This window comes from Nuphar pumila, chromosome 12 (genome assembly GCF_984573655.1).
Source record: "Nuphar pumila chromosome 12, dmNupPumi1.hap1.1, whole genome shotgun sequence".
Taxonomy (NCBI): domain Eukaryota; kingdom Viridiplantae; phylum Streptophyta; class Magnoliopsida; order Nymphaeales; family Nymphaeaceae; genus Nuphar; species Nuphar pumila.
Window position 1 is genome coordinate 24,288,457 of NC_143260.1, and position 72,089 is coordinate 24,360,545.

General features: G+C 36.3%; 1 protein-coding gene and 1 pseudogene across 2 annotated transcripts; one reads left to right on the forward strand and one right to left on the reverse strand.

Annotated features, from left to right (window-relative positions):
- The first annotated feature begins 12,315 nt into the window (after positions 1 to 12,315).
- On the forward strand, positions 12,316 to 14,288 carry LOC149820334 (putative polyamine oxidase 5 pseudogene; annotated as a pseudogene). The gene has a single exon (XR_016426463.1). The product of XR_016426463.1 is annotated as a putative polyamine oxidase 5 pseudogene (transcript).
- Positions 14,289 to 61,668: 47,380 nt separating this feature from the next.
- On the reverse strand, positions 61,669 to 62,577 carry LOC149820335 (pathogen-associated molecular patterns-induced protein A70-like). The gene has a single exon (XM_089983055.1). It carries the CDS (start codon positions 62,498 to 62,500, stop codon positions 61,925 to 61,927), a length of 576 nt encoding a protein of 191 aa, XP_089839181.1. The 5' UTR covers positions 62,501 to 62,577; the 3' UTR covers positions 61,669 to 61,924.
- Positions 62,578 to 72,089: the final 9,512 nt, after the last annotated feature.

A 72,089-nucleotide genomic window follows, 5' to 3' on the forward strand; every position in this document is an offset into this window, starting at 1 on the left:
CTAAAAATATAAACTAAATGATATTGATGTTTATGCATGATACATTATGGTTTTCTATTATAATGCATATATCTCACAATTATGTTATTTAGATGCACATATTATTGTTATATTACAATATAGTTATTTGGGGATTGGTGTATGATTTACTGTATTTTTGTATTGTCTATAGATGCATTGTTATACTAATTTCCTACTCAAACTCGTTGTAGTCTAAACCCCATATAATTTAAAATTTTACAGATTTTGAATGAGCTATCAAGAGAAATATGAAATATTGCATGTGAGGCCATAATCTAATAGCTACAAATCCTAGATTCATTGGGGGCCTTTCATAGGATTGTTTAAGTATCTTTAAAAATATTGCATTGACTTATGTTAAGAACATGTGTGTGTCCAACATTTCAGGTATGTTATTCTATCGAATTATTATTGAATATTACTTTATTTAAATCAACCTTATGTGGGTGTGTTTACTTAATTGTTACTCACCTAAATTTTGGGAACCCAAATCAAATATGAAAAGTTTTTAGTTGTATTCAAGAGAAAAGGGCTTATTAAAAATATATATATAGATTTACGGGTTTTAGATTTGGGGTGTTACAAAAATAGTTTAGTAAACTTCGAGCATCCATGCTATAATTCCTGTGTGTTATCATTTAGCAACCTAAAATACACATCATCATTTAGACTTTCACCTGTAGGTACCTCATTTACATAATCATCAGCTATCGGATTTGAATGTACTCCAAATTCATCCACTATTAACTCATCTATATCATCTGGCATTTTAGTTGCCAGATTTGGATATACTTTAGACGTTTTAGTTGGCAGATCACTTGCATGTGGTCTCGTAGGTTCACCACAAAAATGTTAGTTAACATATCTTTCTAGAAATTTATTGCACATTATATAATCGAACACATCCTGCATTGGCTGCCACACGAGGTTGACACACTTTCGACATAAGCACCTAAGATTTTTCTTGCGTATTGCATTATTATTCTAGGCAACTTCTAAGAAACTCTTAAATCCTTTCAAATATCGATCAAGGTCGCTCCTATAAAATAAAGGTAGTCAAAGAAATGTCATCATCGACTATTGCATCTAAATACAATCTTAACTTATAGATAAAGCAACTAAAAAAATACTTAAATTTACCTTATAATTTAGATTAAACTTTTGTCGTCCATAATGTTTGCACGTAATATGTGCAATTTCAAAGATTATTGCTTAAAACATATTAAAGTACTATATATATATATTAAATTAATTAGAAAACCTTGAGAATCTAGTTATATATATATATATGAAAACTAGAATATGTAAACTGGCAAAATATATAAACTGGTATGAAGCGAGACTTTCATAGGTTTTTTTGCAAATCTAACCCAGCAGATGCATTCGATGTTGTCCATTTACTTGGAATCAACTATTGGATCATAGTAATTGAATCAAGAAATGTGTTTTTTTATGCTTGCATATTTTTAAAAATTCTAGGCCATCAATTTTCAAGCCTTAAAATATCCTTCTTATACATCGTAATGGGATGTTTCAAGAGTCTATTTTTATAAAACCATGTATCTAGATTGCATCCATATGGTAAAATTTTGGAAAAAAATAAAAAAAAGCTTATGAAAATCTTGTTCATACCAGTTTACATATTTTAGTTACCTTATATATATATAAACATAAACATATGGATTAAAATGCAAAACCCTTAAATTCGAAGTCATATATGAAATGCAAAACCTTAAAATCTAAACCATGCTAAGAAAACAAATCAGATTAAGCAAGCATTAAATAAATAAATTATAAAATTAACAATAAAAATGCAAAACCCCTAAAATCTAAATCATACTGAAAAAAAATTAGATTAAACATGCATACATTAAATAAATTTCTAAATTAATAATTGAAATACAAAACTCTTAAAATCTAAATCATAATTTGAAAATAAAATTCGATTAAGCAAGCATTCACTAAATAATTTTTTAAATTATTAATTAAAATACAAAACCCCTAAAATTTAAATCATACCTAAAAATAAAATCAGATTAAGCATGCATTTACTAAATAAATTTCTAAATTAGCAATTAAAATATAAATATCCTAAAATCTAAATTATACTTTAAAAAATCAGATTTAGCATGCATTCACTAAATAAATTACAAATTAAGCAATTAAATATAAAACCCTTAAAATATAAATCATACTTGAGAATAAATTAAGCATGTGTTCACTAAATAAATTTCTAAATTATCAATTAGAATACAGAACTCCTAAAATCTAAATCATACTTGAAAATAAAATCAAATTAAGCATGCATTCACTAAATAAATTTCTAAATTAGCAATTAAAATACAACCCTCCTAAAATCTAAATCATACTTTAAAAAAATCAAATTTAGCTTGCATTCACTAAATAAATTAAAAAATTAGCAATTACAATACAAAACCTCTAAAATATAAATCATGTTAAAAAAAAAGTAAGCATACATTCACTAAATAAATTATAAAATTAACAATTAAAATGCAAAACCCTTAAAATCTAAAATATACTTAAAAAATAATATTTAGCATACATTCACTTACTCAATAAATTACAAAATTAACAATTAAAATATAAAATACCCAAAATCTAAAGCATACATAAGAAAAAAATCATATTTAGCATACATTTACTCAATAAATTATAAAAAATAGATTATAATTCAAAAGCTATAAAATCTAAAGCATATATAAAAAATTAAAATTTAACATACCCTGGGTGAGGATGCCATTAGAAGCAAAGGACACTAGAGTATCGAGGATACTACCAGGAGTGAAGGATGATAGAGAGGATGCCGTTGGTGGTGGCAGACAATCAAACATGGTGCTAGACATAGAAAGAGAGAGAGAGAGAGAGAGGAAACACAAAGAGACGCAAAGAGAGACAAAGAGGAAGAGAGGACACGGTGGTGGTCGAGAGATAGAGGGACATAGAAAGAGAGAGAGATAGGGAACACAAAAGGACAGAGAGAGAGAGAAGACAATGGTGGTGGGGGTCGACGATGGTGGCCGAGAGCGAGAGAGAGTGTGTGAAAAGGATTTTTTTTTAAATGTATTTTTTTACTGGTGCACTTTTTATGTGCGCTAGCGAAAACACATTTTTTTGGCATAATTTTTTGTTGCGTTAGAAAAAAATATTTTTACGTGCACAGACATTTTATGTGAAGCAAAAAAAAAGTTTATTATATTGGTGCAATACATGTAACACGTATAACCTAATTTTTCACTAACGCTAAGTAAAAATAGGTCTAGTGAAAATGTTCTTTTACCAGCACGCCAAGGGAGACGCACCACTAAAATAGATATTGAGAGACTGTTTGGTATATGTGAAATTCGCACTATCTCCTAATTATATGTATCGAACATGATAAATCTTAATTATATTCACGTGCATTTATCACGTAAAGCTCCTTAATTGTATCAATAAATTAATAAATTAAGGACTTAGCACAAAAAAGACTCTCAAAGACACAAACTGTACGTCCTTCACACAACTCGAATCATTCTTGCATGCCCCCCAATGAACACTCTGCACGAGATATCTATGATCCAAATCCAAACAGAATCCAAGGCCTTCAGCCATGATTGTCATCACTGCATGAATGAGTTCATCAAGCCCACTGCTTGGGGAAGAGAGCTTTGCCTTGTTCCGGACAGCAGGGATGCTGTAAGGTACACCCTCTACCGGTCGCCCTTTCTGCAGACCTTAGCTGGAGACCTAATAAATGCAGGCTCCCCTTAATGAACACCTCACAAGAAACTGGTGAAAAAGGAATTGAGACACAAACAAAGGGATTTTGTGTCTCCATCCTTTCCCATATACCATCCCGTCAGTACGTCCGTACGGATGGCATCGCCCCCCATCATCCAACCGACTCTAGTTCGTAGGCTTCTTGAAAAAAAAAAAACCCTAGTCCGTAGGCCTTGCTGGCTGCTGCCCCTCCAATTATTAGCCACTCATCCTTACCTCTGATTGCCAAAAAGTGAAGTATGTCAAATGACACAAATCTCCCTATAATTGCACCTTGTCTACATTTTTTTTGTTGTTGTTACTTTTTGTTCTTGGGGATCTCTTTTTCATCTTAAGTGGAATTTGTCCATCTCTTACCATTTTATTGTTCTAACATCCTAACCACAAAAAAACAAATCATGGGTTGAAAGTGTTTTTTTTTTCTTCTTAATACGAACCTGTAGATGCTTTTTATGAATGCTAATTTCCTAAAAACATGATATGAATTAAATTAATTTTAAGTTTAGTACATTGTATAGGGGTGGCAAAACCTGACACGACAACCCGACTCTTAGGCGGGTTCGGGTTGGGCAAAAATGAACCCGTTTAATAAAGGGGTCAACCGGCCTAACCCGTTTATTAAACGGGTTGGGTTCGTGTTAGGGATATGCCAACCCGGTTGACCCGTTTAATAAACGGGTTAGGCGGGCGGGTCAACCCGCCAATCCATCCGCCAACCCGTCGACCCGCTAACCTACCAACCCTACCCGCCAACCTGACCCGTTAACCTGCCAACCCGTTTACCCAACCCAATCAGTTTATTAAGTGGGTTGGCAGGTCGTGTCGGGTTACCCGTTTAATAAATGGGTCGGGTTCGTGTTTGCCACAACCGACCCGTTTAATAAACAGGTCAGGTTCGGGTTGAGGTATGCTGACCCACCAACCCGACCCGATTGCCACCCCTAATTGTAAGCCAATGTTGTCAAAAGCGGCCCATTCATATAGAATCAGCCCAAAGGCGTTTCAAAATATGGGGGCCAATTCAAGGTCGATTCAGTACATTTTTTAATTTTTTTAAGAAGGTAAACAAAATTTTAACATTTTTTTATTTTTTAATAACATGTGTTATCAAATGGTAAAAAAGGGCTGATTCAAGATCCATTCGATTTTGTTTTTTTAGTTTTTTTTAAGAAACCGATTCACCAAGTGATCCGATTTTAACAACATTAGTATGAGCCATTTGTTTTTGTTTAATTTTCATTTATCCATTTAAAAATTTGTTAGTAAGTTACAAATAAATACATCTGTAAATTTGAATTGAGCAAACATTTAAAATTATGATTTTTGTGGTTAAGGGATAAAACCGATTAGGACTTGCAATTCCTTGGCATCTTAATATCAAATAAGACCCAAGACGTATTTAAGTAGCCCTTGCGAGCCTTTTCTTTTCCTGAAAGGGAAAGCTTAGATCAGGAAGAACCCTATCAGTTTGTTAAACCATATACAAAGGGATTTCAGCATTTTGTATACCATGGTTGGGGATGTCGCACTTGAACCATAGTTCTCCATCCTTTTAGAGACTCATCGTCTTGAGAAAACATATCAATTCTACATTGCTCTTCTCAACAATATTAATCAACAACCAATAGTCGAGCTGGATAGTTAGGTCATACTATCATAACCAAGCGGTTTTTGGTTCGAATCCCACCGGTGCCCAGCTTGCCTATCCAAATAGAGAAAAATAAAAATAATATTAATCAATAAAATGCCAACAATGGTGAATTCGTCAGTGTGCAAATTCAAGAATACAATGTGCTGTCCTATTTGGTGTTTGAGGTACACTTGAATCTCTCCCTCTCTCTCAAAATAAGTGCAACCACTAAGATGCACTGTTGTTATTTCCATTTAACGCTTTCAAGTTTAGCATGACAGTAGACTCCATCTTACATGATGTTGAATGAATCACTGTATCACATTTGGACTGAACAATAATGATAGATTCATCTTTGAGAAAAGGAGGGAAATATCTTCTACAACTATATAGGCTTCAACCCAAGTATATCATTTTGGGTCTCACAAAGATGATCCCAAGTTTTATAGCAGGGCTATTGCAAACCTGGTAGTATGGATGTGGTGTAGTAAAAAATGCAAATGGCATGATGTATGTCAGCACATCTTTCGCAGCTTCTTGTAAAAGATATAGGGGCATGTTAGCTGGGATGGGAGTTTATGCATTTGAGCAAGTGGCAGCTGCTTTGCCAGCTACCACACCTCTAGGAGGTGGTAGCTGCGAAATCCATCCTTTAGTATAAATACAAACTAGAGGGCTCACTTCTCATCCCAAATGCATAAATGGCCATCCTAGTGTCGAATTTTCAAACGGGAACACCATGAGCGTTTGGCCAAGATTTTGCCTCAGGAACACTAAATGCATAAACGCCCATCCCAGCACCCAGATTCCAAACAGGCCCTAGAATGACCTCAATTTCAGAATTTATACACAAATCAAAACATCCGGCACTATCATTAGCCCCATGGTATCTAGCAAACAATTAGATATGTGATTTTTATCTGCTCAACATAACCCTACAAATGCCTTTGACAAATTAGGGCTGGTAAACGAGCCGAATGAGCTGCACTTGTGGTGTCAAAGCTTGGCTTGTTTTTGTGCCTAACCTAGCCGACCATTAGCTCATGACTAGCCCAAGGTAAATAAGCCAAGCTTGAACTAGCTTGACCAGGTTCCCCTGCTTCTTTTTTTCAGCAGAGAAGGGGCACTGCCCCTCCCTGCTTCCTCTTTCTAAGCAGAGGAGGGGTGCCGCCCCTCCCTATTTCATCTTCTTTAGCAAAGGAGGGGCTCCGCCCCTCCCTATTTTTTCTTTTTAGAAGAGGAGGGGTGTCGCCCCTCCCTGCTTCATCTTCTTTAATAGAGGAGGGGTGTTGCCCCTCCCCTACCTCCTTTTTCCTTTTTTCGATCGATAGGCAGAGGCAATGCCCCGTCTCCTTGTTTTGTTTCTGACCGACTAGCAGGGGTGACATCCCTACCCTGTTGCAGCTGGGCTCGGTCTGAACTAAGCCCAGCCCGTACCAGTTGAAGGGGGGGGGGGACCGAGCATAGGCTTGGTCCCATTTATTGACTGAGCCGGGCTCGACAGCCAGACCGAGCCCAGCCCAGTCCTGGGTCTTGTCCAGGGATACAGCCAGGCTTGGCCTAGCAGTCGAGAACCCCCCCCCCCCTCCCCTCCCGTTTTTCCCCTACTTTTCTCTTTGATCAAAACTGAGCCCGGCTCGGTTGGGGCCTAATCGGCTCACTTGATCGAGTGAGCTCGGCCACTCCCCACTCACGATCGGTCAAGCTCAGCCAAGTCTAGCTAACTCCGGGTCCCAGCTCGGCTCACCTCGACTCGAAACTCAGCTCAGCCAGGAGGCCCAAACCAGGGCCGGGTTCAGCCCTTGGGACCTAAATGCAGCACCAACGTGTAATTTTAAAAGAAGAATCTCATTTTTCTATTTTTGCAGTACAACGAATCCTTTAGAGCACCCCATTGGTGCAACGGACTCTATGCATGCACCGAGGCACAAACCACTTATCACTTACACTCAGAATCGTTAACAAAACTAACATTCACTAAGGTAGGGGAATGTTGCATAAAGGACAATGGAAGGACAATCTTAAAACTTATGAATAAGCATATAATATATATATATATATATGTGTGTGTGTGTGTGTGTTTTTAATTTAAGGATGCAATTTTGTGATCCTTATCCTTTTCCTTTATGTCATTTACTTTGTCGTCGTGCAATTACGTGCACATGCTACTGTTTATGTATTTATTTAACTTGATGTGTGGTTTTGCACATCGAGCTTTGCTTTGTACTGTTTACTTTACTATCGCGCTATTACGTGCACAGGCTACTGTTTACGCATTTATTTAGCCCAGTGTGTGGTTTTGCACATTGAGCCTTGCTTTGTATTGTTTACTTCGCCACTGTGCTATTACTTGCATAGGCTATTGCTTACGCATTTATTTAGCTTGATGTGTGGTTTCGCACATCGAGCCTTGCCTTGTACTGTTTAATTTGATGTCGTGCTATTGCGTGCGCAGGCTATTGCTTACGCATTTATTTAGCCGAGGTACTGTTTCGTACCTTGTGCATTGCTTAACCATTTATTTAGCCAAGGTATGATTTTTTACTTCGTGCACTGCTTATATATTTATTTAGTCGAGGTACAATTTTGTACCTCATGCGTTGCTTGTGCATTTATTTAGCCAAGGTATGGTTTTGTACCTCGTGTATTGCTTATACATTTATTTAGCCGAGGTAAAGTTTCATACCTTATGCACTACTTATGCATTTATTTAGCCGAGGTACAGTTTCATACCTCATGCACTACTTACGCATTTATTTAGCCGATGTACAGTTTCATACCTCGTACACTAAGTATGCATTGATTTCGTAAGATGTGTGGTTTCGCACATCGAGTCCTACCTTATCATGTTTCATGTTTGCCTTTTTAAAAAGACGCCCATTTCATGCATGTGCATCAAAGATTTAAAGAAAAAGGGTTTTCTTGTGAGAATTCAGTATTTAAGTATGCATAGTTTTGAAAAGCAAATTTTGGCATTTGAAGGTTGCCTAATCGCAACTAAGCTTTTCCCAAAATGACACCGTAGGATGAAGTCCTTGCAAGCTTTTGCAGGATACCCGATATGACCCGGGTATCCCCAGTTGGAGGCATGGAAAATTGAAAATGGCTAAGGACAGGGGTTTCTTCTGAGAAACTCGTACCCCTTTTATCGTAAGCAACATTACTAGACATGCGCTGCATGTTGATACTATGATAATTGGATGAGACATTCATGGTGATCTCGTAACATGCAAATTGCACAATGATATAGAAGTGGTAATCACATAAATAGTGATAATCGCCTTCACGGCAAGATGCTCGAATGGGTTTAATGAACCAGAGCATGTACAATGGGTTGTCAGTTAAAATAGAACTTGACGCACCCATTCGCCTTCTTGGTTTCGTCAAGAGAGATGATGGGATGGTACAAAAATTCTGATGGACAAGTTGTTAACAACTACGCTCCTCAAGTAGCAATTAACTCAATGTCTTCAGTCATCGAAGTTAGGAGATGGGGCTATCAAATATTATCCTAGGTGATAGACCCCCCTAACTTCTGCAGAAGTAAGATGCATCATTTGTCACGAGTGCCTTTGAGGAATCCTTTCTCAGTCACCAACTGTCCTCTTAGGAGCGAACTCAATTAGTTACCCAAGATATCAAAATATAAAGAATAATAAACCTCCGAGCAAATCTCAGTTGTTTCTACGTTTCTCCTCTGCGTGGCCTCAAGATAGTTAATATTGAAATAAAGTTATCTTGTTCACTTTGCTTATGTTAAATTACATATCATGTATAAAATAAAGCATGTGTTAGTTTTGTTTTACAATTATTATACTTGTGCACCTACCAGTTTTTCATAAATCTGAACCATTTTATAGATACAGGTGATGATTAAGTTTGAGCGACAGATGATGACGTGACTGCAAGATGGCATCAAGATCCTATTGTTTCTTCTAGCATTTAGCATCCTGAACATACATCTTTGGTTTAATTTTGTATAAGGGTTTCCTTGGGAAACCCCATTTTTGTATAAACTGAAAATTTCTTTTAATGAATATGGTTTTAAATGTTGTTTTGAAGATGCAAATTTGTTATGAAACGAAAGGTCTGCAATAATGCGCCCAAGGTTTGCCGACTTTTTATTTCAAAAATCATTTTTCTACTGATCCGCTAAGTCAAAACTCTGAAAAATAAGAATTTCTAGTCTCTTTCAAGTTCCTCTAAAAATTTTACAAGTTTGAAATTTTGGGGCATTACATTATGTGCACTTCGTGAGGTTAAAAAAAATCATGTGAATCTATATTTTAATTAGTAGGTATGATACAACAAAAAAGTCTATCTTCTAGAAGTCGTTTCTCTCGAACCGCTCATCGAATCAAGGCGATCTTGATGATGTTGGAAAGCTAACATGTTATTTGTCTATCATTTTTATTGTTTTTTCTAGATTTTCGATGGAGGTGGCTGAAAATAGCATAAAATAAATGTGTCTGTTTATCTTCTTTTTTCAAAACTTTGTCAAGGTTGTATCTCAACATTCATTCATTTTTTTCCAATGATTCAGAGATGTCGTTGAAAAAGTATTTTTGTCTAATTTCTTTATTCTTTTCTGTGTTTCTTCGAAATCCTTAAATTTTTTGGTTAAAAGTAGTAGTAAAATCCGTCACAGAGAAAATTTGTATATCCTCAATAGGTCCGCACATTCATAGGATAAAGTGGTCATTTTAATGCTCAACATTTACAATTTTGATCATCAAGCGGATTTTGGCAAATTGTGTGGTTTTTTGAAAAATGCATCATTTTTATCACACAATATGATCATTTTCTGATTTTTTTCATTCATGAAAATTGGTGTATTTTTGGCTGATGGCTTTTGAAGCTTTTGAAAATGCAATTTATACATCACAGTTATTGATTTATTGCATTTTTTACCAACTAAACTATGTTAATTATTTCTACAAAATATTCAAAAGTTGTTAAAAAAAATGGTGTGGTCTAAATAGCACAGACTAATGAGAAAATACATCTCTTTGTGTATATATATTAGTAGCTCTTACATAGTTTTATCTTTTACGATTTTGACAATGCTAGAAAATATAGTTACATGTATTTTTTTCTTAATCCAATCTTGTAGATGTGTTTTATCATTATTTACTTAGTGAAATATGTTATAAGTTCAATAAATTTAAATATTTTTTTTTATTTTATTATCAAGTCTTAGTGCAATGAGTTTATTACCCAAAAAAGCACATCAAAACATGAAGAATGACTAATGTAATATATGTTTTAATTTTTAAGTTAAAAAGAATATTTTTCTTCTTAAGCAGTCACTTATTAAAAAAGAAAAAAGTTATGAAAAATACACTAAGCAAGTACCCAAAAATGTTGTCTTCTGAAGCTGTTTTGGACGATCTAAGAGATGGTAAAAGACTGCTTGGAACTTACACATGTGAAGTCAAATGACACGTGATGACCGTTTTCGTCTAGAGATGTTGGACTTTACGCCCAATAATTGTGTGAGAATCAAAGGGGGCTAAATGACTTAAATATGTGGGGGTGTGATTGACAACTGTTGCCTACTAAGATATATATATATATATATATATATATAGAGAGAGAGAGAGAGAGAGAGAGAGAGAGAGAGAGAGAGAGAGAGAAAGAGAAAAGGTGACGGCAGCATGCCCTTTACCAGGTGAGAAGATCCAAATCAGCACCACTAGAGCAGATGCACGTGACCCTACGGCCACCCCTTCCACCCTCCCCTCCCCCTTAAGCAAAAGCCAGAAAGCTAAGTGTCCGGTGCTCAAGCCCACCACCTCGAACCCTTCCACACCCCCAAAAAAAAAAAGAGAAAAAACTCTCCCAGTAAAACTGGGAGGTTCCCCACCCACCCCACTTTGACCTCCACCAACGTTTCACTTTTCATTTAGTTTTACTTGGTTTTGACTATTGTCCATCGATGTCATAAATCTGCATGTTGACGATAATTAAGGTTATAATTGGTTGGAAGACTTAAGAAGTGATGTGTATGTGTTTCATTGCAGTCAAAGGCTCAAAGCCCTAAAATCTTCATTGAGCAGGTTGAATACATTAGTTGCATGAGATTGTGGAGTCTTGTTGAGCCTTGTGAGGATGAGTAGATGCTACAATTGTCGTTGACTAGTTGGCTTGGCTTCGTTTTTTAGGCCTTCTTGGATGATAGATGGAAATATCACATATGGTTTGGCTTCATTAATGGAGAAATACGACTGACAAATCCCACCAAACCCATATAGTTGACACATCATGAGGATGGCAATGATGATGTTGATAATTGAACGGAGGGTTGCAGCATCTATATTTCTCTCTTGGAAATTCAGATGCAACTGTGAAATGCAATGCCCATGACAGCTATCATTGTTGAAGCAGGGGGGCCTTCCAAAGTACCTATTTTGCTTTTTTTTTTATGCTTTACTCTGCTGAGATTAGTACTCAACCCCATTGCAAAAGCATTTAACAATTATATAATCAAGATTTACCATCAACCTCGACAGTCAAAACGAGTGCATGAAAGCTAATGTTACTCCATATTATTCGCATCAGGTGAAACAATGGATTATCTGCTGATTTCCATAAATCAAAAGTGGAGTCTTAACTGCTAATTTTAGGGAAGAACTCAATCATTCGCGTCTATAGACAAATAGGAAAAATAGACTTCCAAAGCTGACATTGGGCTCGATAAAAATATTGAAATCAAGCAGACCGACAGAAAGAGCGGCCTCAGGGACAGAGGCCCACAAAAGAGAGAGAGAGAGAGAGAGAGAGAGAGAGAGAGAGAGCTCACGTATCTGCCTATGTACCAAGGTCTCAGAGTTCAAGAAAAGGAGCGCCTCGTCTATATTCGAGATTTGACTGCCATCTTGTGGGGCTTACACGATTTCTAGAGGTAGCATAGCAAAGAGAGAGCCAACCCATCTCTCTCTACTAATAATCCACACCCCTCCCTTCTTCCATATCTCTCTCTCTGCAATTCTTCCAATACCCATTTTATGTCCACCTTCATCTCAACAATGGTGGCAAAGAAACCAAGAATTGTGATCATAGGAGCAGGGATGGCTGGCCTGGCTGCAGCTCACAGGCTGCATGCTCAAGCTAGATCCAGCCACCTGTTTGAGCTCAGCATAGTGGAGGCTAGCGATAGGATAGGAGGGAGGATCTATAGCTCTGAGTTTGGAGGTGATAGAATAGAGGTTGGTGCTACCTGGATTCATGGCATAGGAGGGAGCCCAGTCTACAACATAGCCCAACAAGCCCATGCCCTCCACTCTGAGGTTCCATGGGAAAGGATGGATGGGGATGCAGACGACCCAATCACCTTAACAGAAGATGGTTCCACCCCAGACCCATCCGTTCTCACCTCCATCTCAGTGCTTTACAGGAGACTCGTGGAGTTTGCTAGAGAGAGAAAGACCTTGGATGATGATGGTGGTGACCATGAGAGTAAAATTGCAGAGATGGCTGCCAAGAGATGCAGGAGCAATGGGTTCTCTAAGAATGGAGTGAGTGTGGGGTCTTTTCTGCGCTGTGGATTGGACTTGTATTGGTCCTCAGCAGAAGAGCAGCACAGGGATCTGCATATTGAGGAGGATGTGTTTGCCATGCATGAGAACACAGAGCGCACCTATACCTCTGCTGATGATCTGATGGAGCTAGATTTTGAGGCAGAGAGTGAGTACAGAGAGTTTCCAGATGAAGAGATCACCATAGCCAAGGGGTACTCTAGTGTTATCCATTCATTAGCATCTAGTCTCCCTGATGGCTGCATACAGTTGGGGAGGAAGGTGGAGAAGGTGGTGTGGATGAACGATGCAAGTGGGCAAGATAAGGATTCACTCTATCCTGTTTCTTTGTGTTTCAGTGATGGGAGCAAAATGCTTGCTGACCATGTTATCATAACTGTTTCATTGGGTGTCCTCAAGGCTGAGACTGTAGCTACTTCAGGTATGTTCAGCCCTCCCCTGCCTTTTTTCAAGAGAGAGTCAATCTCCAAATTGGGTTTTGGAGTAGTGGACAAGCTTTTCCTGCAATTAGAGCCATCTGGTGTCGGGGAGGATGCTGTGAACTTCCCCTTCTTGCAGATGGTTTTTGAACAAAAGAAAATGAGAGACAAACACAACCATGATGGTGGGATCCCATGGTGGATGAAGAAGACTGTTTCAATCTGCCCCATATATAAGAACTCCAATGTTCTCCTTTCTTGGTTTGCTGGCAAAGAGGCTCTGGAGCTGGAGTCCCTTGGTGACGATGAAATCATTGATGGTGTCTCAAAGACACTGTCCTGTCTTGGTCTCAACTCATACCAACACTGCTGCAAGGAAAACGACCTTAAAATTGAGAAACTTCGCAATGCCAAGATTGTAAAATCGTTGAGAAGCAGATGGGGAACAAACCCATTGTTCAGAGGCTCATATAGTTATGTAGCTGTGGGTTCCAGTGGGGAAGACATGGATGTGTTAGCAGAGCCATTGCCTAAGATTAACAGTGATGATGACAACCCATCAACTTATCCTCTGCAACTTCTGTTTGCAGGAGAAGCAACACACAGAACCCATTACTCCACTACCCATGGAGCCTACTTTAGTGGTATAAGAGAAGCAGGCAGGCTCCTTCAGCACTATGGTTGGGCTGCAGTTCCTTGAAGCAGAAATGAAATGAAAAGAATAAAAAAGAAATCTTCATTTTTTGTTTTCTCTTATCTGTTGTTCTTTATTCAGGTAATGAATCTCCAAGATTTGCATGATAATATTTGAGATGGAAAAGGAAGGGAAAAGTGAGAGAGAGAAGTAGTGTATTGAACCAATTGTTGGTGAAGTAAAATTCTTCAAGTCTGCTGCTGAAATATTTTAGTTGTTATGTTCTCTTTTTTCGGTAATTAAAGTTACTGTGGTGATGTACAATTCATGAGCAGAAATCACAGTTGGCGACTAACCACAGGAGCCATATCTTGTTATGTTTGAATAGACAGGACTCTGTTGAACTGTCTTTCCAGCCTGGAAGATCTTAAATTCTGTTTGAAAGATATGTTATTGTTCAACAGAATCAGGTTCCAGCTTGGGATGTCACACCTATCTCAGACTAGTCAATCCAACCAACGTCACTATGGAATGGATTTATTCCTTCCCTATGAAACTAAATTCAGCACCACCCATATTTGTGAATCATTCCCTTTTAACAGATTTACCCATGTTGAAGGCTTTACAGTCTAGAACTCAGTCATTGAGTAGGTCTGAATTGATTCACATTGGATCCACTAGACCATTTTGACTAGGATGTTGGAGTCAGACTTCCACCTTAGTAACAAATGTGGGTCAGGTCTACCTGGTTCAAATAACCAAAGTAGGAGAAGTTGGGATATTGTATTTGTTAAGCATGAGATATCCCAATTTATCTCACGTTTCTAGATTTGTGGGTACATCCCACACCTTAAAATTAGGCCACTCAGGCTTGATTTCTAACAAATATGTTTCACTGGCCAATATTATGGGCCTGAACAGCAACTGAGTTCAGAGTGAGTTTATTACAGAGGTTTTTGTTTTTGTGCATTACTTCCCTTTTGTGTTTTCTGCAGCGATTTTGTAATCACCCTTATGTGATGTGCATATCTGAATGCCAATCTGGCGCCAACTCTATTTTTGATAAGAACTATCAGAAAACAAAAAAAGGAGAATCTCTAAGCTGACCGACTCTCTGATCTCACACTGGATTAGTAGCGTGCACCCTACAAAATTTGAAGGGCATCACAGAATTACCATCACAGCAAATTTTAGTTTTTTCATGATCATTATCCCTTTAGAGTATAGCTAGAAGTTAGGTAGGATTCATATTATTGACAGCAACTTATTGAGCAATAGAATACTGTAAGTTTTGACAATCTATGAGAAGACATGGTAGTAATCCATATATAATTGCATAGCAATGAAGTAACAAACCTGCATATGTCTTTCCATTAGTATATTAATATTTTGTCGTCTGTGTTGCATTCCAGCCAATGATGATCAATACCTTGTCTGGATGTACTCTGTTTTACTAGAAGATGATGGAAGCCATGAAAATGTCATGTTTCATTTCATAACCTGTCATTTTCAAGGTGGGGACCCCTTGTTTTATTGGTGAAGGGAAAAGAGAGCTGTCTTTTACTGAAAAATTATGTTCAGTTGTAACATTAGTTTTCTATAAACATGGTTTCTTGCACCCTGAATTTACAAGCAACAGGCTTAAGTAGTAGAACTGTGTTTTAGTGTCTCTTAGTGATCTTGCAGATCCTTTGTTTCTAAATTTATGTGGAAAACAAGATTCACCAATAAGTTGGATAATTCTCTAAAGGCTCAACAAATTTTTGCATTGTGAAAGTTTAATGGCAAAAGAGTTGCTCATTTGGAGATGTAAATGGGTCGGACTTCATCCAGATATAGGCATTATAAAATCTGACCTTGCCGCGTAGAGTCTAATTGGATTCAGAGTTGGATCAAGAGAGAAACAAGAAAAATGCAATACCAAATCCATATCCAAGTATCTAGTCAGATATATTTTATATGTAATTGGGTTGTATTATATGTTGGATTCAAGTTCAGTTCAGATTCGGATTCGGGCGCAAAGATGCATATTGAATCTGGTGTTGGCATTCCAAAAAAGAACTGGAATGTAAAAAGCAAAAACACATACTGGTAGCTGCCATGAACGAAAGGAGCATTGATGCAGTTGCTCGGCGTTCTCCTCAGCCTATCAACATCCACGATGAGCTCAGGCCGTCAAGTCGATGGTGAGCAGAACCCTGAACTTAGATGAGAGAGAGGATATCTTGGTTGCACTCGTCAAGCAACCATGTCTCAATTTTATAGTGGGAGGAGAGTGGGGGGTTACATACATGGCATTCATGTATGTGAACCTTTCACATGCCATATTGAATGTGAACTCTTCACATTCATGTAACCCCCTCTCAACTAACTCCCCACTAATGTCTTCATTAGTGCCTTGTGTCAAACCGGGTCACTTAAGCTTGGACCCGATCCGAAATGTCCAACATTCTCCCACTTGACCTATTGACACAGAAAAACACAAAATCGAGGTTCTTTACTATTATCTCGATCCAATTTCCATGTGGGTTCATATGCTATCCGGTATCACAAGAATGAATCATATGAGTCATGGAGATAACACCTCTTTATTAAATGTCATATTGTCATGCAATATAATATAATTCATTTTCAGTATTTTAGCATGTTAAGATCATATTTATGAATTGGTTAGTCTCTAACCCATTCTATTGGTCATTTAATATTGTTATCCTACTATTCTCTCTACCAAAATGAGAGATCTTTTTATGCAGAATCAATACTACACAAAGCTATAGAGAATCAATTTAGCTTCACAAATGTGATCACATATAACTATAATGTATCGTTATACATTAGAAGGAATCAAACAAACCTATCCCCTTTATATGTTGAGAATATAATCCTGGTGCTAGCCCGTTAGTAAGGGGATCCGCAGTCATTTCTATCGTACCGATTATATCAATACACACTAGATGATTCTCAGTCTTTTCTTTAACAATAAAGTACTTTAACTTCATGTGTCGACACGAGGTTGAGCTCTTTTTATTCACGAAGGATACAACAACTTTATTATCACAAAAAATCTTTAGTGGTCTCTCAATAGAGTTCACAATCCTAAGACCCATAATAAAGTTTCTTATCCAAATCCTAAGACCAATGTTAGTTCATAGTTATTACATGTAGTTAGTTTGTTATGGTTAGTTAGATTCTTATTTTGTGATTTATGAGCAAACTAACATTGAATTTTTGTTTAGTTTTTCTTTATTTTATTTTTGTTTTGTTTTTATGTTTGTGTTTTGCAGGAAAGCAGTTGGACGTGTGGTAGACCCTCAAAAGTACTCTCGAATATCCCTTAGAGGTCCCCAAAACGTTTCTTCAAAAGGCCCTTTGAGCCCCTCAAAGGAGCCATCTGAATAAAATATTAGTAGCTCTTATAAGCCTGCTAGTATAAAGGAAAGCAGTGAAGATTAAAAGAACTAGAAGCTCAAGCACCGAAGACCCTGTTTTTCTTTTTTTTTAAATTAGGGTTGTTTATTTTATTAATTTGAATTTGTAAAAGGCTTGTAACTAATTATTATTTGTTTAAGCCATCCGCAGAGGGTCGTACTCTCAGTTGATTAGTTAATTAATTATTTTTATTTTCAATGCAATAAATAATAGACTTGTGTAGAATACACAGTTTTCTCTTGTTCCCTGAGTTCGACTCGGATTCACCACCAGTGTGAGCCAGTTTTTAGTATTTGGTGTCTGGCTTTCATAAATATTTTTATAAAAAATATCTTTTAAAAATCTATTTCATAAAACTTACACCAGGTATCATATATGTATGAAACTCATCCAGATCCAATCGGGTGAGAGTAAAACCCAAATTCAAAGAAACTTTTTTGAAACCTTTTCCAAGACCTTATTAACCTTGTAATATCTGCAATTTTCTTGATTTTTTTGGAATTCTTGATTTTCTTGGTTGTTTTGATTTTCTTGATTTTGAGTTATTAAGAAATTAAGAATAAAGTTATGAAAAAAATTTGGAATAATTATAAAATTTAAAATATGAAGATTTAACAAGAGGATAAATTTTATATATATATATATATATATATATATATATATATATATATATATAATTACGATTATGGATCTTGCACTGGGTCAGGTTCGGATTCAAACTTTCGTTTGAATCTAATGTTGATTTTAGATCTCATGTTTGGATATTAATATTTAATGGGGTTTTGGTTTTGTATCTTTTTATTTGGTTCTTAGATCCAACCTAATTAGGTTTTAGATTTTGGATCGGGTTTTAGATTTGGATCAAGATTTTGGATTTGGACCCAAGGAAGATCCAGTCCAGCCCCTAAAGAGTTTGAAAACCCTAGAAGGCTCTAGAGAGGGTGGGATGCCCCTCACTAGTAGAGCCATAATTAATTTAAATTAATTAATGATCAATTAATATTAAAATAAGAGCAAATTAAATTAATTACTTAATTAATTAAGAGAATTAACTATTCTTTTCTTCTCCTTCGTCTTCCTATTCTTTCTTCTTCCTTTTTGGAACTTTTCCAAGAGCCATTGGAGCTCTTTCAAGGTTCTAAGATGGGAGACTAAGGCCTATCTATTGTTGGAAACTCGATTAAGTTAGGTACATCAATCGCGTAGACATTGATTTTTCTAAACGCATGAAATATGCATGGGACGATTTTTAGATCTTAACCAATAATGGATCAGACCTTGAAACACCTCTCTAACATTGATTTTCAATGTAGAGAATATATTTTTATGGATCTATGTTACCAAAGAATAAAAAAAAATGGTTTTTGAAACATGACGATTTACAAGTCCTTAAAAAAATGAATTGGAAAAAAGCTTTTTTATTATTCTTCGTTAGATATTATTGTTTCAACATGATTAATATATTAATCTTAAATTATATTGATGAGATATAGGTTTTATAAGTTCTGAAATTCATTATGTGCTTGAATCCATGTTCTTGTATGCGAAAGATCGATTTAAACAAGGTTTTGGCAAAAATATTTTTGGGGTTTTGATGTTTTTGATAAAGAAAGTTGATCTGAGCATGTATGATAGATTATTTTATGTTTAGCATGATTAAACAACATATTAATATATAAAGAATCTATATTTTCATGATTGATTAGGGTTTATTATGATTTTTGCATAGATGCAACCTTATTCGAGTTATTTTTTTATGGTTTTACGATTCTTGGATGATGTATGTTATTTATTTTATCAAGATTAGCATGGATCCGAGCAAATAATTATTGTATGATGATATAAACGTGATTAAAGCATAAAAAATCATGATTGTATGGATCTTTACCTTTAATTTTGTTCTTTCTTGATGAATCTTGCACGAGTTTGAATCTTGGTTTTCTGTCATCGTTTCGATCTTGATCCCTGTTTCAAAAAAAAAATTGATAACTCCTTAAAAATAAAGTCAATAAATAAAAATAAAAATACTGGAGTGTTCTATACACCCAGGGCTTAAATTTAGAATCTTGAATCACTTTGTTTAGAGTAGTATTGAGGCCAAAATATCTCTTACACTAGAGCACTGGTTTTTTGCCCAGTCTACAGGATTGTTCTGACCTATAATTTTGTTAATTCTAAAGACCCAACCAAGACTGACCAAAATAAATTGAAAAACATTTGGGTGAAAAAATAGGTATAAGAATATCTTATAAAAAGGGTTTTGTAAAAAGATTTTTGTGTAGGCCTGGAGAATTCTCCAAACTGAGATGAATTTCTGCAGATGACAGGATCTGGCTTATATATTTCTCTAATAGGGTTTAGTCCAGAAATTTTCATGATTTATGTACAATGAATTTTTGGGTTCTGTTTCTTGGATTATTTTCGTAAGACATAGGGAATTACCAGTATAATTGGGAAAGTGTAAATCAGTTTATGTGATTTTCAGTGGGTTTTTCAAAAATAAGTTAATTGGAATTTGAATTTACACATGATGACATGTATGAATGCTAAAATATATTTTGCATTATACAACATGACTACATATGTTTATCATAAAATTTGAGCTAATATGCATGCAAATTGAATGTATTTCATGCTATTTTTAATTTATAATCATTCATATGACATACATGTTAATGAACATTGAATCTCATAAGGCATGATCAGTGTAAAGTGAATTATTACACATGTTATTTATTTAAGCATGATCATGAATTGCATGTGGTTGCAGCTTTTATGTATGCATGTAAGCATATGAAATGGTGATAATGATTTGTGATATGAGCATGTGTGTATAGTTTGGTGTAAGTCAAGGTTCAGTGAAATTTATGAGTGTCTGTGGTAAACTAGTGATAGAAAAGATATTCATACACATAATCATATAATTGTCTTGTGGAGGTCGGGCTCACAGTGTTAACTGTGAGATCTGGATTGATAAAATATAGACTTGCTTATAGAATCTCTAGTGGGGAGATAGGGCTAGTAAACCCGGGTGTTTGTGCAACATGCACATGAAATTTAATTTATGAGCCTAATAATTGAATAACACCTATGACCCATTCGGAATAGGTCTTTGGGACTAGGGCCCACTTTGGAGAGAGTGGGGGTGCACACGACCGAGTGACTGTTGTTTTTGTTTTAGAGAGTGACGACATATCCTAGTACTCTGTCTTCGGTTGTTGAGGGCCCAAACTACCATGTGTCCTAGGTGATAGGTCCTAAACCTCTGCAGAGTAGGAATTGATTCTGTATGAGACCACTGAGTGTTCTCTCAGTTACAGACCACTCTAGTGGGACCTCGAGGTAAGGTTGCAACTTTTTTCAATTCATTGAGGTTAATAAAATATATGGCATAATATATCCCTCATTGGATTGGATGAATCGAAGTTAGGAACCCAAGAGTGTACCTTTGGGCATGAGGAAAAGTGACATATAAGAAATCAATGGAATCGATGTAATATTTCAATTTGTGCATAAATTGTTATTCCATTGGCATGATGCATTACAGCATGTTTATCCTGTAATATGAATGCAAACATGATTAGTTATGTAATTATGATTTATGCTTAATTCTGATATTATGGTGTTGCATGACTTAGATGTCATCTGAAAGTGTGCCAATGTTTATTTATGTGATTAGAATAATTGTGTTCATGTGTTGGTAATTACCTACTGAGGCTGTGGACTTACGTTTCTACTTATAATATTTCAGGTAATAAGTACGTCGATGGATGATGACCGTAGGCTTGGGGTGGCGCCAAGAGGATCACAATTCTTTACAGTTTTGAGAGGACTTGATATTTTGTTATTTGTTTATTTGATTAAGTCATGTTAACTTTGATAAAGTTTTGAGACTGGTATTTGATTTAATTTTATGCATACTATGGTTTGATTTAGTTATTCTAGTCTTATACGTGTGTCTTGTGTCTGTAACCTGCCCAAGGCTTGAACCGTATTTAAAAAGAGTTTTTGCTGTATTTTTTGAAAAAACAATAATTTGAGGATTTTGTCATTTGGATGCTTTAATTCTCAACTTGGTTTTACGGAGCTATTAAACGTTGGTGCATGTGTAGGCTGGGTCCTTAAAGTTTATTTCGGTTAAGAAAAGGCTAATGATGAAATGCTGGGTTTAATAATTTTTTATATGTAATGATTCAATCAGATTCGTTGACGGTGGTTTTGTACTAAACCTGGTACTAAGAGGCTAAGATACGCTTGCGCTCAGGTATGTCATCTAGTACTCGATATTGTTAGAACAAGTCCGTTGATGAAACCGTTGTATTATTACATTAAAAAAAATTCTTAAATTTTTTATTTTAAAAATTGGGGCGTTACAAACCTAGATCCAATTACTAAAAATTTGGATCCAAAATCTTTTAATGGATCTACACATGTTTTATTAGATCTTCATGAACTCACCTTAAGCCCCAGAGACATAACCCAAAATAAACCTAATATAGACTTGAGACCAATCTTGTTTGACCCAATCCAAAGTGAACTTTCCCAAGACTTGTCTATACCCAAATTTGTCCCTCACCCAAAACCTAATGAGGAAATCCAAAATCGTATTATACCCAGCCTCATTAACCCAAATCCACTTAAGACCTTGGACTTGCTCAAATCAAATCAAATCAGTAAGGGTTTCCATATTTACATATGGATGAGGTTCCTTCATAGTAGATCCAGATTATACCCCAACCTCTTACTCCAAATCCATTTGATCCAAACCAGCACAAATATGCACATGATTTTGGATTGTTTTGAAAGAATATTCCTGATCTTGTCATGCATATTGAACCAAATCTATCAAGACTCCTACTTTTTGGAGCAGTAGAAAGATTCAAACGTAATGATGCACAAGAGTAGAGCAAAAGACACGAGTGGGGATAATGATGCAGAGTAGAGCAGAAGACTTGAGTTCATAAAGATCTATTTGGGTCTATTTGTATTTTGATTCATTATTGGTTATCTTGGATATTTAGTATTTGGATCACTATGTTGATCTATGTTTTAAGACAAGTTTTATCTTTATAGAAGGTTATGAAAATGAGTTGTTTAAATCAAATTAAAAAAGATTTATTTATTTAATGATGAGATATCTTTGTAGTTAAGCAGTTGAGTTGGGTATGAAATCAGTTTAGTCTCTTTATTTAATTTCCAGTTTCTTTTATTTCTTGTATTTTGTTGCAATTTCTCATTTTCTCTTAGACAGATTGTAGTTTTGGTAGAAAATTTCTTGTAGATCTAACATCGATATACATCAAATACTGATTTGGTTCGGACCTAGGTGGGACTGAACCCGGATCTGACTTTGCAGTGCAGGTTCCAGAATAGCTCTTCAATCTTTTCGCCTTATTCGCAGTTTGCAAAGTCAGGTAGATCACTTACGTGTCCTTTCCTCTAAAACCCATCTTGAATCTTCGTCTGACGTGTTCTTGAGTTTTAGGGGAGAAACACCGATCCGTGTTCTTGCTTAAAGGATGGAAAAGCTATTCAAGATTATTGAAGGATCTAAGATTTTCATACCCAGCTTGCCCAAAGACTCCAAAAGGTTTAAACTCTAACGGGGTCCGTCTTTAGCCTTTTTTTTTTTTATATATGGCAACATCTGGTCAAAGGCTACTGATGTCCGTAGACTCAGACAGCACATGGGGCTGCCTTGGGTCAATAACCCTAAAATTGTCACAACGACGGTTCGGCTTGGATTGGGACTAGAGGGTGTCATGAGACCCATGTGTGAGTTCACACCAATATCCGACTCAGAGATGATATAACAGGGTTGGATCAGACTAACATTAGGAAAAGCCTATAAGATTTACGTAAACCATATAAAATAATATTTTTCGTGTCTTTCACAATGAAAATTGCTGATCAATGTTATCAGTATCAACGGCCGATAAACATCGTATAGGTAGAAAATCGATATTACGCTTAACCTTTGAATAGGCTATTTTTTAATAAATGCAAAATATACTAAAAATTAAAATTTTTAATTATTTTAATGGTTTTAACATGTCATATTACTTCGCTCTGTGTACCAATTGGATCCTATGAGTCTGCCCCAAATTCTTAACCGGACCTGGCTTAGTAAGATGTTTAATCAGAATTGGATTTGGATTTCGAGTTGGACAAGAAAATTGTAATGCAAAATCCGATCTGATTAGCTAATGAGATATATATTTTTAGGTAATTATGTTATATTCAATCCGCGTTGCATATTTTCGCTTGAAAAACGTGAGGGTGGGGCTCACACACATCTCCATCAAGTAAGATGTGCGGTGGGGATTGCATAACCAATAAATCAGTTATATACAATATGACCTGGTCTTTTCTCATAAGATACAAACCAACCTGAGAGTGGTTACGGATTCCACTATCACTTCTTGTTTTTTGTTTAGTAACTAATATTTTATTAGGTGGTAATTTAGAAAAAAAAAATAGTTTTCATTTTTACCCTACCTTCAACCCACAACCCAATCAATTAGTTTCCCATAGTAGTGATGCTGCAAAAGAGTTGGGACTTTTTTTATTTTTTATTTTTTAATTTTGGGTTTTAGCTTTTTAAAATGCGAGTTAGAACTTTTTTTGTTTTTTGAAAACGAGTCAGCTGAGGAGGTTAGACCTATTTGTATTAGTCAAATCCAGATTTGGATATTCAAATCTAGCTCCAAGCAATGAGTGCAATTTTGATAATTACAATTATGCTTGAGCCTTCATCTTGTCCGATTTACTGGAGAAATTGAGTGAAGCTAGGACCATATAGAAACTACAATATCCAAGAAGTCTAAAATGTAGTTTAGTTTCAAACAAAGGTCATAACACGATATGAAAATATTACTAGTTTTTTTATTATCTTCATGTATCATTTTCTCACCATCTCGTACTTAATTTCTAAACATTGATAAAGTTCAAACCCCAACAAGTACAACATTTTGAATTCAAATTCATCATTTCCTTTCTCTAGATAATGATTTCGTGTTATTCAAAAGCATCCGACTTTTTCCTTGTCTATAAAACTGGAGTAAGGCAAACCGTTTATGTCACATGGACACCCATAAAACAACAAGGGATACGACATTTTGTGCATTTTTCTATTTCCTCTTTTTCTCCTTTCTCACCACCATCTGTCCCTCCTCTTTCCAAACCATCTTCTCCTCTTTGTTCCCCTTGTATCTAACCACCTGTCAAAAGGTTTAGGCTACCATCACCACCGTTGGCTTCCCTAGCTACTTCACCACCTGCTTCCCCCACACCAGCCTCCTTGGCACACACCCCCATCTACTCCCACTTTTTGGCCTCATTCTCAGGACACAAAAGGGTCCACTATCGGTAGAACCACATCCAGTGACCTTCAGCCAGAGAGGCTCGACCGACAAGACCTAGCCCCTTTGGTGGCAAGTCCTCCCTGCCACCCAACGATTAGACGAAGAGAGTGGGTGGGACAGTTTTTTACCCTAGACCACCGACCTGAACAAGCATGGAGTGCAGACCGACAGGCATGGAGGAGTGCTGCTTGACGACTTAGGATTCTGCTATGTCACCCTTAGGCGGATCTGGATCTATAGGTCCTGGATTTGCGAAAATTATGTTAGGATTTGCCAAGAAAACTATATATGGGGTCCCACCCCCATTCTGACATCCCAAGTTTGAAATTTAGAAGCACCTATACTATGCCGAAATCACTCCATAACTAGACCTACTTCCTCTAGCCTCACTAAGCCTACCTAGCCTAGCCTAGGGTTCATATCTCATATCTCACCCACCTTCATAACCCACACCTAGCTAGAGTTCTGTGCTCGTCATGTTGTAAAAAAAGGCTACCAAAGCCCGATGTAAGATTCAATTTTCCTATACTTTTTATTTTATTATAAAAGTATGATTTTTTCTAACAAATATCATATTTGTTATGTTTTTTTGTTTTTTCAAGCATTGGTGGGGCTCCACACCATTAACCTCACATTTTTTTTCTAGGATCTGTGTCTGAGGTAGATGAACACTTAAGCTAATGCCTGTGTTGAAGATTTCGATCTCCTAGCGCGGCTCATCCCAACTCGATCAATGAAGGAGGAATGACTCACAATTTTGGATTTAGTTTTTTATCCAAATTAAAAACTTCTATTGAAAAACCCACCTTTTGTTCTTTTTCAAAATTTAGGATATCCACTGAATGACGATCACGATGAAACCACTTATCTAGACTATGTAATTAGCATCTCTAGTATTTTCAGCACTACGAGGTTAGTATTTTATTTTATTTTATTTTTTGAATATTAGATCTACCATGGGTCCAAAACCCAAGTTTTTGCATTCTTTATTGTTTGAACATGTCCTCTTTAAGAAAGACTTTTGTCTTTACCATTCTCATTTTTGGCACGAGTTCAGATTCTACCTTTAAGGTCTACAAAAATGCATAAAAATTGAGAAAACAATCACTTTTTTTTTTAACCAATTTCTGTTTCTTAGGGTGTATCTTAGTACTCTCATGTCACCAATCAGCGTTTTTATAATTTTTTAGAAATATGAGACAATCCTAAAAGTTCTTTGTTTTGGGTTAGAGCAGAAAACTTCTTTAGGGTCGTCATTTCTGAGTAGCAAAATCAGGACAGAAATCTGCCCTATAGATGATATCAGTCGGATAGTGTATCTTTAAAAAGTCATTTCTCTCTAACCGCTCATCAGATCAGATGTTCATAGTGGAATTAGAAAGTTGACTTCTTGATATGTTTGTATTGTTTTCATCATGTTTCTGGGTTTTTGGCACTCGTACCTTAAAATAGCTTAGAACAGTCAAAACATGTGCCCTAATGCCCATTTTTCTTCTATTTTAAGTATGTTATCAGGGTTGTATTGTAGCACTCATTTTTTATTTTCTGACAAAGTACCACTAGAAAGATCTTTAAGTCTATTGTCTCTATTCTTTTTAAAGTTTTTTCAAAATCTCTCTTTTTCTCAATCCAAAATTAGTATCAAAATCTGATATAGATGTTAGATTTTGAGAAAAATCCTATAACACTAGTTTTTTTATCCGATTTGGTTTTTGGGTACCAAAATCCCGCAACACAAAGCGATCATTAGGTAAATGTTTCTTTTGGATCCAATCTTCCTTCAAATTAGGATGCTAGTTTCCTATAAAAATTGTTTTAGCTTTTCTTAAATCCTTTTCTAAACAACAAATAAATAGTGCTTTTGGGTGTTTATTTATTGCTTTATATGTAGTTACCATTGGTAGAATTTGGTGTTTTGCTTACTTGCTTTAGCTTAGAAAATATAACTATAAAGACTTGTTGGAAAATATCCTAACACATTCACTTTCTTAGAAAAAAATGTGATAACTTTCAACAAGTTAGGTGACTTTAAAAAATCGATTTTCTTGAGATAGGATTTTTTTGAGTTGATCAAAAGAATGAGTGTGTGGCCCTGTGAAAATCTTTTCATGATGCAATCTAACCTAGATGATGTATGAATGTAATTTTGAGAAAATATTTTCTGAAGAGTTTTGAGAAAAATCATTAATAAAAAGGATTTTTGTACCTTATAGAAGTCAGATGAAATAAATTCACTATATATCCCTGACTATGACCACGAATACATATTGAATATAGTTCATTTGATTCTAAAAGAGAAAAATACTTAGAAAAGTTTTGAAAATATGCTATGATTTCTGAAAATAGCCTAAGAGTGTAGGTTGTTTGTGGCTTAAAAGAATATGATAAATCTGTATATTGTTCGTATTCTGACTATAACCACAAATATGAACTCAATCAAGTTTATTAACTCCTTAAAAGAGAGTGCACATGCCATTCGTGTTGACCATTATGAATTTTAATATGCATGAATCATCATCCATCACACATTATCATTATTAAAAAATAAACTATATGCAATGCAACCCTAATCTATGCAGGAAATTAAATTCTTATTTCAATATTTATAATTTACATCAATAATGAATTGAAAATAGAAAAAGAGAAATAAAGAAAATACAATCTTCTGTGTCCTTATAAAATTAGCAAACTTGTTAGTGAACAAATGTCGACCTTTTAGGATTTATCTAACAATATCTGAAATTGAGGGATTTATTCGAATATAAGCCTTTTTTCATGCTTTCCTGAAAAAAATATAATAAAAGATGATGCAAAATTGAATAAATAATAAAAATAAATAACTTTTAAATTTGGAATTTCGAGAAAAATGACCAAAATATCCTTGAAAATTGACTTTTATTATAAAACATGGTTTCTCAAAAAATATTTTTGTAAAAAGCTTAATCAGGGGATCAAACGAATTCAAAACAATGTCAAATCGGGTGAAGGGCACCCTAATATGATTATAAACATGATCAAACCCTAAAAATATAAAATGTTTCATGAAAAACTCAAAATATTATAAAAAAATCAAATTTTACTCGTGTTTCAGTCGGATCAGGACTCTGCGAGCATTCTATTTTTATGATTTAACCAAATAATGTATCAAATGAATTCAAAAATTTATAAAAATTGATATGAACACTTATAGTAACCCTAAAATTAAAATTCAATTGAAAAATATAATTTTTGGTATTATTTTGATATAAAAATTAAATAAAGAAAGAAAAATATGCACTTTTGCCCATGGGCACATACCTGTCACGGTGTCAGACCTAAATTGGGTATCAAACAGTAATTAAAAACTGTGAAATTTTACATAAAGAAACTAGACAAATAAACAAGAATAGTCTTTTTTATAGCTTAGAAAAATCATTTTTGGTTAGGGACATATCATTCTGGCAATATACGCTTGATTTCGGCAAACACGTAACAGTATGAAACGACAGATCCAATTTTGGGTGCAGAGAAATATAACAAACGGCCTTAAAAATTTATGAAAATTTTATAAAAATAGTAGACATGCATACAAAGAAAGTCTTTTTTACGGATCATCGATACGATCTCTGGTTAGGGAGATACAATCCACGCAAGTTGACTCAGGGTTTAAACAATGTATACCGGTCTATGAGGAACCTATTCTAATTTATGATAAAGTAAAAATAACAAACAACCATAGAAAAATCTAATTTTTTTATAGAATATGCTAGATATCCTGACAAACACACTTCTTTTTATGGATCATTGATTGGATCTTTAATGAGGGAGATATCACCTCGACAAGTCATCCCTAATTCCATATAGCGTTTTCACGATGCAGGAATCAGAGTTCAGTTTTTAAATTTTTAATCCAATTTTTTTACTGAAAGTCACTGACAAATATATGATTTAATCCTAAAAAAATCAGATTTTATTGATAAAAAAATACACATGAAATAACGTCATTCCCTCATGGCCAGAATCGATATATGCATATGACTGCTAAAGCATATGAATAACCCTAATCTAGGCATGAAAAACCATAAAAAAAACTTGTAAATAATATAACAAATTATGATTTAATGCTTGAACACATAAAATAAACATGAATATGATGAAATAAAAAAAATTCAGGGAAAACATGGTTGAAAACTTGATTTGGCATTTGAAAGAGGGATTCGATCCATAGAGGGATCAAATCTCATCTTTTCTTTGGCATTAACATAGAAAATGATAATCTAAGTTATTTCAACAGATTAAAAACATAAAAACCATCCTCACAGAACATTAGATTATATTCTTGAATGGTCTTGATGGTTCTTGAATGAAACGGATGTTAAAATCCAATACCAAGGGGGGCAGCAAAGGCTAAAATACCAAATAACACAATAAAAAAACTAAAAAATAGTGAAAGAAATCTTACCTTGAGGGCTGCTGGAAGATAGAGAGGTTGCTGGAGATGAGAAAGGGAGCAAGAAGGAGAAGATGAGATAATGAGGGGGTCGACTCCCTATAGCCCTTTTTATAAAAATTTCCAACTCTTAATTAAAGAGTTGGATTCTTTTGGAACACTCCTTAATTAATTAAGATAGGTCAAATGGTGGGGGAGGATTTTTGGTGGAATTATAACCCTAAAAGACTCTACCTAATTAACCTTAATTAATCCTAACTAATACACCTAATGGGTTAAGAAAAGTCTCAAATGTGGCGCCACATATGCAGGTCCACATTTGGTTTTTAAAGCTTTTAATTACAAGTTAAAAATAAGGTTTAAAATACTAAGGTGAAAATGGAATTTAAAAATTGATTTTTACTTTTTCAAAGTTCTAATTTAATTAGAATACTAACTAACCTAAGTATCCTCAAATGTGGTGCCACCTACTGTGGGCCCCATTTGTTTTTTCAGAAAATGATTTTAAAACTTGAAAATAAAAGAGTTAAAAATAAGCTTTTTCAAAAGGGATTTAAAACAAAGGATAAAAACCAAAGTTTTAACTCAACTAGGGTCTTAAGTGAATTGAAAATCCCTCAAATGTGGCGCCACTCATGTGGGTCCCACATTTGGGTTTTGAAAAGATTAAAATGAATATTTACTAATTAAAAATGATTTTCCACCCAGGTCTTTGGCGGCGATCTAGGACAATAGCTAAAATCCAAAAATAAATAAATAAATCGAATGCATTGGCCACATCTGACAATTGGCTGTCCATCAATACGCTTAATCGCGTATATATATATATATATATATATATATATATATATATATATATATATATATATATATATATATATATATATATATATATATGTTCACACATTAGGTGCTAAATGAGCATGCTAAATGGGTTTTTCAGTTTTTTTTTATTTATAAATTCTGAATATACAAATGTGATCTATGTACTTGATTTTATAGGGATCAGCGCTTGAAGCGTTTGATTCTAACATATGGGTAGGTTTTTATAAAGTTCAAAAAATCAACAGTCCAAAATCTTTGTAAAATTTTGAGGCTTCAAATATCATTTTTTCATCAAAAAATGCATGATCCGGGTGTGAAATATTCCTCGTAAATTGACCATGCTCAATACATTTATGGGGTCGGAACTGCGAAAGAAGCATAGAAAGAGCTGAAAAAACCATTTTATATGTATCATTTCGCACCTAACGTGTGAGCAGCTCTCTCTCTCTCTCTCTATATATATATATATATATATATAAACAACGTACAATAGCATGACTGACATTACCAAGAAATACCCACGCCATAAAGTAATACATGCATGACCTCTTAAATTTCTTGCATTATGGCTCGTGACTAAGCACTCGAGTGTACCCACGAGGGTGCACATGCCTTGGGTATGTGGGTTAATAATTTAAAAGTGAAAGGCCAGCTTTGCCATGATGCGAACCTTTGCGTGTAAGGAACTCACAGAATAATCCTCATTTGCTGAGTTTCAAAACGATTGGGCAGATACTTTTTTTTTTGTCCTCTTGGACCGTCTCTGTTGTGTTCACTGACATGGATCCTTGTGGAGTCCACATTATCATGCTAGTTATCAAGAAGGCATGAGATTCCTCATCTGGTGTTGGGGGCCATGAGTGACACTTAAATTGATAGCTATGTCGTTTGAGGCACCTGAACATTTCATTGAGGTCGGATTGATGAGATGCTCAAGCATTGGATGAGCGGAGCTGTCCAATAGTCATTGGTTGTAGATTTTGGACATTATATATATATATATATATATATATATATATATATATATATATATATATATATATATATATACACACATAAAAGGTCAAGTATGTATTTTAAAAAATAGATTTATCTTGGGTTGCATTTATTTTTTGTATTTTTAAATTTTTTATTAAAAAAAATATGCATTGAAGGAAATAAATGTAAAATATGTGAATACAAGATAACTTGTAACCCAGCTCAGTTCGCTCCGAATTAGGCCCATGGGACAAACAGACGGGTTGTGGGCTTTGTATTAGACGTGCCCAACCCAAACCAGGCTTAGGCCCAACCCGATTGGTCAATGAGTCAGGGTTGATCAGGCCTGGCCTGTCAAAAACCCAGTCAAACCCATCCACTAACCGGGCCCACCCATTTTCCAGCCTTACAATCTGTTTTTTTAACGGTAAAAAATTGATGGCTCACAATTGATGAAGATCTGGTTTGTTTAAAAATGGTCTAAAACATCAATACTGGGGTCAGATTTAATACATGAAAATTGTAAATAAAACATAGTAAACAGGATCTATAGGTTAATTTTCACTGTTTGGAGATCAAAGCTACGTAAAACAAGTGTTGAGTACCATGATAGAAGCATTACTTCAACATGATATTTTAGGCAATTTTCAAACCATCCTCTTCTTCATGAATCCTAAGCAATTGATTTTTGAAAAATGTCATGAAAGTTGTATCTTATAATCTATTGATGTTAAAACCTAATAACATGATAAGTAGGATATGGTAAACATACTAGCCACCAAATATAGAATCTAACCATATAATATATTTATCATAATATTATGTTTGATTATCTATATTCTATTGTAGCATCTAATTTTCATGATAGTGAAGAATTCATGATGAGGAGAATGTTATGAAAATGACTTAAAATATCATGAAGCAGAAACCTTTAAAACGCTTCACTCTCTACTGTGGGATGGGAGGTTAAGTACAAAGACAGTGAAAAAGCTCATTGGACTAAGGTTGAGAAAAAGGTGAATGCAGATCCACTAATTCCTCAAATCAGTATTTTCTTGGAGTATTGGATCAAGGAAGAAGTGATTGTAGGGGTGAAGTATTGAGTTTATATAATTTAAAGAAGAAAACACTACAAGGATGAGGGTATTGGCCTACTTATCGTCGATATAGATCTACAATAACGAAAAATAATGGCTGCCAATTTTTTGCCTTAGTTCAGTAATAACAACAACATTTATAAGTCATCATTAATGTGTAACCCAACACCGGTGACAAATCTTGTCAGAACTAGGAAAACCACAAATAGTGACCCACCTTATAACGGTGACATATTTATAATAGCGACATTTTGTGTCATCATTTTAGGTTGTAACTAGGAGAATGAACTTACCATTATAGTCTATAAAGGCGAGAAGTAAGTCATTATTTTAGGATATGACGATGACAATTACGTTGTCATTATAGGTTGTAACGGTGACATAGTGTTAAGGCATATAACGGTGACACAAAAATATCATAGTTATAGGCCTTAAGCCTACAAAAATAAATTTTTATATTAGTTTATTTTTTTTATACATTACATTAAACAAAATAGAAAATACAATTCAAATATACACTTTAGACACTTTCAAACATATATCCATTCAAATATAAACATACACTTCTCTAACCTTTTCAATCATTCAACTTCAAACATATACTCAAACATAAACATATACTTTAAAAATATACACACACTTCTCCAACCTCCTTAAATATTCATCCTCTCCAACCCTCTCAAACATTCAACTTCAAACATACATTCAAATATGTTTTCATACACTTCAAAAAACAAACGCATCTCTCCAACCTCCTCAAACATTCATCCTCTCTAACTCCCTCAAACATTCAACTTCAAACATACATTCAAATATGTTTTCATACACTTCAAAAAACAAACGCATCTCTCCAACCTCCTCAAACATTCATCCTCTCTAACTCCCTCAAACATTCAACTTCAAACATACATTCAAATATAAACATATACTTAAAAAATAAACACATGTCTTCAACCTTTTTAAGCATTCATCATCTCTAACTCTCTCAAACATTCAACTTTAAACATATATTCAAATATAAACATACACTTCAAAAAGCAAACTCTTCTTCAACCTTCTCAAACATTCATCCTATCCAATCCCCTCAAACATTCAACTTCAAACATATATTTAAATATAAACATACACATTAAAAAAAATAGCATACATTATCTTCAAACCCCTCCCTTACATCCTTAAACATACTTTAAGAATAACAACAATCTGACAATTCAATTATGACAATATTAATGATAATGATAGCAATATAAGAACTCAATATAATAACTTACAAATATTTTAATAACATTATGATTGAAAGCTCGATAATGTTTTCGCCCTTTTCTACACTTACATGAGAATTTAAAAAAACATAAAGACAACATTAACAAGCATCTTTTCACAATTAAGAGGATATCAACTTTAATTCAATATATATATATATATATATATATATATGTGTGTGTGTGTGTGTGTGTGTATAATCAGTTTCACACTAACTATAACAAAAAAAGATTCAATACAAGCCAAACAAAAAAAGAAACTATAAACAAACACGTGTCCTTAAAATATAACATGACATAAAAAACTATGATATGTTCATCCAACAAATATACATTCGACAGTTTTATCTATGAGAAAATAAGAGAGATCTAGAATGGGGGTTCTGTATGACAGAATCTATGAAAGTCTGCATCTTCTCTCTAAACTTCCTATTTTCTTCTATTTTTTGCTTTCGGTCTTTTCTTTCTCGCTCCCGGTCTTCTTTCTCTCACCTTATTTGTTCTCTTAATTGTTGGAGTTTCGACTGCATCGCCTCCAGCTATGATGCAGACATGATGCAGTAACCGATATGCATTTAGCTGGTCAAGGTTTTATTTTTACTCAAATTCATTCTAAATTTTAATTCTCCATGTGGTTCTTAACAACCGTCTATGAAAGAAAATTTTAATTATTGGATGACAAACTCTGGTACCTGTTAAGGAAATTTAGTGTGTTATATTTTCAAATAGGATCCCTCAAATCTGTCTTTTCATATCTATAGTTATTTAGTTATTTGCATATTGTGGCAATTTTAATTCTACAGTTTTATCTCATGATAAGGTTAGTTATTGGATACTGCTTTGAAAGATTTTTTTTTTCTATATTTTTTATTTTTTTGTTAGTGTTGCAATATTGTGCTCACACAAGTCATATAGCAATGAAACTTTGTTCTTACTAAGCTAATCACATTTGTAGACACTATATTATTAAAGTATGACCATGGAAGCATGAATACAAACACATTAACAAACATTTAAAATAAAAAAGCAACATCTTCATGTTTCACAACATTCAATAACACTATATCAGTACAGAGTGGAAGAAATTCACAAAAATAAAAATCTAACTAATGGCTAACAATGATGCCATTTAGGTTTTCTTTGGAACCCACTAACTAGAAGTATGACACAACTAAAGGACTGAATTAAGAGATCTCTCTATCTCAATATTACAAATAACTATTCAATTGTTAGAAGGATTTCTTTCTACCTAGAGGTGATTATATCAAATTTCAAACCTTCTTTTTCTCTCATTGAATATAATCTCATTATTCATAATATCTAGTCGTTCTTTTAGTTTAGGAGGACTCATAGTTGTAAAAGAGTTGAATAGATCATCCAACTCTTCAAGAAAAAGAGATTGATCTATTCTACAATTAAACAAATACAATAATTATTCAAATAAAATTGATGAGGACCCTATTGAGTCTTCTAGAACCATAGAAGTCACAATTTTCAATGACCGAAGTCACAATTTGTCTAAGATATTCTATAAAGCCAATATCTCTACTTTCTACCTAACATTTATTCTAATAGTAGAACTTACAAACTTTTGATGCCTCTGACTAACCTACGAAGATACACTTAAGACTTTTCATATCTAATTACTTTTCAGCCAGAATAATAATCAGCGTCTACGAAGAGTAGTAAAGATGACCCATCGATCATTAATCAAAACGGAATAAAGAATATTCCTTTTCTATGCATGCATAATTAATGTCGTGATATAATTGATGAAAAGTATAAATCAAAAGTTCTAGGCAAAAGCCGAGGATGCTAGAAACCAAGCTGACGTATGAGAGAGAAGGAAACCTTACTGGTCCATAATAGACTCAAAAAAACCAATACAGAAGCCTAATAATGGTTTATTTACCTCATTAACAAATAAGCAAAGTTATGGGGACAATGATATTACAAATAAACAAAAGAGAAGGAGGGAGGAGCATTTTGTTGGAAGTCTAGAGAGGAAAAAATCCTTACAGTAAACCATATGAAGATTATTAACATTAGTTTAAGGTAATATCGTAATTATATAAAATATGTCACAGCTGATGCCACACGTCCGCAGTTATGTAAAATACACTATGCTAAGACATCATGGCTGCAAATGAAAATAAACCCAAATAATCATTTTCATAGTACACATGTAATCACAATTGGTTGCAAAACAACCAATAAAATGAAATTAAACAACTCATAGGAAACTATTGCAAAGAATAAGGTCTATTAGTTCTTCTAAACTAATTTGAATCAAGCCAACCACATCAGCAATTTAAAATAGGGTTGTTATTAGGAAGATGAGATTAGCTGAAGCAAGTTGATTAACAAAATCAATTCTTAGATGCAATAATTAAAACAAATTCAATTATCTAATAATTGTCCTCATGTTACACATCTTAAAGGGCTTTAAAAGTCTTACCACTGCCACTGGTGCCAACAATTGCTACACTCCTATAAAAATGGGTACTAGCCTGGTTTAATTGGTTCTTTACATGGGTTCGGGCCGGGTATAGATTTACACCCCTCTTTACTGCAACGACTGCGATATTTAGGTGGGCTTGGAAATCAGATTGTGGCAGTTTGACTTTTGCATCTTCAGTCAATTGAGGTGCTTCTCGTCAATGAGTAGGTGACATATAGTTTATAAAGGGGGCATGTGCATGCAAGCCTGTGTAGGGATGACAGTCGATTGGGGGGGGGGGGGGGGGGCAGGGGACAAGGTCTCTACTCCCACCCCGTCTCAAAATCCTGCCCTCCATCCCCACAAGGGTTTTGATTTTAACCTCAATCTCCACCTTCATCCCCCTTTCATATCCTCCATCCCTGGTCCAAACTGGGCGAGGCAGGGCACCGTTTCTCCTTGGTCTATTGACATCCCAAAAGAAGGATTGGGGATAGGGTGGGGCTGGGCAAAGCGGATATCGTGACGGGCGGGGCAAAGCGGATACCGTTCCCCACAAGACACTTTTTCTTGTCCTATGTTGTTCTACCCTCCTATCTGGAATAGCATGGCATGGGACAACATAGATGTTTTTTGAAAAACAAAAAAACAAAAAATAGTCCATGCATCCTGTGCTGTCTCCGGACAGGACACTCCACCGTTGTCCCTCCCTGTTTACAAATCAATCGCCCCCCAAAAGGGATATAATGAACATAGTATATATGCATATTCCACCAGGATCCTTCTTTTGCACTACCACCCCGTTACCCGTACCCTGCGTGGCCAGTTTGGGCCTTGTAAATATAATGTAAATTCATGCCCCAAGGGAGGTTGGTGTAGTGGGGTAGGGCCTTGGCTGGTAGATGGGCAGTCAAAGTTTGATTCTTACGAGCGTCGCCCCTCTGTGCAACCCAATGCATAGCATAAGCCTCGGGGGCAGGGGTCCTAGCCTCGGAGTTTTACGTTGCTGGCATGACGACCATAAGTATGGCAGGTTGAGCCTGCGTGACCAAGTCTTTGTGCTGAGTGCGGTTTTTTCAAGTTATAAATTAAAAAATTCATGTTTTATCCCTTCTTAGAATGATCAACTTGTAGTGGGTGTTTCATTTCTTGCTAAGTCTTGGGCCCACTTAAAAGCTTACTCGTATGTGTTAGTGGAAGCTTAATTGCGCTCGCTGCGACTTCAGTGCGTATAGGTCTTCTACTGTACAGTTGTTTTCTTCAAGTGACTATCTAAATTGCCCACTCAAAAGCTTCTATTGATGTCACACGTGCGAACCTTGATAAAAAAAATCAAACATTGTACTTTTTGGTTTCGAATGTCTCCAAAATGTGTGAATTTCCTTTTACTAAATACTCTCATATTTGAGAATGTCACACGTGCGAACCTTGATAAAAAAATCAAATATTTTGATATTTGAGAGAAAATTTACATATTTAAGAAAAAATATACATATACAGGAAAAAATATACATATACAAGAGAAAATTCACATATTCTCATATTTAGGAGAAAGTCTGAAGAAAATTTGTTTCTGCAAATGGTAAAAAGGTCCTTTTAAAGCCAAAATTTTATGAATTTGGATAGCGGGCATTTTTTAAATTAATTTATAAGACATTTTGAGAAACACATCATTTTTGTCAGTCATTTTCCATTATCCACATGAGTCTATATATTTTTTTGTTCAAAGGAAAGTTGGAGTTAGCAGACCCCTACCAGTTTATTATATAATCTGACAAGCATTTGCAAAAGATTATACAACCCTCTTGTCAGGGACGCCAGTCAGGAGGGTGATCCTTCCAGGACTTCTCAACCCTGACCTAGTCAGTTTGGCTAGGTTCCTGACCAAAAAAAATTCTCTTGACTAGGGGTGGGCAACCGGCGGGCCCGGTGAGTATTTTGTGTCCGACTTAATCCGGACTGAATAATACCTTTTGTTGGTGCCTATCATTTCCTGACGAACCAACCTTGGACCTTAATCATACCCAAACTCAACCGGGGCAAAAAACAATATGAAGTTTGATTAGGTACAATTTTTAGCCATGTTTCGAAAATGGGTCTGATGAAACCCGATCCAAAAACCAGCCCAGTTACAAACCCTAGCAGTAAAGAAGACCAACAGGCACTTTCAACAGATAAGTTACTCCTTATAACTTAGATTTCACATTATATGCAACATCGCTTATGATCAACCTGCCTGACAACTACTCATCTTGGCATTTCTCGAAATGGATGCGATGTCCATCTCAGTAAATGTCAGCAGTAGTGGAAATAAAAAATTAATAGCTTCTCTAATTTATACGCAGCTATGATCAACCGAAAGGGTTCTGGTAGAGTTAAAGATGATCAACATTAATTAAAGAATGCGATAAACTATTTCTCCTACCATACTATACAACACATACGTAGGTGTCCTTTAGATGAATATATGTTTGTTACCAAGCACCATCTGTTCCTTTTCTTTCTTTCTTGGTAAACTCAACCCTACTGGTGTGATCTACATGATCCGTTTTGTGGAGATTTCGTTTTTTAATCACTAGATGACAATTTGCGTCTAGTTTTCCTTGATTAATAAAAAATTGAGTGGAAAATGCACCGAATTTTTATGATATAAAAGAGTATTGTTTTATCAAAAAAATGCGATGCAAGGCTCAATCCTTGACAAATTGGACCATGCAGAACAAGTCTACGCTGCTTTAACTAATGCTATGGATGTGAGAGCATCAACTCCGTTCTTATGTGCTTTCGAGGAGCAGGAAAAATTGTTGGAATTCTATGAAAGAGTCCCAAGAGCCAGGATGCATGACAGTAGGGGTGGCAAAATCTGACATGACCCGCGCTTCTTAGCTGGGTTCAGGTTTGGCTTAAACGGGTTCGTGTCGTAAACGGGTCGACCCGCCTAACATGTTTATTAAACAGGTCGGGTTTGTTTTAGGGGTATGCCAACCCGGCTGACCCGTTTAATAAACGGGTTAGGCGGGCGGGTCAACCCGTTTACCCGAACCTGACCCTCCAACCCGCCCGCCAACCCGTTTACCCGACCCCGACCCGGCCACCAATCCGTTTACCAGAAACCGGCCCGCCAACCCATTTACTCGAACCCGACCCATCAACCCGCCCGCTAACCTGCCAACCTGTTTACCCGACCCGTTTATTAAACGGGTTAATCGTGTCGGGTTACCCGTTTAATAAATCGGTCAGGTTCGTGTTTGACACAGCCAACCCGTTTAATAAACGGGTCGGGTTCGTGTTGAGGTATGCTACCCCTACATGACAGTTTCATACCACCAGGTGGCACAAGATCTGCCTCTTTGCCCATGTCCAGATATTGATTCTTTCAAACAACACTTTGCTTCTCATATCGATGACAGATTGACTTAAAAAAAACTTGTAGCCATGAGATAATAGGTCAATTGCACATGCAGTCAACCGTTGCATATATGTGCCCTCCCTTAAACACTCGCTCGCATACACTCCGAAACTGTTTATCCAGTATCTTTTCTGCTATTGAAATTGACCAAGTTCACCCACTATTTTCATTTTCTATTAGAAACTCAAAAGTTTGCATCTCTAAACAAATGTGACTCCATTTTCTAGTACTTTTTATTATTTAAGGATTAAAAATGTTTTTTTTTTTATAAGTAAGCTAGGGTATCTGATCCCTGCCATGCAATTATGCAACAAGATATATACCCTGAGATATCGAAGTCGCGACATTCCTGCACTTAGGTTCTGTTTCGAAACTGGTTGTTGAGATGTGAGTTTATGCATTTGCTAAAAGGTAGTGGGAGATTTGAGGGAGTCTCATAATGGGTGGTTATCAACAATTATGAGATCTCTTCACATTCTCATAACAGTCTTACCCAAAACTGAAAAGTCACGTAGTCCCTTAAGGTGCCCATGTCAATACGGGTTACATCTTGATAGGATCCAATTATTCAACATTTTCCCACTTAACCCATTGACATAGAAAAGCACATTATCATGTTCTACGTTGTTATCTTGATTCAATTTCCATGTGGGTTCAAATGCTATACTGAATCACAAGAATGAATTATACAAGTCATGAAGATGAACATCTATATATGAGATGTCATATTTTCATGTACTACAATATCATTCATTTTAAGTATTTAGCATGTCAAGAGTACCTTTATGAACTTGTTGGTCTCTAACTCATTCTATTTAGTTCTTTTAATATTGTTATTATGCTATTCTCTCTTCACAAATGAGAGACTATACAAAATTAACGATGTAGAACACATAGAGAATCAATTTAATTTCAGAAATGTGATCACATAAAACCATAATGTATTGTCATATATCACAATGAATCAAATAGACTTAATTATCCTCATTACATGTTGAGAATACAATCTCGATGTTAGTCCTTTAGTACGAGGATTCACAATAATTTTTTTTATACTTATTATATCAATACAAACTAAATGATTCTCAGTTCTTTATTTAACAACAAAGTACTTAAACTCCATATGTCTACATGGAGTGAATCTCTCGTTATTAAAGAAAGACACAACAACTTCATTATCACAAAAGATCTTCAGTGGTCTCTCGATAGAGTCTACAATACCATGACTCAAAATAATTTTTTTTATCCATATGGCCTGAGATAAAGTCATGTATAGAGCGATAAATTTTGCCTATATGGTGTGAGCTGCAAATGTAGATTGCTTCTCACTTCTCCATGAAACAAAATCACCTGCTAATAGAAAGACGTATCCTATAGTAGACTTCTTACTGTCTAGACATCCTCCTAAATCTGCATCTGAGTATTCAACAACCTCGAGGTGGTCAACTTTTTTATAGGTCAACATATAATCTTTCCTTCTTTGCAAATAGTGTGTGACCTTCTTCATAACCTTTCAGTGTGCAATGTCTATATTATACTGATATCTACTAAGCATCACAATAGCAATTGTGATATCAGGTCGCATGCAGGTCTACACATATTGCAAACTCTCAACTACCAAAGCATATAAGACACTTACCATATGAGCCTTTTCATTATCATCCTGAGGACAATCCTTTAGGCTCAATTTATCTTTTTTTACTATGAGTACTAAACCTGGAGAGCAATTCTCTATCTTATATATTTTAAAAACTTTATGGATATAGGATTTCTGAGAAAGGTCGAGTACACCCTTAGTCCTATCACGATGAATCTCAATTCCAATGGTATAAACAACTTCACTCATGTCCTTCATATCAAAATAAGGGGAAAGAAATTCTTTTATTTTATGTAGTAAACCCAAATCATTAGTTGCAAAAAGAATATCATTAATGTACAAAACTAAGATTATAAATTTACTCCCACTAGCCTTAAGATATATGCAACGATCAATAATATCTTTAGTGAATCCAAAATTCAAAATTACCTAATTGGACTCTTTATACCACTGGCGGAAGGCTTGTTTAAGTCCATAAATTAGTTTCTTCAATTTGCAAATAAAATTGTTTGAGTTATCTATATTGAAACTAGGAGGATATTAAATTATACCTCATCTTTTAGATCCTCATTCAGGAAAGTCATTTTTATATCCATTTGATGTAGCTTTAAATTAAAATGAGTTATGAGGATCATGATTATTATCAATGATTTTTTAATTAAAACATAAAAAATATCTTATTATAATCAATGCCCTCTAACTGAGTGAATCCTTTTACAACAAGCCTAGCCTTATACCTCTTTACTCACCCTTTAGATTATGTTTTAGTCTTAAATACCCACTTACAACCAACAGGTCTGACTCTATCAAGTCGAGATACTAGATCCCATACTTGGTTCTTTGCTATAGAGTCAAGCTCTTCATTCATGACATTATTCAATGTGTCAATCTATCACTTTCAATTACTTATGCAAAGGTTAAGGGATCATCATCAATATTTATGAAATCATTGGGATTTTGTAAATACACCATGTAATCAGGATGGATATTAGATTTATTGGTCATCGTGGACCTCCATACATGTGCAACTGATAGTTCAATTTGAACCTTTAAATCTAGTTGTTGTTGTGTATCCTCATCAACAACATGTTCTACTTGTGATTGATTGCCATTGGCCGGATTTTTCCGACCATCAATCAAAGAGACAATGATCAGAAAAAATAGGTCTTTTTTCTTTGCAGGTAAAGAGACAAAATCCTACAATTCTTCAAATATAAGACTTTAAGATGCATTTATTCCAATAGATCTTTATTCAAGAAATCTTGCTTTATATATTTCCACTATTTGTAGTGTATGAGATGGATAATAAAACCTAAAGTCTTTTGATATTTCTAGATAACTAATGAAAAATTCATGCATCATCTTAGGATCAAAGAGTTTTATATGTGAGATACAATTTAGCTTCAGTCGAATATCTTCATGTATGCATATCTGACAAGAAAGGTTTCCTACCCGTCTATAACGCATAAGGAGTCATTTAAAAAACTTTTGTAGGAACCTTGTTCAATATGTGCACTATTGTTCTAAAAGTTTCACCTCCACAAAGTCAAAGAAAGGGTTGAGTGATTTAGCATCGCTCTAACCATTTCCTTAAGTACACGGTTTCTCCTTGCAACTACATCATTTTAGTAGGCACTACTAGACATGGTGTATTGAGGCACAATGCCTTCTTCTTTTAAAAATTATACTAATGACACTTTCTTTTGTCCCATCTCAGTGAAACAACCATAGTATTCTCTATCTCTATCAAACTTGATTACTTTTATAACTTCACCAATTTGTTTCTTTATTTCTTTCTTAAAATCTTTAAAAACCCGAAAGACTTTATACTTCTCAAAAAATAGAAATATATGTACCAAGAGTAGTCTTTTATGAACGTGACAAAATACTTTATACCTGTGTAATAGGGGATAAACGATACACAAGCATTTGTATGCACAATATCTAATTTATCACTGTTGCATTTGGCATTCTTCTTATATGTGTTGATATGTTTAACCTTTATGCAATCAATATATGGTTATGTATCTGTGAAGTCAAGGAATCCAAAAATCTCTTCTTTTACAAGTCTTTGGACTCGCTCTTTTAAAATATGTCCTAACCTCCGATGCCAAAGTAAATAGGATTAATCGTTATTTAAACCATGTTTATTGTCAATCAACGTATTCTCAATAGAGTAAGATTTTTGGATATTGAGTTTGGTTCCCAAACGATATAATCCATCGCACACATATATAGAACCAACAAGAATTGAATTTTTAATAAAAATTAGTTTGAAAATTTTAAAGCAAAACCAAACTCATATTGTTTTGAAATCAAAATAAGGTTTTAACTATAATATAGAACATAAAATATATCAACCAAGTCCAAAATAAATCTAGACTCCAAAACAACTCTACAGGTCCCAATGTTCTTTACAAGCAAACATATCTTATTTTCTAAGAAGATACTTTTTTCATGCTATATTGGTTTTTTTATTAAAAAATGCCCACAAAGAGTTGACAATGTATATTGTGACACCAGAATCAATCTACCAGCTATATAATGAAACATAAATTAAATTATACTCATGAGAAATGAATGGCGAGTTACCTTTATTCTTGAGTCATTTCTTATACTTCATACACTTCAGCTTTTTATGTCCCTTCTTCTTACAAAAGAAGCACTTTATAGAAAAAACACTACCTTGGGTTTTGACTTTCGGCTGAGAGTTTAAACTCTCCCCCGAAGATTTTTTCTTGCTTTTTTTCTTAATGTAACATTTCTTTGCCCCATGCCTATACTTTGTCTAATAAGAAGCGATATGTGCACTTTGTACCTTCTCACCCTTCAATCTTTTTTTCTCTTCAACACACTTAGTCAAAAGGAAATTGAAAGACTACTCATCATTATGTATGTTGTAAGAAATATTGAAGGGTTTGTATTCAATAGACAATAATGTCTAAATCAAATGTAACCATAAAAAGTAAAAAATGATGAACTTCATGTCATTTAATTGAAATAAAATGCTTCCAATTTCTAAAATGTGTTGTCGAATGTGATTGTCTTAAGAATATTTCATAGATATCAATTTGGACATTAGGGTACTCACCCTAGCCTTATTAGAACTGACAAATTGAGCCTCAATGGCTCTAAAAAATTCCTTTACTATATTATAGTGAGTAATTATGCCTCGAATATTCTTAGTCATGTGTGATTATAAAAGCAAAAAGCTAAGCCTACTTAAGCGCTTTCACTTCTCATAGACAACCTTCTGATTGGTAGTGTTTTGTTCTGTAAGAGAAGAAGGTTCGTAAGTTCTTATAGTTAAATCTAGGTCCATGTGTTTGAAAGTAAACAACATAATTTCTTTCTAATAAAAAAACCGATCATTCTAAAATAGGGATATTGCTAAAACCATAATAATCATGAAATCTGATATTGCAAGAACGAAAGAAAAAACAAAATAAATGTTCATACAAGATTCATATTGAAAAGGTAAATATGAGACCCTTTTTTATTCAAATTTTCTAAGGCAAGCATAATAGGGTCATTATTATTTCACTTTAGAGAAAACTATAATACTTAGAGTTATTTTACCTTTTCAATTCTCAAAAAAATCACACTTAATTGGTTACACTAGTAGATCATGCAACCAGAGGTAATTTGATACTATACTTTTGAGTATAAACATGCTTCACGAGTTGTTATACACTACTATTACACCCTATGTGAATTTGGAATACAATGACCTCTCTTTAGGGAGAGTTATTATTTTATAAAGTCACACACAATTGTAATACCAAATTTCAATCTCAACACGATCTAAAAAACCCTCAATCAATACAACTCAAGTCACTTTGGTGATTGCAAGAATGAGTTGATCGAGATCTTTTATCATAAATATATTCATATTACAAATCATGCCACATCAATTATATACTTTGCATTCAATCATAATCCCATGCTTAAATATCATAGATAACTCAAAACAACGTGAAATAAACATATTATCATGTTAAAGTCATCATCCATGATAAAAATACTATATAAAGTATGAGAGAAATGGCAAAAGCTTGCTTTTATAAGTAATATCAGGGACTGGGTCTGAAAATGGCCTAAATGGGTTATTAAAGACCCTGAACCGGTCATGGAAAGCTCTGAACTAGACACTAAAAGCCCTAAACCGGGTTGAGGACAGACTTGGTCCACCCAAAACCCCTGAAATGGGTTAGGGACCAGGACCGGGTCCAACTGGGTTGGAGATAGACCTGGTCCACCCGAGACCCCTGAAATGGGTTTGGGTCCAGGACCAGGTCCAACTGGGTTGGAGACAGACCCGATCCACCGAGACCCCTGAAATGGGTTTGGGTCCAGGACCAGGTCCAACCGAGTCGGGTATTCACTGTAGGTATAGGGCTATAGTGAAACCCGACCCTCCACCTACTGGTCAATATTTTTTTAAGGGTTATGCCCCTCTCCCACGATCCTCTACCATCTCTGTCGCCAACAATTGCCACCGGCTGCCTACCACAGCTACCATCGATGATGGTCGGCTTTTGGCAGCTAGCCACCATTGTTCACAGTCGTCTGTCAATGACTGTAGCAATGAACCCCCAGAACATGGCATGAGGGGCACTGGGCAAAATTCTCACTTAACTTCACCACCACCGCTGAAATCAATCAGCGTCCTTGTGAGTCTCGGTAAACCCACAACTATAACAAGCACAGCAGAAACGTGGAGTGGGCCCAAACCCAATGTTAGCGTAATCTAATGGGAGCACCACTTATTGGAAGTGGCCATTGTTGATCTTAACGAGGCTTCAGTGGAGGCGGGTTGTCAATATTCTCCTTAGCCAATCAATGCCCTTGATGAGCCCAGGCCGTTAAGTCGAGAGGTGAGCAAAACCCTTGAACCCCAAAGAGAATGAGAAACCTATATCACACATGTAGCTCTTATCAAATACCCATCGTGGCCTACTTATAATGGGAGATTGAAGGGAGTCTTATAATAAGTGGTTATCATGCATGAAAAGTTATGAGATCTCTTCACATTCTCATAACTGTTTTGCCCAAAGCTGAAAAGTTACTTAGTTCCTTGATATGCTCATGTTAATACGGGTCACATCTTGGTTGGATCCGATCCAAAATATCCAACATGGCGAACCATGTTTTGGCAACCACTCCCGGTCATGTGAAACACGCCCAGGGCGCTATATGATATGTGGGGCAATGTCAAAAAACTTGTTATTGGAAAAATCTTTCGTAATTTTGCTCCTACCAGCTGACCGGAGCCCTTGTAGCATCTTTCGCCCCAATGTAGGGTCAAAATATCAACATATATAAGCATAAAAGTATATGTAAATATGAATAAAAATAACAAGAGTAATATAAAAAAATTACAAAAAAGTTTTCATTTGCTAACTTCACAATAAAAACGCAACATTTTTCAAAATATCACCTATATTTTTGCGCATTTTAACAGTTTTAGGAAAAAATTTGCAATAAGTGGTGATGTTTGTGACGTTGATGTGTGGCTGCCTTTAGCAATAGAACCAATAAACCCCAAAGACCTACTTAATAAACATTCAGGAAAATAATAAATTATCCCATCAATTGTTGATAGGTTTGTTTGGTGCACAACTTTTTCAATTCGTTGGAAACTAACAAGTGGAGGGAAATGTCTCTTTTGTAAAAGCATACATAAGGAAGAAGATTCTCTTATGGGCAACAAAATCTGCTGATTTTTATTTTTGGAAATACATATAAAAACAGTATCTCAATAAACAAAATACTAATCTTTTGATTTTATTGAAAAACTAAAAGAAAGTTAAATGGGTCCCACAATCAATTCATGGGAAAGCACTAGGTCTTGTAAGTCTAATATTGCATAGACCAGACCTCATTGAGCCAAAAATCTTGAGTCTAGATCACATTGTTTTGATGGAGACTTAAAACTCTTTAGGAGCGTGGAGCTCTCTTTCGCTTAAGAGGAGTCCGACCACCCTCTTATCGCAAAAAGGGGAGCGAAACATTGAAAATGAGCTTCTCTTTCTTTGTGAAGCAGATTATATGTCCCCCCCCCCCCACAACAGGGGAGTTAGCTACATCTCATGTTCGGGGGTCCCAAAGAGCACCATGTATGTAATCATGTGCGTCTCGTATCCCCATGTTTGTCAGCATTAATTAGCGTTGGAGTTTGATGCGATTGTAAAGAGTTAAGTACCCTCTCCTCCATTGGTGCAAAAAAAAATAATGATTCTTGAAAAGGAGTGGTTGTAAAGACTTAAGTGCCCCGAAGATGATTATTTAAGACCCAGTCTTTGCACTGCAGGATTATCCGAGAAAGAAATCTCCCCTGGAGGAGGCCATGAACATCAACCCTCTCACTCTCTCTCTCCCTTCTATTTCTGCTTCTGTGCACATCCAGCAGAAGATCCTACATTGCTCCATCAAGCACCGACTGACCTGCACATTGACTGTTGTGGAGCCTGATTCAGAGGTTTTACCCTTACAGGAGGAGGGTTTGGGGGCTTATCCCAGCGTGGGTAGCATCATTCAACTAAATGAGTTGTAGATCCTGATTCAGAGTTTTTACCCTTACAGGAGAGGGATCTGGGGGATCCTCTCAGCGTGGGTAGCATCATTCAACTTGAAGAGTTGTGGAGTCTGATTCAGAGCTTTTACCCTTACAGAAAGGGGGGTCTGAGGGCTCCTCCCAGCGTGGGTAGCATCATTCAACTTGAAGAGTTGTGGAGTCTGATTCAAAGTTTTTACTCTTACAGAAGGGGGGTCTGAGGGCTCCTCTCAGCATGGGTAGCATCATTCAATTTGATGAGTTATGGAGCTTGATTTAGAGTTTTTGCCCTTATAGGATGAGGGTTTGGGAGCTCCTCCCAATGTGGATAACATCGTTCAACTTGATTCATTGTGGAGCCTGATTCAGAGTTTTCGCCCTTACAGGAGAAGGGTTTGGGGGCTCCTCCCAGCGTGGGTAGCATCGTTCCACTTGTTTCGTTGTGGAGCCTGATTTAGAGTTTTTGCCCTTACAGGAGGGGGTCTGGGGGCTCCCCTCGGCACGGGTCCTGAGTGTCGTGGTAAAAAAATGCACAGGGTGTCGTGGTGAGAAAGACATATGTTTGTTCCAAGCAAGGTTGAAAGAAATCAATAAAAAAATCCAACAAGAAGCATGCCAGAATCAAGATGTGGATGTCAAGCGAGAATGGTGTTGTGCAACTCAAATAACACAAAATAATAAGGGTCTGGTTTTTAGTTAAAATGGAGAATGAAATGATAATAGAAATTGCTTAAAATTTACAGGAATAAACCAGACTCAATAACGAAGACACCATTTTTTACAGATTTGGAATATGACCTCCGGTTAGGGAGATATGACCCTGACAAGTTGGTCCTAATTCGGGTAGCGTTTTACAACGATTTGCTTACTGAATAACACGACAAATCGCTATAGTGATTTGCGGAAGACACTACAAATCACTATAGCGATTTGCGGAAGACACTACAAATCGCTATAGTGAGATCCAAAAATGGGTCCTTAGTGTGGTTGCATGCATTTTTCAAGGGAAGCCGTGATATGCAAACGGGTCCTTAGTATCCATGGCCCCATTGAGAAGAATTCTTTGTGAGGTAGAAACTAGAAGCTAAAGAGAGGAGGAAAGCAAAAAAAAAAAAAAAGAAGGCCAAGATCAGAAGAAAACCCTATGCGTGGTTGGTAAGAGCTATCAGTACACGTCTCCGTGTGGCAGAACGTTGCATATTCAAAAACCCAGTAGGTTGAATAATAACTAGTGGGGTCTGCCTAACCTCAGCTTACCCTTAAAACTAAATGTTGGTTGACCTTTTTTTTTCACACTGTTCTTTATTGCTGCAATCAGATGGCATTGCGTATACATAGATGTACACATCTGCATGCATAGTAATATGTAAATTTAAATGGCTTACGATGGTAAGTTAAATTAAGATGCATGGGCATCATCTTGTTCGATTGGTTAATATCAACTTTAAAACATGAGCGGGTGTGGGTGTTGTGTGTTCTCCTCGAAACACAAATTTGTGTGTTCTGGTGTGTACGGAGGAATATCTTGGGCTCCCGATAATTCATATGCCAATATTGCCCACGATGACTTTATAATAAAAAAACATATAAAAAGGTAGATATTCTTTTGACGAAAATGCCCTCCTGTAAGATAGATATGAGTTGGACAAAAATGTCCTCCCACTCCTCATTAATAGATTTGTCTGTTATGCATTTGTTTTTAGCTTGTGTTACAACACATGGCTACCTTCTCGTTCGTGCCTGATGAGTTTTGGAGCCTGATTCATAGTTTTTTTCCTTACAGATGGGGGGGGGGGGGGGGGGTCGGGTGGTTCCCCTCGACATGGGTCCCGCTGCGGGCGGGGGTCCAGGAGAGGTCACCCCTAGTGGGGGGTTTCTGGGAGGGGCAGCGTCCCCTAGAACAATTTTTTCTTGGACCCGACTTGTTTAGGTTTAGGGTTGTCAGCTTGCTTTGTATAATTTTTTTTTTCTTTCTCTCTTGTAACTATTGAAAAGAGCAATAAGATTTCTCTCTAGGCGGCCATGGTTTTTTTTTACTCTCATTCTATTTTGAGGAGAGTTTTTTTTTACGTAAATATGTGTGTCCCTCTTCTTTGTGGTTTGATTGTTCTTGTTTCTTCATTTTCTTGTTTGAGTGTTTCCTAACATTGCATCGTGTAGAAATCAGATCAGAGAGTAGCGATTTACAGTAGAAATCAGATAAGAGAGTAGCGATTTACAATATAAATCAAATCAAAGAGTAGCGATTTATAGTAGAAATCAGATAAGAGAGTAGCGATTTACAGTACAAATCAGATCAGAAAGTAGCGATTTATAGCGGAAATCAAATAAGAGAATAGCGATTTACAATAGAAATTTGATTTGTATTGTAAATCGCTACTCTCTGATCTGATTTCTACTGTAAATCGCTACTCTCTGATCTGATTTCTACTATAAATCGCTACTCTCTGATCTGATTTCTACTATAAATCGTTACTCTCTTATTTAATTTCTACTATAAATCGTTACTCTCTGATTTGATTTATATTGTAAATCGCTACTCTCTGATTTGATTTCTAATGTAAATCGCTACTCTCTTATCTGATTTTTACTATAAACTGTTACTCTCTGATCTGATTTTTACTGTAAATTGCTACTCTCTGATTTAATTTCTACTGTAAATCACTACTCTCTTATATGATTTTTACTGTAAATCGCTACTCTCTGATATGATTTCTACTATAAATCACTACTCTCTTATCTGATTTCTATTATAAATCGCTACTCTCTGATTTAATTTTTATTGTAAATCGCTACTCTCTGATTTAATTTTTACTGTAAATTGCTACTCTCTGATTTAATTTTTACTGTAAATTGCTACTCTCTTATTTGATTTTTATTGTAAATCGCTACTCTCTGATTTGATTTTTATTGTAAATCGCTACTCGCTTATCTGATTTCTACTGTAAATCGCTACTCTACTCAATTCAACGTTGCCACCATTATCTCTGTTGTAAATCGCTCTTCTCTGTCTAATCAGTTTAACGCTTGCACCCTGTTATCATGATAAATAATAGATAGAATGTTGATTCCTCTAGTAGTTCAACTATTTCTCACAAATAAACGATGACAAAGGGTACTCTGGCGACAACAAACAATGGTAAATGGTGCTTTGATGACAACAGACAATGATAAATGGTACTTCAGTGGTAGCAGACGATGGCAAAGGGTGTGTCGTCAAAAGGAGCTCCTGTTACAGTAGATGGTGCATCGTCAAAGGGTGATCCGGAACGTTTAGGGCGACATAGTGCGAGAAGCTTCTGTTAAAGCAGAGGAGTTTACTCCTTAGGGCAAAAACGATGATGATTTTAACCCTTCCTTTACTCAAAACATTATTTTATGGCGCTAATGGCGAAAAAGGGTACTTAAGTCTTTGCAAACACACCAGACTTCGATGCTAAGTGATGCCGACACACATGGAAAATGAGCCCCACGTGCTTACATACGTGGCACTTATTCAGACCTGAGAACATGCACCTGCGTGTTCCGGGGAAGAACATATAACCTGCTTCATTAAAACATGTTCTCAAGGTAGTTAGTACTACTCATTCACGTGGGATTTTGACACTACAAGAAATCTGCATTTTACTGGTGCACCTGGCTATAGCGTCAATGTAAAACATGTTTTAGTGGTGCACTAGTCAAAGAAAAAGCTTACACTGGTGCATAGAAACCCAGTGCTAGTAAAAACATCTTTTCAAGGGCTACTCTATTCTGAGCCAGAAAAAATAATGTTTCTTTATTGCAACTCTGACTTGCTCAAGGAAAATGCAATTTTCATTGGCGTAGCAAACATCTATAAAGGTGTTTAAATGTTTTCGTGGCAGGGAAACAAAACCAATTTCTTTCATCCCTCCCTTTTTTTTATTCTGCAAACCCTTGCACCTCTAGGTCTCCCCCATCTTCTGATACCCTTGCCTCTGCATGCCCTAGTTTTTTCTCCTATCGATGATCTGCGTTCAGCATCCTTTTCATCCTTTCTTCCTGAAACTTGGGCCATTGTCACCTGACTTTCCTCTCGCTTCTGCACCATCGCCCAATGCCAACAACGTCAGGTCCCTATCGGCTCCACCCATCCCATCTCCATAGCTGCATGCTTCCATCAAGAATAAAGAGCAAAGCATAGTCAACAATGATGACCAAGAATCGAGTCAGATGACTTCGTCTTCAACTGGCCGTGGTGGGGGGAAGAAGCTAGATTGAGTGGCCAAAATTGTTATCGGAGCGGTCATAGATGTAACCATTGTCGCTCTGCTGGTAGTTGTTGTTGGAACAATAGGTGACAAAAAAACAAGAATTATGAAAAATCAAGATCCCAAGTCTAGAGGCACGTTCTTAAGATTGTTATCTTTATAACTTCAATCACCCTACTTTGAGAATTTCGAAGATGCAAAAAGGTTTTGTTACAACTAAGTTTCCATGATACAATTAGGCTTGAACTTCAAAAGAGTCACTGCTTCGCAAGATCAAGTGACCTCTCCCACACTTGAACTTGGCAAGGAAATCAAGAACAAAAGAATAAAAAGAGAAAGTTTGAGAATAAAAAATTCTGATGATGCAAAAGACAAAAAAATAATTTTTTTTATAGATTTTAAGTAGGCCAAAATGCTTTGTGATAAATGAGATTAAAAGCCATAAATTCAATGGTTTGAAAATTAGACAAATAACCTTAAAGGGTCACCCACCTTTGACTAACGATAAAGGACCTTTAAAACCGTCCAACAATCATAATGCCCCATAAACTCTATATAAATGCATTTTTAAAGTCTTTCAAACGGCCAAACCTTTCAAAAAATAAAAAGTCAAAAAATCAACTTAGTCAAAGTGGACCTAAGCACCTCATATGTGCCTTGCATCATTGCACAAGTGTAAAGTGTGTATTCAAAACGCCACACATGTACACGAACAACGCATCCATTCTTGCGAGAAGCGCAAGTCACCATAACACACAAGTCACCATAACACACAAGGTTTACCAAATTAAAGAATAAAGAACAAACACTATTTAAACCACCAAAAACATTTCTCTCTCTTAGATACGAGACTCAACATTTTCAAAGCACTTTTAGTAGAAAACAGTAAATCACCAAAACTTTATAAATATGCTATATTTTAAAACTTTTTCTAACAGTTGTATAGAGAAAGAGTCAGCCTAACATCCGATGATCGCAATACGGTTTCTCTCGATGAGACCAGAAATGCTTTGATTCTACTCTCACGCTATGATTTAGAGTGATTGTGTTGTTGCTTCTTTTTTTTTTAATTGTTGCCAAATTCTTTTTAAGGTATGGTTTGGATCCTCATTTTTTTTTCTTGGTCTTTTTCTTTTTCAAAAATTCTCTGGTTCTTGCATTGTCGAACCACTGGAATTTTTTAGTAATATACTGGCACACTTCTTTGATGTGTACCCATTGAAATCAAAGAAACCAAGCAACCCCTAACTCCCTGCTTTTCTGTTTTCTTCTTATATTCATGATTTTCTCTATTCCTTGCTTTTCGGTCCTGACTTTCTGTGCCTTGTGCTTGCATTGCAATTTGCAAGAAAGGGGGTCTCGGTTTAGTAGCGCTCCTGAAGCTTTCTTGCCTCCCCTGGCGTTCTCTTTGGGGCTCAGTGGCAGCTGATAATGGGCATCTTAGCTGTGAGAGTGAGTTATGACAAGGATGATGAGAATGCCATGGCTATTGCTCTATTTATAAAATTCAACCCTAACTGCCCCAATATAGGAGATAAATTATAAAAGTCCAAAAGAACATTGATTTACTTATTTTATTCATCAGAAAGTCTCCATCCATTAAAAATTAAACCATTTAAAAAACTATATATATATATAAATCAGCAGTTGAACTGCTACAATCTTGGATCCTTAGTCATCTAAGATCCTATGATCAGGAACTCTAAGACTTGGTATTTAAAGTAGCATGGAAAGTAGAGAGCTTTGCCAAAAAGGGCAGTGACCAGAAGACTTTTGGTTGGAGGGGAAAGGGTCTAACAAAATATCCTTGGGCTTAAGCATTCCTCACCTTGAGTTTGTTTTGCTCAAACATTGGATTTGGCATGGGCCCTTATTTTTGCCCATGAGGGCACCGCCTTCCTGGTTAGGCGCAAAACCCAAAGGGGCGTCTCTACTTGTAAGGTTAAGCTGGGTGTACTTATCTTTGTTAATCGGTGTTAGATAGTTTAGTTGGATATGCAGATTAATTAAAGCGATTGATACAATGAGCTGTTTTCCTGGATAAATTAAGCATGTAGAACACCAACCAAATTATTGTTTTTTAATGCTACTTTTTGAAGCACAGTTAACCAGCGTCTTTCCTAAATTTGGGCTTTTATATATATACAATTGGGGCCAACGCGACCAGGTCTTCGTGTTGGGTGTGGTTTCTTGAGGTTATAAATTAAAAAAAAAAAAACTATGTATAATCTTCTAGACCGCATGTTATCCGCACACCCGAGAGAATCTCAGGTCTAACGCACCTTTCGCACAAAAGCATCCTAATAGCCTTGGATGTCGTTCATTGCCAAGATGAATGGCACCTACAAACCCACCAAATAGAAAATGTTTGAAACAATTTCCAGCAGGTCCATTTTGCAGCTATTGATGCTGCTCATCTAGAAAATGAATGACATATATAGGGAAGACTTGTAAAAGCCATCTAGGCAGAGACCTTCATATTGATGGATGTTTGGGGTGTGATAAGAGTTAATAGGCTTTGGAACGTCCTCTGAAATCGTGTGGGTGAGTTGAAAAGTCAGGTAAAAGGGTGTGTATTTCTCCTTTAAAAGGAAAAATTTGGAGAGTAATTTACATTAATGTGTTAGTGGGTTAGTGGCATAAGTGAGTGTGACTTAATAACGTGTTGCTTATATAAAGAGGCATTAGACGTGAGTGTAGGGTATGTCATTTGTGTGTGTTTTGTTACTTTGTTATTTGTCTTGTTCTCTGTGAGGTTTTTAATGTTTATCTTGTGTGCATGAGTGTAGTAGAGCTTGTGTTCCTCTCCTTTTTTGATCCTACATCACCCAGTAGAAATCAGAGTGGTGAAAAAAGAGATAAAAAACAAAGTCACAATGAAAAACAATGCATATTTTGTAAAAAGATGGGTCATACTGAGTCATACTATTGGGATAAAACAAAGAAAAAGGTAAATTTTGACAAATAAAAGCAAGATAAAGGTAAGTTATTTTTCACTTGCTTAAATCCAAATGAAAGTGCTAATGATACGAAGCAAATGGGATTTGTTCGGCCACATGGATGAATCAGTGAAGTTGTAAGTTAGGCTTAAAAATGACAAGTGTATAAAAATTGAAGGCAAAAGTACCATCGCAGTTAAGACTAAATCAGGTGGTAAAAAGAAAATTGGTGACATCTATTATATTATTGGCTTAGTTCATAACCAGCTTAGTATGGCTTAGTTGATTCAAAAAGGTTATTTAATAATATATCATAATAATATGTGTGAAATTAGAAGTAAAAAATCTAATGTTTTACATATTAAGATTTACATAGTTGACAACAAGATGTTCCCTCTTGATATCTCATATCTTGATGAGTGTCTTCTTGTTGTTAATGTAAAGAATGACTCTTGGTTGTGGCATCTACGATATGGTCATTTGCACTTCAATGGTTTGAAGTTGTTAAGTCAAAGACGAATGGTATGTGGTTTGTCGTCTATTGTTTCTATTGATAATGTGTAAAGGTTGTGTTTATGGCAAGCAACATAAACGGTCGTTTCTTATTGAAAAAACTTAGAGAGCCAAAAAGCCTATTGAATTGGTTCATGTTGATATATATGGATTTGTAAGAACTTTATCCTTGAACAAGAGTAAATTTTTATTATTATTTACTGATGGTTTTTCTCGTATAAATTGGGTGTTCTTTCTTGTTCCAAAGTCAGAGGCGTTTAAAAATTTTCAGGAATTTAAAGCCCTTGTTAAAAAGGAAAGTGGGTATATTATAAAAACTCTCTACACTCATAGAGGAGGAGAACTTTTATCTGGTGAGTTTTGTTGTTTTTGCAAGCAAAATGATATTTGCAAGCAATTGACAGTAAAAAAGACTGAAATAAAATGGTGTTGCCATGCAAAAACATTAAACAATTGTAGAAATGACTCAAAGTATGTTAAGTGAGAGGAGACTCTCAAATGATTTTTTAGTTGAAGCAGTGGCAACGTTAGCTCATCTTCTAAACATATCACAAACTAAGCAGTGCATAACAAGACCTTGTATGAAGCTTGGTGGAAACGAAAACCTAATGTAAGCTTTATGAGAATCTTTGGTTATGTTGCTTATGCTTTGATTCATTATGATGATCGTGCCAAAATGGACAAAAAAATGAAAAATGCATATTTGTTGGATATAATGATAAAATAAAGGGTTATCGATTGTTTAATCCTACTACTAAAAAGTTGATTATCTGAAGAGATATTTTTGATAAAAATAGTTGTTGAGATTGAAAAGGATAATCAAGTCAACATTTAACATTTTCGGAGGATGAACTTAAGTCGACTCCATCAATTGAGAATATGACATCCCATGGGTTTCCGTCTCCTTCCTCTTCAACTCAAAGGACACCATCCAATGATTTGAATGAACCTGACAACAACACTCTTTCATAGAAGGTATGATCCTTATGTAAAAGTTATAAATCGTGTAATTTTGCTCTTATAGTTGTAGTGCCTAGATGTTATGAAGAAGCATATGGAAAAGAAGAGTCAAAAGAGTCTAAGAGAGAAGAGATTATAACCAGTGAGAAGAATAATACGTGGAAGCTTATAGACTTGCCACTTGAAAAAGATGCAATATGTGTGAAATTGGTCTACAAGGTGAAGTGTCACTATGATTAAAGTGTGAACAAATACAAAGCAATGTTAGTTATAAAAGGGTATGCACAAAAACCTGGTATAGATTTTTCTGAAACTTTCTTTCATGTTGCTCATATTGAATCCATTATTCTTGTATTGGCATTAACAACTAAGATGAAATGACTAGTTTTTCAATTTTATGTCAAGTATGCCTTTTTAAATATGTTTTGGAAGAAGATGTGTATATTGAGCAACCACAGAGATTTGTTGTTGATAAAAAAAAGGAGAAAATTTACAAGTTAAAGAAAGCACTATATGGTCTTAAGCAGGCACCAAGAGCATGGTATGAGAGGCTTGATTCATACTTTCAAAAACAAAAAAAATTGGCAAAGTGAAAATGAACCTATATTATATGTCAAAGTGAATGGTAATGGTGTTCTCATTGTTTGTGTTTATATAGACGATATATATATATATATATATATATATATATATATATTGGTTCTTCAAATCTTTTTATTGAAAAATTCAAGAGCAGTATGATGCAAAACTTTGATGTGATTGATTTAGGGCTCTTGCATTACATTCTTGGACTTCGAATTCATCAAACAGTTGATGGTATTTTCATCTCTCAAGAAAAATGTATACTTGATCTTCTTAAAAGGCACAATATGTCAAATTGTAAGGAGAGTTCTACTCTAATGAATACGAATGATAAGTTGTCATCAAATGATGAAACAACAAGTGTAGATCCATGATTGTTCAAAGGAATTGTTGGTGGGTTAATATATTTAACTCTATCCCGTAGATATCATGTTTCTTGTTAGCTTGGTCTCAAGATTCATGCATGATCCTTCGAAGCATCATCTTGAAGTAGCCAAGTGGATTCTTCGCTATATTCATGAAACCAACAACTATAGAATTTGGTATAAATTAGTTTCTAATTTTATTGGGCTTGTTTTGTAGATGACAGAAAAAGCACAAGCAAGTATGTTTTTAATGTTGGCTCAGGTGTTATATCATAGAGCTCAATGAAATAGTCTTTCACAATGTTATCATCATCTGAAGCCAAATATATTGTAGTTTTTATAACATCTTGTTAGGCTATGTGGATGACAAGGATTTTAGAAGATATGCAACAATTTCAAGTTTCTACGATAAAAATTTATTGCGATATGGCTACAATAGCAATGACAAAAAATCTTGTTTTTCATGGCATAATCACGCATAACGAGCCCCGCTATCATTTCATTCAAAATATTATGGATAAGATATAATTGTGTTGAAACATTGTTCTACAAATGATCAAGTAGTTAAGGGTCTCACCAAAGCACTTTCACTTCTAAAGTTCATCAAATTCAAAGATTCACTTAGTATGCCTATATTTGCATCAAAGGGGAGTGATAAGAGTTAATGGGCTTTGTAACGTCCTCTTTGTGATGATATGTTGTGTGAAATTGCATGGGTGAGTTGAAAAGTTGAAAGGTGAAAGGGTGTGCATTTTTGCTTTAAAAGAAAAAACTTGTGAGAGTAATTTACATTAATGTGTTAGCGGGTTAATGGCATGCGTGAGTGTGTACCTTAATGATGTTTTGCTTATATAAAGAGGCATTAGACGGGAGCGTAAGGTGTTATTTGTGTGTGCTTTATTTCTTTGTTATTTGTCTTGTTCTCTTTTTGAACATGTATTGAGGCTTTTAGTGTCTCTCTTGTGTGTACGAGTGTAGTAGAGCTTGTGTTCTGCTTTTTTTCATGTTCATCTTAACCATGAATGGCATCCTATGCTCTTTGGAGGCTTTTCCGTCCATGGTGTCTTTGGACCCTACCAGTAACACATTTTATGTAAAGCGCCTAATACGGAAGCAACATCTGTCTTATCGCTACTTTAAGAAACCAAACGGGACACGTGTCATGTCTTGTATCGGCGTTTTACATTAACATTGTAAGCCACCGTTTTAGTTTATCTGTCCTCCCTCTTATCGGCCGGGGAGGCATGCGATTATGCAAAGCTTTCTTGTGCATCAATCATGCTGACCTCTCCCACGTGACTGTTTATTTTTTTTTGGATAGGCAAGTCACCCAGTCAACTGCCTCCAACTCCAAGCCACAATGTGTGGAATTTCTGATTCTCTTTCCCTGACAATCTGAAGGATCAACCGTCCAACCTGCTCCGAGCTATGAGCCTCTTACTCAAACATAAGTTTGTTTTTTCTTGTCCATACCACGATTTGGAATGCAATCTCCCATCCTCTCTGCACTTTTTTTGTGTCCTTTAATCTGATGCCCATCCATGTGATTAGAGCTTGTTTTTAAGTCCTCTTTAATTAAGAGGTCCATTCGATGCCGAAAAGCTCCGCTGTCTTCTGCCAAACTTTCCTCACTTCTCTGCAAGATTGGAAGAGATGGACTCCAACACCTGATTCTTTTATTATACAACTCAATGCCTAAATGCCAAGTCTTGTAAACTCTTCTCTATTAATTTTAAGCCTAAGCTTTTTATCATGCGAGCTGCAATTTTGTATTAATCACGTTATCCTGTGAGTTCCACATAGGAAGCGGATCAGCTCATGCTGAACATGAGCGTTTTTGCTCATGCCGTCCGATTTGCATTTTAAAAAGCTCAAAAGTCAACAAAACCACGTGGCATTCATCAGACTGCCACGATGTCCGCGCTCATGTTTCAGCATGACCTGATCTGCGCCCGTTCCACTTGAGTTATTCTTCATTATACCCATTCTCCAACATATATCCTTGATACATGGTTCCCTTTTCACGGAATTGTCACCATCATTGCTCAATTACCATCTTCATCCTGTCATTTGAAGAAGTATATAAAAACCCAATCTGATTATATAGTTCGATCCAAACCAGTACAAGTACAGCTGGTAAACAAGCTAAAACGCACGTACCAGGTCTCCCCATAAGTGTGAATCGATGAAAATAATAATGCAATGACAGTGAAAGAAATAAAACAAAAACAAACCAACAACCGAAACAAAATAGCACACAACGATTTACGTGGTTTTCTCTCAATTAAGTTATGTTCACGGTGATCAATAGGTCAATAACTTTCACTTTCTTCAAACAAAGATTAAAGGTATAAGCCTTATAAACACACAAGGTGTAACAAAATGAATAAGAAGATATACTTCACAGAGGAATAAAAAATGAATGATCTAAAGAACCAGCTTGACGAAGTTGTCCTGAAAGAAGTGTAGCAACACTTCTTACTTTTGTTTACTCCACACTTTTTCGGTGCCCTAAAAAAGTTTCTCTCTGTTTTTCGCTATCTTATGCTTTTTTTAAATAGAAGATGAGACCCGCATTTAATATGAAAGACTAAACATCTTGCATAACTTACAATGCACCTGAGGCGTATTAGCACAAATCACTATTCACCTGAAGCCACAAATCGTTATCCAGCGACTACTACAAATCGCTATGCAGCGATACCACAAATCGCTATGCAACGAGTACTGCAAATCGCTATTCAGGCTAAAGCACTCTTCACCAAATCGTTATCGACAAATCGCTAATCCTTAAACTCTGAACATCTGAATCATCATTCAGCTGAGAGAACTTCTACAAATCGTTATCCAGCGAATACAAAAATCGTCCTAAAAAAATCAGGCATCGTGCTTGAAATTCTGCAGCGATACTGAATATGCATCGAACCAATGGATCTCACAAAGGAGGAAAACCCAACACTCAGCTCATTCTTGTATCAAGCCTAGTTGAGTTGAGCTCATGGCATGCCCGAGCTACACAAGTTGACTTTGAGCCTACTGAAAATACTTATTTTCAAAAGTAAAATTAATAGAATGTGGGACTCTAAATCCTAATAGGATTTGAACTCCAAGCTTATTGCTTGCAAGTCAAACACTACAATGTCTATATGATATAAAAGTATTTAAAATATATTTAATATTAATCAACCAGCTTATACGAGCTGAACTGAGCTGAACACTACTTGTTGTTCATGTTCATGTTACCCAACCTATTTCATGAGTTGGAACTCTTTACAAACCCAGCCATAGGTGGCTCTTCTCATTTCGTGGCCTTAAATACAAATAAGGACTTGATTAATAAAAAAAAGAAAAAAACAAAAGGACAGAGAGAAAGAGAGAGCATCAAGCAGCAGAGTGTGCAACCCATTGCATGAGATTTCCATTTCCCCAAGGACACGCCTTCCGCATGTGTATGGATACATTCGGGAGCTTGAAAACGACGCATCCTTCACACAGTGACGAAACTACCCTAAGAAAACGACCATTTGGCCCCCACATATTGTGGGACCTACATGGTCCAAACTGTCATTCTCTAAGGGGTCGCATGCCCCTTTTCTTTTCCTCCATTCTTCCAGCTTTGTGGGCCCCACCGTCGCATGTCGGGTAGGGCCGGTTTTAGATTGTGGAAAAGCATTAAATGACGAAAATACGCTCAAAGTAGCGGATGTGGTTTCGTCAAACATGTGGAGCTGACTCAGATCAAGGGGATATTTTCGTCATGTAAAATAGGCACCGTCGGTTGAAGCCTACGTTCTGGAATCTAGCTAGACTCAGAGCCTTCTGAGTGTAGGATGATTCAGGTCCCCCACCGAACACATAGTCTCTGTTTGGAAACATAAAATTAGGAGTACTTTTGTTTTGATTACAGCTGTGATGGTAATTCTTCTGTCGACGGTTCATAATCACATGTTCACGCTTGTGACCAGCTTTCATAGGTTTAGAAGATATGATTCCCTCGCACTTGTGACCAACTTTCATAGGTTTAGAAGATACGGTTCTTCAACCTGCGATTCAACTTTCACACTTTTATGCTGTGCTGTCAAAGTTGCGTGGATGTGATTTGTAATCACAAGAACTTGAGAAAATCTCACTTTTACATGGCGTTGAAAACTTTGTGAAAAGCTACTTATATTATATGCTACTAAACTTTCACTGATGTTCAAAATACATTTGTTATGTTAAAATTTTCTAATTATATTTATTATAAAACTTACATAGGAAAAAAAGGAAGCCAAGAAACATACTTCCTGCTTGCTATCTCCTCCTCAACGCTTCATGCGTCAAGTCACAGCCATGTAAAACCGAATGTCGAGCCAACCCCCAGTCTCCGAGTATTTGACTCATTAATTATCCCCAGCCCCACCACACACCAGAGAGAGAGAGAGAGAGAGATTACAGGCTGCCCCATGTGGTTGGTTGGTGTCCTAGCTCCGATAAAAAACGCCACAGTAAATGATACCGCAGTGGCGTTTCAGAGGCAACAAATACAATATCTCTGTCTGTTACCATCCAAGAAAGAGAGAGCGAGAGAGTCCTATCTACATCCATACAACATAACTGATAAGCAATTCCATACACCAAAAATTATATCATTTGATCAAAAATCAAAAAGCGAAAATGAAATCCCATCTTTCCTTTCCTAACTCCCATCTTCACTAATAAAAAAGGTAAACAAAAAATTGCAGAACAGAAAAAAGGAAAAGGAAACTTCAGACAGATCCATCCATGGTCCATCAGAAACTGAACCATACAAAACCAGATTTACAGAAGAAAAGCTATACTCATTTCTCTTGTTACGACTAACAAGAGATCTACATGTAAATTTCATCACCCAGCAAAGAGGAAAGAGCAAGATAAGAGAAAGGGGGGGGGGGGGGGGATTTGATTCATTTGCCTCTGTTGAGCATCTCCTTATGCCTCATGATGGACTCCATCCTCTGCAACTGCAGCTGCTGCTTGAACCGGTTGATGAAGTCGTCGGCCTTCGCATTCACCTCGTCCCCTTCAGAGTCCTCGACGGATTCCTCCACCCTCCGGCCGATCCTCACAGACTCGGCCCGCCGGCTCGGCACCTCCACCCTCTTCTCCACCAAGTGATTGGAAGCCGCCTTGGCGCTCGCCGACTTCTTCATCCTGCGGGAGATCGTCGCCGGAAGCTCACCGAACGCACCACCACTGTCAACACCATCACGGATAACCTCATCGACGGCCGAGATCTCCTCTGGATCGGCGGGGGTGGTCAATGTGATGGCTGGGACGTCCTCCACCTTGTGCTTGTGAACGTTGATGGAACGTAGGCGCTCCAGCACGGTGGTGGATCTCGCCGGAGGCTTCCCGCCGGATTTCTGGCCGGAGGTGGCGATGATGGTGCCGATGACCAGGTTGAGAAGGACGAAGAAGACGGTGGGGGTGAACCAGCTGTGCATCGACGCCCAGATGGCCGGGATCGACTCCTCCAGCATCTTCTCGCCGGAAAATGCGACTCACCGGCCGGCAAATAGCCCGTTTCCCGGTGAGAGAGAGAGAGAGAGAAAAAATGAAGAGAGAGTGATAAGGTTGGTCTCTTTTGGCTTTTATCGATGCGTTCTTGTGAATCTCGAAGGACACGTGGCATCATCTGACGGAGAGATGGGACAAGAAGGGTTCACGACAACCGTCGGTTGGCATTTTCGATGTTTATAAGGACCTCCGCCGATGACCGCCAGATTTGCTTTTGTTGGGAAGAGCCACTAGGGTTTTGCTATATTTACCTGACTGCCATTCTATTTATGTTGGATGTCCACTAGGGAACTCTTTGTGGCCTGGGTCTAGTCACATTGCAAATTGGTTTGGTCGAGCTAGCTTGAGACGAGTTAGGTCTGGATGGTAGGTTGAACTGGCAAGGCTAATTTCAAATATCTTTGATTTGTAGCTCGAGCAGTCAAACCTCATTTCTAATGAAGTTGTTATTGACCCTAACCTCGAGTTGGGTCGACTAAGCTAAAAGAAGTCACGAACCAGATTTAATTTGTAAACAACTATAATTAACTTGAACCCAATTGACTCAAACATGATTAAGCCAGAAATAGACTCATTAGAGGCACAAAAGTCTATCACGGTAACACAAGAAAAAATAATAATAACTCCTTACAGTCACAAAAGTCTATAAAAGCACAAAAATTTGAATAGTAATTAAGTTTTTAAAGAGGTTAAAAATCAAAGGCGCATAATATGTTGAAATTTTATAACTAAAGAGATCAAATTTTTACATCAGAAAAGCACAATCCAAAGCTTGATCTTAGCAAACAAACCATGCTGAACATATTTGTGTGGTCAGATGGAGTCGATAATGATATTTAGCTCATTAGTTTCTTACCTTCGTTAGTAGCAAATATTTTATAGATAAATAATTGATAGGGCAAGATAGGATATGGTAAATTTTGGCAGCGTAGTGGGGTTGTGTTGGTAGGCTAAGTTCAATGTTAGGTGTGTAGGTGTGGAACAATCATAATTGGTAAGTAGTACTACCTACCTTGAAGACAACCTTTATAAAGTTGATATTCAAGCCATAAGTCACCACATGAACAAGATGATGTTCATGCATCTTAAGTAAAATTCCCATCATGAGTCATTTATTTTTACATAGTAAGCAAATGTTGGTCTTGTGCCAAGCTGAAGGATCAGGTTCGAATCCCTCTGGCACATGGGGCTTAAGAGATATCAGGGCTTGCCTATCAAAAAATATATGTACTTTAAGTATACGCAATGTCATGTGATTGCAACAGTGTGAAAGGAAAAACTAAAGTCAACTAACATTTACTTCACCGACCAACGTAGGTTAAATTTAAAAGAATCTTCCAAAGCAGTCAGGTGATGCTTCTCTTGGTATTGTTCTAGGGTTTCCTTTTGATCTTTGGCTTTTTTTTTTTTGTTCCTTTCTTCCAATGTTATCTGCATGTATAAGTCGATAAGCATAGTATCGGCAGAAAATCAATATGCCTCACCCTTGAATCGGTTATTTTTCATAAATGCAAAAATATTAAAATTAATTTTTAATATTATTTTAATTATTTAAAAATATGTCACATTATGATTGACACATAATATTTGTTATTATTTTTTGGCCGATACAGAACGACTCACTTGAGATCGGTATTAGCCAATACAGCTGAATAGGTGGCCCAACCAATGTTATCAGTATCGGTTGATTTGCATCATATGGGCAGAAATTCGATACAGGCTTGAATTGGCTATTTTTTAATAATTAAAAAAAATACAAAAAATACTTTTTAATATTATTTAAAAGTTATTTTAATGGTTTTAAAACATGTCATGTTATGATTGACACATTATAATTTATTATTATTTTCAAGCCGATACAAAATGATTCAGTTGAGTATCAGTATCGATCGAATACAGCTGAATCGGTGGTCCAACGATTCAGGGCTAATACTGATACCGACAGCATTTGGGGCCAACGATTCAGGGCCGATACTCACAACGTTGCTTTCTTCTTCTCCTTACTACCACACTTTGATTGTCTACTCAATGCTGTGTGATTGCCTCATCTTTTCCACCCACAAAGAATTTTTTCCAATGGAGACATGGACACTAAGGGCTCGTTTGCATGTCACGAAAAGGGGGGCTTTCAAGGGAAATGCATGCAACCCCAGCTCATCAATATGATGCAAACACGAGCTTCTTTTTTTTTCCAAAGAAAAAGAGGAGCGTGTTTTCAGTGTTCTACCCTCCTTTCCGAGGTAATGGTTTCTGTGGAAAGGGTGGTCGGACTCCTACATGAAAGAGGGCTTTTCACATAGAGCTTCATGGAAAAGCCGCCGTGAAGGTCTCTTTCACGGCAGACAGACCATCAAAAAGTCAGTATTTTGTTAATTGAGATACTGTTTTTATATGTATTTTATAAAAATAAAAAGCAGATTTGGTTGGCCATAAAGGAATATTCTTCCTAATGTGTGCTTTTACAGAGGAGACATAAGTATTGACCCATCTTATGCTGATGGGTTGTCCTTTTTATTTTAGTCCACTTGTTAGTTTCCAAGGCATTGAAAAAGTTGTGTACCAAACAAACCTATAAGCAATTGATGGGATAATTTATTTTTTTCCTCAATACTCATGAAGTAGGTCATTGGGGTTTATTGGTTCTACTGTTTAACACATCAACGTCACAAACATCACCACTTATTGAAATATTTTTTTCTAAAACTGCTATAATACGCAAAAATATAGGTGATATTTTGAAAAATCTTGTATTTTTATTGTGATGTAAAACATAACAAAAGAAACTAAGAAAAAACAGAGAGACGAATACGAACATTTTTTTATAGATGTTCGGCAGTAGCCTACGTCCTCTCTTCTTAACACACTTTCTTGAGAGGGAGTTTCCATTATAAAGTTTTTGATGAGTACATCGTATCATAATTTTCAGGATCTATAGATTTGTCAATCTTATCATAACAAAGATTTTGCTCTTCAACTGCCTGAGAGTTGCCTCTAATATTGCACGATTGGTAACTGCCTCCTTCTCCTTTGTTATAGCTACTGAACCTTGATTGTAGAGATTCTTTCTGTTTCACATTTCCCCTCAAGCCAATCTCTTCTAGATTGAGCTTGGATCTGAACATGATGAATTTTGGTCCAAGTTGGGACTTCATAAAAATATCTGCAACCTGATGATCTGAGTCAATATGCTTAACTTCAAATTCCTGATTAGCAATTCTTTCTCTTATGAAATGATAGTCTATCTCCACGTGTTTGGTTCTAGCATGAAACACAGGATTTACAGAGAGATATGTAGCTCCCAAATTGTCACACCATAGAACTGGTTTTTGACTTTCTTGAAGTCCTAATTCTTCTAACAGGGATTTTAGCCATAGAAGTTCAAAGGCAGCTCCTGCAAGGGCTTTATATTCTGATTCAGTAGAAGATCTGGCAACAGTTCATTGTTTAGTAGAGGCCCACGATATAACATTTTTTTCAAGAAAGGTTACATAGCCACTGGTGGATCTTTTGTTATCTAGGCATCCAGCCCAATCAGCATCCAAAAATACAGATTGCCTTAAATATGTTTTCTTTGTAAAAGATAGCCCATATTGACAAGTCCCTTTTAAATATCTTAGAATTCTTTTAACAAATCTCCAGTGCTCATGAGTAGGATCCTGCATAAACTGACAGGCTTTGTTGACAACATAAGTAATGTCTGGCCGCGTGAGAGTGGCATACTGAAGTGCTCCTACTACACTCCTATAGAGAGTGCCATCTTCAAATTTGGTTTCATCGTATTTAGACAAAGTGATGTTTGTTGCAGCTGGGGTCCCAATGGCTTTGCTCTTTTCCATTCTTGTTCTGGATAATAAGTCCAAGATATAATGTTTCTGAGACAAAAAGAGGCCTTGACCGTGTTTGATAACTTCTATTCCCAGAAAATAATGTAAACTACCCAAATCCTTAATGGAGAATTCTGTCCGAAAAGAGTCAACTAACCTTTGTAAGTCAGAGGTAGAACTTCCTGTAACAATTATGTCATCAACACATATGAGCACATATATAACATTGTTCTGTTGTCGGCTAATGAACAAAGAGGTATTTGACCTGCATTCATGAAATCCTTGATTTATCAGATAAGATTGTAACCTTTCAAACCAAGCCCGTGGGGCTTGCTTCAGATCATAAATCGCCTTGTGCAATTTACAAACATGTTGAGGATGTCTCTTATTTTCAAATCCGAGACATAAAAATTGTTTCCTTAAAATTCCCGTGAAGAAATGCATTATTAACGTCAAGTCGTCTGATGTCCCAACCTTTTGAAACAGCTATGACAATAGCAGTCCTAAGTCCTAACAATGGTAGGTTTAATAACGAGACTAAATGTTTCAATATAATCGATTCCTTCTTGTTGGCTGAACCCTTTGGTCACCAGTCTGGCCTTATATCTAGCAATAGACCTATCAGAGTTTTGTTTGATTTTGAAGACCTACTTGCATCCTATTATATTTTCGTGGCTTTTCGAAGACACCAACTCCCATGTATTATTTTTATGTAAGGCAGACATTTCTTCTTCCATGGCCTTGACCCATTTGGGATTAGAGAATGCTTCTATGTGATCCTTGGGCTCAGTTATTTTTTTGCTCTCTCCTTTCGCATAATAAAATTTTGGTACTCTTGTTCCGCCCATTGATCTAGTAACCATGTTGTGGGTTCTAGCATACTGTTCAAACAGAATTTCAATAGTAAGATCTATTCCAGAAGAGGTCGATTCTTCTTGAAGGTCTCTTGATTCATTTGTTTCTTGACTCATATTTTGATTTTGATTCATTTGGAGTTTCCATTTGTTCTTCATGACCTTCATTAGAGTCACAAAGATTTGGAAGGGAGACATATGACAAATCATTTTTGGTACCTGGCATATCAATCTCAAGGACCTTTTGGTTTTTAACCCATTTCATGATTTCATTTTCAGTTAAGGGAGCATGTGATCTATTGAACAAAAAACTTTCTTCATTAAAGACAACATTTCTAGAAATATAAACTCTTTTACCAATAGGATCAAAACATAAGTACCCTTTGTGTTGAGCTTCATAACCAATGAAGACACATGGTCGGGATTTGGGCTCCATTTTATTTTTCCTGTAAGGGACAAGAAGCAGGTAGCAAGTACAGCTGAAAACTCTGAGATAGTCATAGGAGGGTACCTTTTTAAGTAGAAGCTCGTATGGCATTTTCCCTCTTAAGTTTCTGCTGAGCATTCTATTTATAAGATGAACGGCAGTACAAAAAGCATCTATCCAAAAGCTCATCTTTAAACCTGAATGAACTAACATACTCATCCCAGTTTCGACAAATGTTTCTGTTCCACCACCCCATTTTGTTGAGGTGTGTGTGAACATGAGAACCATCGTTTGATTCCATAATTTGCCAAAAAATCAGTAAAGTGCGAGCTAATAAATTCCCCACCAGCATAACAGTGAAAAATCTTTATGGAAAAACCAACTTGTTTTTCAACAATTTTCTTGAAAATTTCAAAACATCTTGGAGCATCATATTTAAACTTCAAAGGAAATAACCAACTGAACCTTGAATAGTCATCAACCAACAAAAGAAAATAACGATATCCTTCTCTTGACTCATATGATGTAGGCCCCCATAGATCTGCATGAATCACTTCAAGAGGAGCAGACGCATGCATCTCTATTTTATTGAAAGGCAACTGATGCATTTTACTAACAACACAACTGGAACAAAACATAGAATTACTAGAGCCTGAACTAATCAACTTATTTTTTCTCAAAAAATCTAAAACCTGGACACTAGGGTGCCCGAGGCGTCGATGCCAAGTCTCGGCATCATGCTTATTTATTCCTTAAACTATCATAGCTGGTAAACGGCAATTTTTCTGATCTCCAGAATCGTCAGTGGTCCATTGATAGAGCCCGTCTTTAAGCCATCCTTGAAAAAGAGTTTTCCCGTTCTGCATATTCTTAACGAGAAATTTAGATGGATAAAACTCAAAATAATAGTTAGTCAGCTAAAAATTTTGCTACTGACAGAAGTTTCTTTACAATAGATGGAACATGAAGCACATTCTTCAAATGAAAGGAGTTTTGATGTCCGGATAGAATGACATTACCTGAGCCGTGAATGGGAAGAGATGCACCATTTCCGACAACTTTTTCAGGTCCATGATACTCACAGGATGAATTAATAACAGAGTCATCACTCATCATGTGATGAGATGCGCCCGTATCAGGGTACCACGCAGAATCTTCCATAGCGTTCTGAGCCCAAACAACAAAAGCCTTGAGAATATCGTAACACTGCCTTGCAGTGTGATTTGATCTACCACAATATTGACATACGACTGATCCACTTTTATTCCAAGATTGATTTCCATTTGAGTTTTGGTTCCACCCATTAGAGTTTTGGTTCCAGTGTTGGTTGATGTTTTTATCAAAGAATCGTCCTCTACCTCTGCCTCTATTTTGATTCCACTGACCTCATCCGCGTTGAGCAACAAAAGCAGTAGCATTAGATTCAGATGAATCAGATTGAGATATGTTTACTAAGCGGTCTATCCTCTTTTCTTGATTCAATCATAGATCATAGACTTCAGAGAATGAAGGCATACTCTTAAATGTTGTAATTGTTGTCACAAAGCTTTCATATGAAGCAGGTAAGCCATTTAAAGTATGAAGAACAAGATCTTGATCTTTAACCTCCTCATTTACAACACTTAGAGAATCAGACAGAAATTTTACCTCTGTTAGGTAGTCGATCATAGTCCGGGACCCTTTTTTGATATTTTGGAGTTCATTCCTGATTTGCAGAATTCACATATTTGAGGATGAGGCAGATGATTGCTCTAGGGCCAGCCATGCATCCTTGGCTGAAGCCATTCGCACAATGCAGCTGAGAACTGACTCACTTACGATAGCCTTGATCCAACTGAGGGCTAACTGATCAACCCTCTTCCATGCCATGAAATCTGGATTTGAGAACTGCTTTCCATCGGTGATGATGGTGGCACTTGGAGGAGATGACGTTCCATCAACATACTTGAGCAGGTCTTGAGAATACATCACTAACTTGATCTGTGATCTCCAAAGCAGATAGTTAGTTCGATCAAGTTTCACAGAAACAAGACTCGCCACAGTGTTCCATTGAGTGCCAGGAGTTATACTGGTTACCATTGATTGCTGATTGCAAGAGAGAAACACGCACAACAAAAATGAAATAGAGTTTATCAATAAAACTCTGTAATGGCTCTGATACCATGTAAAACATAACAAAAGAAACTAAGAAAAAACTAAGAGCCGAATACGAATTTTTTTTATAGAGGTTCGACAGTAGCCTACGTCCTCTGTTCTCCTCTGTCTCCTTAACACACTTTCTTGAGAGGGAGTTTCCATTATAAAGTTTTTGATGAGTAAATCAGATTCACATTTTTAGGATCTACAGATTTGTCAATCTTATCATAACAAAGATTTTGCTCTTCAACTGCATGAGAGTTGCCTCTAATATCACACGATTGGTAACTGCCTCCTTCTCCTTTGTTATAGCTATTGATCCTTGATTGTAGGGATTCTTTCTGTTTCACAAAGTTGGCACAATAAAAACTTTTTTGTAACCAACGGGGACTCGCTTATCTCGTCTTGCCGTTGTATAACTGGTAGGAGTCCGCATGATTTTTTTATAATGTTTTCACTACAAGAAAATTGTTAATTAGCGACGGATTTTTTCCGTCGCTAATTAGCGACAGATTAGCTAGAGATAGAATCTGTCGCTAATTCGCGACGGATTAGCGAGGAAACAACTTTTATCGCTAATCTGTCGCTACTTAGCGACAGATTAGCGACTGCATTTTTTGTCGCTACTTTTTATTACAAGAACACCATTTTAGCGATGGATTTAGAGAGGGAACTTTGTCGTCGCTAATCCGTCGCTAATTAGCGACGGCGTAGCGATAGAATATATTCCGTCGCTTTTTTTGTATTTTGATTTAGCGACGGCTTAGCGACGGAATGTTTCCATCGCTAAGCTGTCGCTAAATGTCGCGTAAATCCCTAATCCCATCTCTCTTTCTCTTTTTCCTGTTTCGCTGTATTGCTCCCGCCCGCCGCCCTCTCCCTCCCGCCGCCCGTCGGCTCTCGCCACCGTCCAGCCGCCGCCGCTCGCCAGCCACCGCTCCCCGTCCACCGCTCGCCAGCTGCCGCTCCCCGTCAACCTCCCGCCACCGCCCGGCGACGCGCAGGTAATCACTTGCATCTTCTTCTTCTTCTTCTTCTTCTTCTTCTTCACGCTGTACGCCCCAGCGATGGCCGATGAGGTTGAGCTCGGGATATCGGCGGTGAACCTCGCCTGAGCTTGCCTTGCCTCAAGCTCATGGCCTGAGGTGAGGCTTCGCCTGAGCCGGGCTTGCCTCAGGCTCATAGCCTGAGGTGAGCCCTCGCTTGAGCCAGCCTCATGCTCGAGCCATAAGGTGTGCTCGTTGAGGCCAGGGTCGATCCCTCGCCTGGGCCAGGTTCACGTCTGAGCCTCCCCTGAGGTGAGCTCACCTCAGCCTAGCCTCCATTCCTCACTTCAGTCAGGCTTGAGGTCTTGCTCATCCACGCAACATCGCCAGCCTGTTCGCTGTCCCTTGTGTGCACGTTTTCAAGATCCACAATCCTTCCATCGCCCTCACGTTGGTCCCTCAAACCTTCAAGTTGTGGGTCTTTTGCTTGGTTTGTTATTGGAATCATCAAAATCACATTTCTTCCTTAAGATTCCACATGCTTGTGTTAATTTTTTTTTTCTTTTTTCCACTTTGGTGATGATCATGAATGTGTGCATCAAGCATGAAAGAATCAGATTTCTTTTTTTTTCCTACTTTGGGCGAAAAGTTTTGCAACATTGGTGCAATTTTGAATTATACTGAAAACATGAGAGCAATTTGAAAAATTAGCCTTTAGTTTTTTCATCGAGTTCTCACTACAATTTGATGTTCAAGCTTCAAAAACAAGGTTCGGAGTGCACTTACAATTTTTCTCCCTTTTTTTTAGGGGAAGATGCTAGTTTAAAAAAATATATCATCAATGCTTCTTTTTCACTTTATTTCATCGCATTTCATCATTAGATATATCATCAACAGTTTAGTTATTTTTTGCATTGCATAAGTGTTTGTGTTTCCCTAATTAGCTTTAATATTCATTTTAACACAGTGTTTTTTGCAGATTTCTCAACGGAACTCGCTTGTGCCCCGCCACCCGTGGTAAGTAAGTGACAAAAACAATGCAAATCGGGTAAATACCCGTGGTGAGTAAGTGATGCAAGCGCATCACATGTTATTTAATTTATTGAATGTAACACTTTATTGTTCACACACTCACTTAGTTGTTGATATCTAGGACTGCTTTGTTGGAGTTCGGAGATCATGCTGAGCATGATTTTAATGTATGAGAATAGAAGTATTCTTATTTTTGGAGTACGGAGTCCATGCTATGCATGGTAGTAGTTAGTGGGATATTGAAGTGTGTTTGCTGCAGGTACATGTTTGACATTTGTTTGATATGAATTATT

What these genes read in the sequence shown, in the direction of transcription:
- LOC149820335 (XM_089983055.1), bottom strand. Translation starts at nt 62,500, where the DNA reads ATGCTGGAGGAGTCGATCCCGGCCATCTGGGCGTCGATGCACAGCTGG.